The sequence below is a fragment of the Amphiura filiformis genome, chromosome 8 (genome assembly GCF_039555335.1).
Source record: "Amphiura filiformis chromosome 8, Afil_fr2py, whole genome shotgun sequence".
Taxonomy (NCBI): domain Eukaryota; kingdom Metazoa; phylum Echinodermata; class Ophiuroidea; order Amphilepidida; family Amphiuridae; genus Amphiura; species Amphiura filiformis.
This window is the reverse complement of record NC_092635.1, coordinates 11,042,639-11,099,798: the sequence shown is the minus strand read 5'-3', so window position 1 is coordinate 11,099,798 and position 57,160 is coordinate 11,042,639. Positions and strand designations below refer to the sequence as shown.

The 57,160-nt window shown below is 34.7% G+C and overlaps 1 protein-coding gene across 1 annotated transcript; it reads right to left on the bottom strand.

Moving 5' to 3' along the window:
* Positions 1-15,144: 15,144 nt before the first annotated feature.
* Positions 15,145-48,049, bottom strand: LOC140158602 (neuronal acetylcholine receptor subunit alpha-10-like). The gene is made up of 6 exons (XM_072181759.1): positions 47,679-48,049; positions 32,399-32,538; positions 31,438-31,482; positions 30,055-30,164; positions 18,394-18,929; positions 15,145-17,937 (listed from the first exon to the last, which is right to left on the bottom strand). The coding sequence occupies exons 1-6, from the start codon at positions 47,740-47,742 to the stop codon at positions 17,396-17,398; spliced, it is 1,437 nt and encodes a 478-aa protein (XP_072037860.1). The 5' UTR covers positions 47,743-48,049; the 3' UTR covers positions 15,145-17,395.
* Between the last annotated feature and the right edge of the window lie 9,111 nt (positions 48,050-57,160).

Here is a 57,160-nt window from a genome sequence, read left to right as displayed (position 1 = left end):
TCGAGGTAAGCATGTACATGAGAAGTCTCTACCTGTCGACTACAATTTCATTTTCTTATTTGTCAAAACTTACAATAACAGCCGCCACCCCAAAGTATGTTAGAATTAGGTATAAGAGTTAAGGTTGGTGTTCCCTGGGTTAAGGTTAATTGGATTACGCTTAAAGTTAGTGCAAGTATTATGCTAGGGTTATAGGTTATGGTTTTACAATATTATGACTATAGTGTGAATAGGATTATGGCTGGGTTGGTGATCTTAGTTTTTGGGTTGTGCAATAATTGTGTGTACCCCGTGTATCAATTTTACTGGGGCTGATCATACTGACAGGTTAAAAACACATGTTCACTTTTTAATAAGCGCAAAATATGATCGGACAATTACTAGAGCCTTTTGGCAGGTGGAGCGTGTTATGGCAAAGTGAAACTAATCCGGACGAGTGTTGCATCCCGTTCGTTTTTCTGGTAAATAAAATTGAACCTTAAATGTTAAACGAGGCACACCGACACCGCCTGGCTAATAATTATTTGGTGCAGAAGGGACACTAAAATGAATACACGGGATCGATACACGTGAATTGCTATGCACGATTTTGATATCAGACGAAAATCTTCTGATACCGGGTTAGAAAATGATGAATATCTCCCGTCATGATTTTTTTCTCAAGAAACCAGATTTGGTCTCATAAACTTGGAAATACGTGTTGAACAGATATGATAGTCGCTAGAATGCGCTTTGAAAATTGGCCGTGCGCTTTGAACTCAAAATTTGATCATTTTATATTGCGTTGGTCCTGTTATGGACTACAGCGTGCAGCGTGTAGTACAGCTGCACTCACGGTAGGCAGTATAAAAGTCGATGACCATTGACCTCAATGGGGTATACAAGCTTAATCACGCATAACCAAGATCGATTACCCGGCTATTGTGAGTAGCCTTAGTTATGTCCCTCGACTAATTATTAGTTTAAAAGAGCTTTAAAGGTTTGAACCAAATGGCTAATCGTGGCTGTGGATTTAACCTACCATGGCGATTCCTGCCATGAAGATATAGGGTCGAAGACACTGTGCGAGGGTTTATATATTGACAAATGGGATTTATCATAAGTGGATTGAGAGGTTCTGATGTCTTACGCCAATTCTTTCATCTACGGCTACGCTAGGTAAATCAATTGAAAAACTTTACAAGAGAGTGTTTTTCAATTGCTTTCGGAGCGTACGCGTAGAAGTAAGCATTTACATGAGAAGTCTCTACCTGTCAACTACAATTTCAGTTTCATATTTGTCAGGACTTAAAATAACAGCCGCCACCCCAAAGTATGTTAGAATTAGGTATTGGAGTAAAGGTTGGTATTCCCTGGGTCAAGGTAGGTCAAACGGGGCGAGCGATTTTTGGCACAGATGTGTTGGGCGCCGTTTCTATATATTATGCCCTAAAAAGTTATAAAAAATGTTAGGAACTCTTTCAAATCTGCAAAATTTGCTGCTTGTTGTGCTCGCATTATAATGTATGATAAAAAAATTAAGGTTTTAAATTTGGGTTCCCCAAAATCTTGCCGGTGTAAAGGGGTGGGTGGGGTTTTTTTGGCACTGCCAGGGGGAGAGGGGATACCATTTTGAGAATTCACCATCTCGGGGTACACAGAAATAATGCACAGCCCCTTAATCTAACGGTCGATTTCATCAAAATGGAGGCAGAGTTGACAAAAGCACCGAATTGGGCATAGTGATCACTTTTGAATAGGCCCCAACATTTCCAACTTCTGGAAACCATAGAGCAGAGGGGGTCAAATGTCATCAGATACACACACAAAAAATGTATTCTTCAGATCAGATCATAGGCATTCAGGAAAAGTATAGTTTGCTCTATCTGTGATATACCGTTTTCGAGTTATAGGCAAAACAAATTAAATGTCAAACTTTAGCCTTATTGGCATCTAGGTGTCACACTTAAGCAATGTTAAGCGGAACAATTTGAGACCATTTTGAAAAACACCGGATCATTAATAACAAATTCTACCCATGTGGAGACCAAAACTTGACCTTCGAACTTTGTGCTTTTAACTCAAAAATGGTTCATCACAGGTAGGTTAAACTGTACTTTTCCTGAATTCTAATGATCTGAGGAATGCATTATTGTAGTTTTTATAATTTTCTTCCATGTGTTTTAAATTGGTTTCATTGGATTATTTTGTGGCATATTCTAAAATGAATTATAGTGACCCAAAGTATCTACATGCCCAGTCATGTGCTTTTGTCCAGTCTGTCCCCTTAAATTTGTCACCCTGCCTATATAACGATAGCTGCTCCCATTCAGTACCTTTATTGTCAATCTCCGTTGTGGCTTCCAAACCCGTAGTTTATATTACGTTAGCACTTTGAAGGTGAATACCGCTAAATTATTATCAGTATTAATTTTGATATCAAAACAGGTCAATGACCATCCCAATTCATAGCCATCGGCACGGCGTAGCATGTCTGCATTTTACTAGGAATATCCAAACAGTGTCTATTGTTTTTGAACATACATGTAGTTCATGAATTGCCATCTTGAGAACCCTCTGAACAGCGTAAGAGCATAACACCAGCAGAAGTTCTATCATTCTATAGTTCATTTTCACATTAAAATATCACCCGGATGGCGGGGATTCCGGTTAGGATTATATACATTTTTCCAATGCAATCCATATTTTTACCAGTCATATTAAGCAGCAAGTTGGTCAGGGACCTTATTCACCCTCTGGAAGTCAGGAGAGAACCACGGCGTGTCAAAAATTGCGTGCATTTCCCCATTTGAAGCACCAAAGATCGAAAGCAGATGATTTTACATAATCGAATGTTTATTGGGTTATGCGGCCCATACACGATCAATTTAATTGGTTAGATGCAGGACTAGATACAAAACAATATTTCTCCTCAATATTATTGAAGAGATCTAATCTAGTTTGATGTTATTGACGGTTGGACAATAAAATCACTATTATGTTCGTTTGTACATTATGTTCGTGTGTACATGCATAATGGTAGATTTTGTATCCACTCTTGTTTAGGGTCTTTGATATCGATCAATCAAATTGATCGTGTATGGACCGCATTATATACCATGGAAATAAGTTATTCTCTTATTTCCACGATTAAATATATATACCATGTTTATTGAATTATATTTCAAGATACTCTTTCACATTGCTTGCCACCCATTCGATCTGCCTTTTGGTCATCTAAAAATATTTGCCCAACCCAATATATATTACGGCACCACCCCTAAGTTAACTTAACATGATTAACGAGCAATACGCTACAAACATGTTGCACGAACCTGTTCTTTGAATACAAATATCAAATGCATAAAAGCATTAAGGTTCATTTTAAATCAACAAACTCGAATGACTGATGAGAATAAGTAAAATGAATCCAATAAAACAGCTTAATTCACGAAGGTCAAGGAAACATGGTGGGGAAGAGAAACGCACGAGTGATGAACGGGCATCATTATCATTATGGTTTGCTACTTGTGCTTGCCTTATGCTCATTTAGAACTGAGTATCATTTGAAATCAAACAAATAGATTCTCATTAATAATGATGCATTCGCTAGGCCATTGTGATATTTAAACCCAATATACGTGTATTATTGATTGCCACACAATTACAGAAAGCTAACTCAGTACACGCCAATTTAAAAATATTTAAAAATAGATTTTCTTTTTCCCGATCCCAAAGAAAATTTAAATCAAACCCCGCGTAAAATAAATCTTAAAGACTTAAAAATTTACAAGTCTTAGCTAAGATTTAAATTTCAAATCTTTCGAATTTAGAGAGCAATGTTGCATATTGAAGAACAGACTTGTCAACAAGCACCATACACTGATGGGTAACAAACATTTTGATACAGCCTGTATGTGTAAGTGTGGTCATAAGTTACGTAGCTCCTGGTGCTCATCCGTTTTATATACAATTAAACATGCATATAGAGGTTTTGCATATGACGTATCATCCCGTAAATATGGCGGACTACTCAAATGCATTCAACAAAAGCATGCTTGCACATAACAAATGCACTACGATCAAAGAGGTTAATGACAACATTTGATTGAATAAACTACACTGCGCCATGATTACGGGGAAGGACACCGGTTCAAATCCTTTGTTTGGAGCCAATCGAAAAGCAGGGCCTCTATTATGATTGTATAAAAGAATAATGTTAAAGAAAATATGTTGTAATATTGATCGAAAAACATGGAACTACATAACATTGAATCGTTAAGAGCGCCATCAGTAACAGTTATCAAATTGGCCACTTGAAATTTCTACATGTCGTCTCCTCAGAGACCAGAAAACACATCATATTCTCTTTAGGCTTGTTGACTTAAAGGAGGATTGTGCGAACAACAACTTCATCTACGCATTATCCCCAGTTTCCTCCATCAAAGTAGAGATTTTGGTATCAGTATGTTACAATTAGGGCCTACGAATGCAATTTTAAATTAAAAGGGATGGAAATAAGCTCCATTTAATAGGTGGTGAGTGGTTGTAATGTCATTTAAAGCAGATGGAAATAGCCCCCTTTTTCTTTAACAAGACAATATTAATAATGTTAGTAAATTTCACTTAATTTTCAAAATACTTCAGTCTGTATATAGGTCCATGATAGTATTCGTAACTAGATTCAAGTAATGCCACAACATATATGATAAGAAAGGCTTTCAGATTTAGTGTATCTTTCCTGCAATGCTGGTTTTCCATTGTGGATCTCTTCATTTGAGTGCTGATGTTGGTATTTGAAAATTACCCCTTCAATAGACTTTAATGGAGATTTTAGGTATACACGTGCTGCATAAGCGAACATTTGGGATGTTTTTGCTTGTGTGCTTGGTCCTTCTTCATTTCGAATGTTGTATTTTATGTCAAATAAATTATGTCAAATAAATTTAGAATGCTATATTTCGATAAGCATGTTTTTAATAATAGATTTTTTTACATCAGTATTTATTAATATTTCAAATATTTATCTAAATAACAAGAACAACCTTTGGATCACCTTTAATACATCCTCAAACGTCAGTCGGTCTGTTTATTTGTACTCGCGGTCTCCACCTCCCGTCCTCGGAACTGTCATATTCTGCACACCGCTGAGTACATTTAAATTAACACTCGCTTTTACTTGGAGGAAACATGTAATTTAATAAAAAAGTAAAATTGTGGCATAGTTACTGCAGCAGAAATAAAATGTTTCAAGTGCAATCTTGTTATTTCTTTACAATGAGGTGTCATTGCCCGTATTCTACGTAGCAGGTGGCGCCGCTAAACCATTCAGGTAGAAACATATAGGAAACATTTATGTTGTATTTTATGTGACACGAGACGGTTAAGGGATCAGTGTATTAGATTTCTAATAGCCTCCCGATGGCATGCATTTTAAAATTTTATTTTCATGCGACCGCTTACATAGTTGCTTCCGCCCACCATGCAACATAAAACATTTAGTATCTGACACACATGAGTGAATGACAAGCGACTTTCGCATACATGCAGAGACACATTCACAATAGTAACAATTTCACAGACATACAACATATACTGTTTGAAGTAATATAGACAGTGGCTGTTGGTCATCCAGGAAATGGAAAAAGTACGTTGCCTTTCCTTTTGAATAATGTTATTGACAAAACTATTCATTTCTATCATCCTTTTTCCATACATTCACGCAAGTACACCTACCCCTCCCCCGTACCCACATACAACACCCACCCACCTCTACTCTGCCGATTCGCCTGAAATCAGGGATTCGACCCCGAACTATACGATATTTTAACTGGAAACGTTTTGAGATTAATACATGTTTTACAAAACATTGATACATTTTTAATGTTAGTCAGTAACATATTAACCTGGGATTTTTTCTTGTACGGAGAGAAGAACGTACTAACTGCATGGGCTATTGAGGTCTATTGCACGTACTCCCCAACCCCAACTGGCGTCTCAGCTTTAAGTAATGCATGTCCCCTGTTGCACTGTAAGGGTGCATGTTGTGTTTTGTCATGCATTCATCTCCGAAAAGCTCACACTAAAATTTATCAAAAATCCGAGAAAATCCAAGTAGTGGAACAGTGCTTATTGTGCATAATGGCCGCTTATGCATACAGAGGGTGAAATTTCAATCATGGTCAACACCAATACCATATGTATTGCTCTTGTCAGAAGTATTCAGAAAAAAAATATAGTTTGACCTATCTCCGATGCATAGTTCTTGAGTTATAGGTGAAAAGGTCCAATGTCAAAATTTGGGTTCCACAGGGGACAAAAATTAAAACAATTCTAACATTTTGATAAAAATGATCACAGATTGCTCCGCTTGTATAACATTTGAAACAAAGTAGAGTTTGTCATATATCATGTGGTTTGTTGGTAACATGGCAAAAATGATCAAAGTACATTGAGTCCTGTAAGTTGACCTTGCGGTGTTACCTATGTAACAAAATATCCAAAACAATGCAACCTTTGTCATTTTGATTTATTTTTACCAAATAAACAATTTGAGACCAGTTTGAGTATAAAATCGGAACATTTCAATTGTAGACGCCTGTGGATCCCAAAATTCGACAGTCGACCCTTTTCCCAATAACTCAAGAACTGTGTGTCGGAGATAAGTCCAACTAGTGGATTTTAATTTTAAATTTCACACCTGCATAAGCGGCCATTTTTGTATTCATACAAATCAGGCACTGTTCCATTACTTAGATTTTCGAGGACTTTTGATACGCTATTTAATATGCTTTTACTGAAATGAAGGCTGATTAAATGGATTCTGTTACAATTGGTGGTGGGTTAACCCTTTATTTTTTTTTCATTTTACTGGGCTACAACTACACACATCCTACTCCGATAGAATAGTATTTTATTGATCATCCAGACAATGAACAGATCACCCACACCCATATATAAGTAAAGTAAATGCAGAAGTTGTTGGTCATCCCGGGAATGGAAAACGTTTTTTCCTTTTTTTACCTTGTGATTTGTCAAATTCATAAAATACTCACAGTCAACCCTGCATGCCACATTGCAAACATGTGTACACATACATGTATACATATATGTTAGCCTACCACATACCTGAATACTTTATGTAATGCATGATTAATATTGGATATCATTCCTAAAAAGAATGCTTAAGGCGTGCGAGCTAATAATGTACTTTTTCGCTTTTTAATGACAGATGGGGCAGATATTTCGATCGACTAATGAATCTGGCTTATTTCATTATCGACTAATGAATCTGGCTTATTTCATTATCGATTAATCTATGAACCAACATTTTGGTAGAATTGATTAAGCGTATTAGTTAGTTTGAATCTATAAATTACAAAATCACTTAGCGAGATTCTTTTTACTACGTTCCGCCTGAACTTGTTGAAATGAATTGGGACAAGGATATTCCATAAAATTGAGAAATTTGGTAAAATCATGATCAATGGCGTGTTCTTAAAAACAAAAGTCACGTTGTGGAGGAGACATGCCTACATGTGTACTAAATATTAATATATAATTTTGTCACAGGTGTGTTTTGGAATACTAAACGACTGTGTTCATTTTAACATCACCCTATTAAATAGATATTTGCCTCTTATAATCTGCATTTCCTATTTCTACTCTCTGAATGTAAAAAGTGAACAACTCTAGAATAATTTTCAAATTTAAGCTCATTTGCAATAGGCAAACTTTAACTCCGTAGTTGTTAAGATTTCCCATTACATTTTGCATGACAATCCTGTGATCAACTAAACTGATATTAAGGGCGTTGGCTCTAAAAAATGCTAGGCCTTGTTATGTAAATAAGCAATATCACGCTCCATGACTTTCACGCTGGATCTCGGAGCTTGTTCCTTTGTTATGCTAAATCCTTTCCCTATTTTCTGTGCACAAGGTCGTTCCTATACAGGTGAATGCACATGAAAAGAGTGCATCGCACGACTATAACGTGCGATGTTAATATTGCAATAGTTGAGGCAAAGAATGTAATGGTCAAAACATTTTCATATTTCATTGTGGTTTTGAACAGAAAACCCCCTTTAGTTGCCTACAAGGCGAACATAATATTAAGCAAGAAGTCAGTATCAAGAGTTGTTCAAGTTTCATCGCAATCAATTGATGTGTTGTTTACATATTGCCACAGGTGAAGATATATCTTGAGTTACATAGTATTCAGACTATAGATACAAGCCGTAGCATCGGCTTTTGGACACGATGGTACTTAATGGGATAGAGAGGCACGTAGTGAAGAGGTCATGACCCATGGGGCACAACTTGTTCATAACCCCTATATGGGAGGAAGCTTAGAGAAATTTGGTATTAATTTGAAAACAATGAACAATTTATTTTCGTGGCCATTATGTGAAATCTGCCTAAAGATATAATTAATTGAGCACCAATACGCATAATAACGTAAGAAGAATTAGGGACGAGTCAACCCAATTAGACCCATAAAACATAGTAAAGTTATATCGGCTAAAAATAATTGGAGGAGTACAACCTGTCGGACAAGCTTAAGAATAAGAAGAAAGGTAAAACAAGATTCGCCAAAGCAAGCCCCTGGATACCTAGCCAAAAATGTCCGTATTGATTTAACATAATCACAGATGAAGTTACCACTAAGTCACGGTACGCAAGCACATGATATAGCATCAGAAGGTAAGATATGATCCAAATTCTACGGACTGCGATTTGAAGAGGCCAAGAGATGAAGACGGGTAACCTTATATGAAGGACAAGTGAGTGTGTACAGCCTATGTCTTTACATAACCTTCTCTGTTCTAATCCACTCAGTCTATCTCATATCAGCAATCTTGAAATATGAGTTATTGTCACCATAAGCTTGTCCTAAATATATCCGTACAAACGTTGAGATTCCTATGGGTCGAGAATATCCGATTGCAAAGTTAAGATTTTTTGATGATCATCTTTCTTTTGATTTTATGTTGTTTGTCCGTCTTATTTTTGCCATTTTAGTTCACTGACATTTTCATTGAATTAGATCAGATGGGTACTGTAGTCTTATCGGAAATACACCACAGTTATAATATAATCTTATACAATTCGGAAATCATGATTTTTAAAGAGAAATATAATCATAACATTTGTTCAAATTAGTAAAGCATGGTTTAGAAGATCTTAAATTTTGTAGATAAAATTGAAGATCCTGTTTCAAAAATTTGAATCAAAACCATTTGAAAGGATCTATTAAAGATATTGTCAGCAGGAATGATTTATAGTAAGTTCAGAATTGTAAATAGGTTAGTAGTTTTGCTTGTTAGAATTGATGGAATTGAACAACTTAAATTGTTCAATTAAAATAGTAGTCATTAGAAAATTAACTTGGACGTCGGTGGTCTTTTTTTAAATGGAGGCTGCTCAATTTATTTCATTTATTACATAACAATATAAAAATACATAACTGTCATATGTAACCTCCAATAAGCAGAGAAAAAAAGTCATAAATTTTATTTTCCCTTCAAAGCCTTGAATGTACTGTTGTCTTTCCCTCCTATTTATCCGGAAGAGAAATGTGAGCTTAATGCATCTTAAAAGGCTTTCGATCATCGTCCTATCATAAGACTATAAATATGACGTCATTGTATCTTTACCTCTCCCTCATGCCATATCTTTTTACCTCTGATTGACTCTTTGCTTCTATGATTCCATGCATCCTTTATGCTGTAATGTGCTCTCAGAAAAGATGAAGAAGAAAATAAGAAGAAAATTATAGGCAGTTAAAATTGAATGAAAGAGGATGGAAAGATAATTCAATGACACTTGGCTTAAAATAGTTAATAATGGATTTAAGATCTGTTGGAATAATATTGTCCTTGTATTTCTTTTTTTGCAATGAATCGTTTGGTTATCTTGTTCATAATAAAACAATCTGTTTTCTTCCAATGTTTATACCACATTTGACAGCCCTGTGCCTATTTCTTTGCCTGAATCAGACTAATATATAACTAAATAAAAAAAAAATAGGAAAAATTAGTCAAATGGAACTCAATATTGATTAAAGGTTTACTCAATACGAGTACAATTGAGTCAACATTGAGTTCAATTCACTCCTTTTGTTGCCCTGATCTCTTTTTACTCAACAGTTAAGTAATATATATTTGTAGTGTGGATGTTTTTAATATAAATAAAATGTATATGAAATAGGACAGAGAGGTGATATTATTACCGGATAAAAATGAGTTAAATTGAAATTGAGAAATTTGGTAAAATCATGATCAATGGCGTGTTCTTAAAAAAACAAAAGTCACGTTGAGAAGGAGACATGCCTACATGTGTACTAAATATTAATATATAATTTTTATCACAGGTGTGTTTAGGAATACTAAACGACTGTGTTCATTTTAACATCACCATATGCGTCAAATAGATATTTGCCTCTTATAATCTGCATTTCCTGTTTCTACTCTCTGAATGTAAAAAGTGAACAACTCTAGAATAATTTTCAAATTTAAGCTCATTTGCAATAGGCAAACTTTAACTCCGTAGTTGTTACGATTTCCCATTACATTTTCATATTTCATTGTTGTTTTGAACAGAAAAACCCCCTTTAGTTGCCTACAAGGCGAACATAATATTAAGCAAGAAGTCAGTATCAAGAGTTGCTCAAGTTTCATCGCAATCAATTGATGTGTTGTTTTCATATTGCCACAGGTGAAGATATATCTTGAGTTACATAGTGTCCAGACTATAGATACAAGCCGTAGCATCGGTTTTTGGGACACGATGTTACTTAATGGGATAGAGAGGCACGTAGTGAAGAGGTCGTGACCCATGGGGCACCACTTGTTCATAACCCCTTATGGGAGGAAGCTGGGAGAAATTTGGTATTACTTTGAAAACAATGAACACATTATTTCCGTGGCCATTATGTGAAAACTGCCTAAAGATACAATTAATTGAGCATCAATACGCATAGTAAAGTAAGAAGAATTAGGGACAAATCAACCCAATTAGACCCATAAAACATAGTAAAATTATATCGGCTAAAAATAATTGGAGGAGTACAATCTGTCGGACAAGCTTAAGAAGAAAGGTAAAACAAAATTCGCCAAAGCAAGCCCCTGGATACCTAGCCAAAAATGTCCGTATTGATTTAACATAATCATAGATGAAGTTACCACTAAGTCACGGTACGCAAGCACACAATATAGCATCAGAAGGTAAGATATGATCCAAATTATACGGACTGCGATTTGAAGAGGCCAAGAGATGAACACGGGTAACTTTATATGAAGGACAAGTGAGTGTGTACAGCCCATGTCTTTACATAACCTTCTCTGTTCTAATCCACTCAGTCTATCTCATATCAGCAATCTTGAAATATGAGTTATTGTCACCATAAGCTTGTCCTAAATATATCCGTACAAACGTTGAGATTCCTATGGGTCGAGTATATCCGATTGCAAAGTTAAGATTTTTTGATGATCATCTTTCTTTTGATTTTATGTTGTTTTCCCGTCTTATTTGTGTCATTTTAGTTCACTGACATTTTCATTGAATTAGATCAGATCAGATCAGATGGGGGTATCTGTGGCCTTATCGGAAATACACAACAGTTACCATACCATATTATACAATTAGGAAATCGGAATTTTAAAGAGTGGTATAATCATAACATTTGTTCAAATGAGTTAAGATCTTAAAATTTGTAGATAAAATTGAAGATCCTATTTCAAAAATTTGAAGAAAAATCATTTAAGAGTAACTATTAAAGATATTGTCAGCATAATTGTAAATAGGTTTATAATTTTTTGTTTTTGTTTTTGTTTATCGAAATTGATGGAAGTGAACAATTTTAATAGTTCAATTAAAATAGTGGTCATTAGAAAGTTAACTTTGACGTCGGTGGTCTTTTTTAAATGGAGGCTGCTCAATTTATTTCATTTATGTATTCTATTACTCTTACGACCCATTATTCAAAATCGCGCACTGTGATTTGTTAAAACACGTCACGTGAGAGCCCATTATTCTGCAATAATGGGTCAAGCGCCGTAACACATTCTACGTACAGCATTACGCTTGGTTGCGCGTGCAATATTTCCGCGATACGCGCTGTCACTTACGCGTACACGCTCCTCCTTGGAAGTAAACAACTTAAAATAAAAAAAAAAAAAATGATATTTTCTCTTTAAATCACACTATTTTCTGGTAATAGAATAGAAATAAAGGGTGCAGCATTATCTCTTACACGCAAATAATGTGTCCTCGGCAGTAAAACGTTTAAATAATGGGTTCGGCTGCGCCTCACCCATTATTTACATTTTTACTCCCTCGGACACATTATTTGGGTGTAAAGGATAATGCATTACCCTTTATTTCTTAAATAATATCAAAATACATAACTGGCATATGTAACCACCAATAAGCAGAGAAAAAAGTCATACATTTTATTTCCCCTTCAAAGCCTTGAATGTACTGTTGTTTTTCCCTCTCTATTTATCCGGAAGAGAAATGTGAGCTTAATGCATCTTAAAAGGCTTTCGATCAACGTCCTATCATAAGACTATAAATATGACGTCATTGTATCTTTACCTCTCCCTCATGCCTAGTACCATATCTTTTTACCTCTGATTGACTCTTTGCTTCTATTATTCCATGCATCTTTTATGCTCTAATGTGCTCTCAGAAAAGATGAAGAAGAAAATTATAGGCAGTTAAAATTGATTGAAACAGGATGGAAAAATAATTCAATGACACTTGGCTTAAAAAGATAATAATGGATGACTTAAGATTTGTTGCAACAATATTGTCTTTGTTTTTCTCTTTTGCAATGAATCTTTTTGGTTACCTTGTTCATAATAAAACAGTCTGTTTTATTCCAATATTTATACCACATTTGACAACCCTGTGCCTATTTCTTTGCCTGAATCAGACTATAATTTTTCAGAATTCCTTTTACAAATTAAGCGTATTGTCAACCGTCCAGCGCATATTATTTTCCACAACTTCCTATGCGAACGCTTGACGTCGCGCGCGTAGACGCGATGGCTAACGCATAAAAGGAACTTTGCAACAGATTATAGTAGGTCTACCTGCACTCTAAATAAAAAATAGTGAAAATTACTCAATGTTAAGTATGGAACAGAGTAAATGAGTCAAATGGAACGCAATATTGATTGAAGTTTTACTCAGTATGAGTACAATTTAATCAAAAATGAGTTTTTGTTGCTCTGATCTATTTTTATACTCAACATTTAAGTAATATATATTTGCAGTGTGGACGTTTTTAATATAAATAAAATGTATATGAAATAATACAGAGAGGTGAAATTATTACCGAATAAAAATGAGTTAAATTGAAACTGTTTAAAATACATGAAGTAGTGGATAAGCGAAATAATTATGTGACAATTAACCAAAGTTTTTTTATTTTATTTTATTGAAATATTCTACACAATTGTAATGTAAAGATACACTTTAATAAATTGTTTACATTTTAAACAACATATTATGTACAAACCCATATAGGTTAAATAATCAAAATTGGGCAAGGTACGACAACGTAACAACTATATAGACTAATTATTCAATTCCATAGAATATCAATACCAAAACGATAATATTATAAAATATCAACATCAATCATCTTTCAACACTAATAGACCACTTAGACTTGTGTCTTGTCGTTCCAAAAATCACAAAATATATACTCTTTATAAAGACCTTTTCTTAATATTGAACATAAATTTAGCATTCATATTAATAACTTTATATAACATCTAACAAAATTATACAATTGGGTCAATTATTAACATAATTATTCCCTGCCTCTGGTTTTCTCATCGATGTCATTTCTGCGCTATTTATAAAAGACAGATATAGAGCATATACCAGAGACTGATGTCACCCAAGAGCGTATCAGATGATAGCCCAAGGAATAGTGCGTAATGTAACGATTTAGAAATGCAGCCTGGAGATTCAAGTAGAATCTTATGTTCTGTCTCATGAATTCTGACGCCATGGTATCTTATTCAGGACCCTTTTTAAATATTTTTTCTTCGATTACTGTATCTGAAAAATAATAGTATATATTTTGTGAAGATAAATATTTTCCAGGAGACTGATATTAAGTAGAAGCGTCTTATAGGCAATAAATTACTCCGGCAAATTTTGACTAGGACAAATGAAGATACAACTAAAAGTACATGTATATTGCATAAAAGAAATCTCCTCAATGGAGTCTTTGACTTAAAAGAGCACATCTAATTTAATTACATGATGTACTTATAAAATAGGCACACCACCTCCCCCAACATACACCCACCCCGTCACACACACATCGAAGTTTAATTGTTTTTATATAATGTCAAAACGCGGGAGTTGTGTAAACAAGTTATATTGGTAGCAAACGATGAATATGAACAGAAAGAATATAGTATAATTAAACAATAAAGATACAACTTTAAAATCCATTATGGGTGAGGTAGAGTGGAACAAACGACTGTTTTCCTCATAAAATATTGAAAGTCGTTAATTATGTACACTATCCTTACCAAAACAAAACAAAATAATTACAGTAAGGCACGCGATTTATATGTTGATGTGCATAAACGCTTTTTGTGTGTGCTCTTTTATATGGGAGAGTAAGACGGTTATGCTGCCTAATTGCCCTTAACTTTCCCTTGACGATTAGGCAGACTCGGGCCTCCTCTGAATTAATTCGTACAACGAGTCTTTTTCAACTTCCCAGCACTATTATACGCCGGTACCCATTTATAGATGTACCTTGGTGGAGAGAGACATGGGCTAAAAGTGCCTTGTCTAAGAGCATAACACGATGACACCACTGTGGTTCCGAACCCGCAACCTTCCGATTATGAGTCAGAGCCCGTACCACCGCCACCGTTAATTGATATCACATTTGCATAATTAGATAGATTTTACCAGATTCTAGAGAGGACGCCAGTAGAAATCAATACTTTTTCACTGATCTTGGTTACCCTTTAATATATCACAAATAAATAAATAAATAAATAAATAAATAAATAAATAAATAAATAAATAAATAAATAAATAAATAAATAAATAAATAAATAAATAAATAAATAAATAAATAAATAAATAAATAAATAAATAAATAAATAGATAAAATTCTTCAATTATTGCTGACACATTTAAGCTATACCAATTTCATAAACATTTACTGTATGAAATATAGCTAGCGCATACACACGCCGCAATGTATCAATATAATACATTCAACACACACACCCCAGTCCAGCCCAAAGTACCTTTGTAAGAAGTTTACAAAATCTGGACCTAATTATGCTCAAGATAAAATATAACAGCTTTGATGGCCTTAACCCAAATAAATATATTAGGGTTACTCTATCGGAGAGGTCAATAGATGTCAAAATTATAAGTGCATTACTTAACATTCATAAACACTTGAGAATATTCTTGCAATCTTATTGGTTCTTATCCGTGTGATATGACACAACATCACACACCTATAAGCGCGTACGTGTTGACACGATACTCGTACTCGCTATTTGAACCAATCGGAGGTGTATAGCAACAACGGGACTGATCGATTATAAGCCCTGGGTAATTCCTTGTAAAATGTAGGATTTAATTTGATTCAAATTTGGTATACTTGTGATTAATATATTTATCTGAATTGCAGTGTTTAAGAATGAGAATAAAGGTATTGTTTTTAGACGTTGCCGTGCATCTATCGTCATAATATATAACATGCGACATCATTATTTTTGGCGATAGATGCACTCCAGCGGTTAAAACAATACCTTTATTCTCTAAATTATAGATACATTTCCATATGCAATTCGCCCAGGAAGTAGCGATGTAACAAGATGAATAACTATTTGGGTTTACACTATTTTTGAATGCATTGCCCGGCACTATATAACCACACTCATCACATGTGTATGTGTACAATCATTGATTGAATACAATACCGCTCTTTTCAAAGACACTGGTTTTAGGTGCGAGTGAAACATACAATGAACTCAGCATAATGTGAAATTTCTTTAGAATTACAATTACGGTCTTTGATCCCTGTTCTTTGACAGCGTAACGACCAGTGCAGGGCAATATATTCAAAACTAGTGTTAACCCATTGCTATGATAATTATTCCGGTTACATCACTACTTCTACGGTGAATACGCATATTGCATAATTTTGTGGGAAGGAATTTCGGGGCAAATTGACTTCCAGTAGAGAACCCCTATATCCGCGTATTGAAGTGAAACGTTTCACAAATTGCTGTGCATTTGGTGTCTCGGCGTGATTGCCATAAAACATCTTTCTTCCTTCATTTCTGAGCTCTTGTTACATCAGTATACTGTTACATACAAGTAATCGTTGTGAGATTTAGAGCGTTGGGTTAACATTATCAACTTTAGAGTTATTCTTAAAAACCTACTCAAGAACACCTTACATTTATTATCGATAACTTTGCGTTACAACCTTCTTCCCAAAAGCGTGTAACTGCCTGCTTAGATGTTTAAAACATGTAAAACAATCTGTAAGCGGTTACCAGAGATTAGTTGACCTATGATGTCACATGTTGATATTCAGATCGCCCTCTGTCGTTTCAAAAAAGGCAAAATATTACATAGTGTCCATGCCCGGGTGTCCATGACATAGGCCTACCATATAACAAATTTTCAACCCCAACTTTGGTTGTTTGATTTTGTAATATTATACAGCTTTTAAACATATCCCCCTTTTTCGTAATTGACCACTTCATTGCCGTTGGCGGTGTTTGGCTCTGCTAACTCCAATTAGGTCGGGGTTAGCAAAGCGGAAAACTGAAAGCGAGGCTAATAATGTAAATTACATATGTCCAATTATGCAAAGTTAATTAGCTAAGTAACTATATATAAAGACTATTTAGCTGAGACTGGGCACATACAGATAGAAGTATATAGTACTTAGCATTTTGCTAATTTTAATCTGCATAATTAATTAGGGTTAATTTCTTGACAAAATAAAATAAACTCTAATAGCCTCTAATTAAATTATACAGATTAAAATTAGCCAAATGCTAAACGTAATATACTTTTATTTTACTTGTACTACATATGTACCAAGTCTCATCTAGATAGTCCTTATAGTTACTTGGCAAGTTGAATTTGCATAATTAGGAGTACGTAATTTACATCTTTGGCCTCGCTCTCAGTTTTCTGCTTCGCTAACTCCAGCCTAATTGGAGTTAGAGGAGCCAACCGCCACTAAAGGCAGCGAAGTGGTCAATTACGAAAAAGGTGGATAGTCAATGCAATAAATCAAGTTCTTTCATGTACACTAGATTACCACAGGGGTCGGCAGTGTTTCTCTCAGACCAAAAGAGGGCTTACCATTTATACTATTAATTGCAGCAATTTTTTAAAGTTCACCAGGGTCTGTGTAAGGCTTAGGTTGTAACAGAATAGCCACGGTACAAATAACTGTTAAGCCCATGAATACGACGAAGAAGAAGCGGTCCATGACTAGAGCCAAATACTGCCATTCTAGCATGACAGAATCATCCCTATCATCGTCTTTATACCGGCCCGTGATCTCACCTAGTTTGGTAATGATTGTCGTGAAATAACCGTCAAAGTTTTTGGATACAATTACATCACCAGGATCAGCTTCTTTTGATTGTTGCACCATTTCTGATAAACTGTAGACATTTTGGTTGGAGTGTCCGTTGTTCTTCAACACCGTAGCCTTGTCATCATCATCCTCGTCTTCCTCGTCGTGAGGTGGGCAAAGCTTTGTTAGATCACCGAGGCACAGAAAGCAGGCCACGTGTTTGAGGAAGACGTTTCTCATCCATTTAGGGACGGGTTTTGTTCCAGGAAGACGGTAATGCAGACTAAGAACGAATACAGTCATTACAGTTGACATGGAAACCAAGACGATTGTACATGCAAAGTATTGACCTGTTAAATCAAACGGAAAGTATTTATTATACATTATGTACTGAACACTTCCAGAATCTGTGTTGCTAGACTTCATAAATCAATTATTTAAAGATAATATGATTTCAGTACAAATTTACAGTCAAAACTTTGACCTTCATCAGGAGAGACTGGCAACCCAGGATAGTGGTCAGTGACAGCATCACGGACCTGTTCAACCAAATGTTGTCGTCAAGTGTCTAAAACTGACGCCTAACATGGGATGCCAGTGTCCTGATGTTCTGACCAAAATTTGAGTCACATTGTCGGTTCAAAGTGATAATATAGCTAATCAAAAGGAACAGTACATCTCATCAAAACGAATAGTTCGGGATCAAAAATCAATGAGTTAAGAAAAGAATGGTACGAAATTAGAGAGTATGGTTTACCGTGTCGAACTAATAGAGTGTCTAACAAACGAAGGGCTACACAACTTACCTATCAAAGGCACCACTTCTGATTGCGGAGGCATAGTCTCGGCCACAAGTAGCAAGAACACTATGAGTGCCAGAAGAATAGTAATACCAAGTGTAACCTTCTCTCCTGCGTCAGCGGGCATAAAGAAATCCAGAGCCGTTAAACAAGATACCAAGAAACAAGGCACAAGTAAATTCAACATATAAAACAGAGGCAATCTTCTAATAACCACTTTGAATGTCACATCAGGATAGGGTGCAGCACAACAGGCGTAGTACACATTGTGACGGAACACGGGCATTCCTATAAGGTCCCATTCTCCACTGTTAATGTAGGCTGATGTATCGCCAGCGCCTGAGCGATTGGTTAGATCCACTTGTAGACCATTATAAGCCCATGATCCAAATTTTAGCGGACATACTTGTTCATCGAATGGGAAGTAGGATACATCTATCTTACAGGTACTGGTATAGATGGCAGGCGCGTTCCAATAAACCACGCCGGTGTTGTCAACTCCTGCGTTGGTGTCCATCATGCCGCCAAATCCAGAGTCTACACTGTAAAATTAAAAAACAACAACAACATTTTAAACCAGTTATTTTAATTAGAGAATCTTATTGCTTATATTTTATACATATAAGGTATGATAGAAAATTTAGATAAAGAGACCATTACCACCTTTATTCCAGGTTGCCTTTTTTATTTGTTTATTTTGCTTTTGCTCAAATATTGATCCTACATAACGCTGGATTGAAATCAACCAATAGGCTATGTAGGCTACATTGTGGTAATTCTACAGAGTGTCCCTGAAACAACTGTATCGTTGGAAACTTTAATGTCCGAACCAAACGGAACTAAATGTTGATGTGGTCATGTGGTGGTTGAGGAATAAATCAGCTTTTCAATACTTTTTGAATTGTAACAATTCACAACCCTGTTCTTAAAATATTTGAATTTCTAGATCAGTGGAACGGATTAAAAATGATGTATTTTCGTAAAATTCTTATATTACAAGAACGGATCAGTCAATTGTCAACATTCAAAAAGGATGTGATAGATGTTGTATTTTTCAACCACGTCAACTATTTAGTTCTGATACCTGCCATTAAAGTTTTCAGCAATACAGTTCGTTCAGGGACACTCTGTATAGTTCATGGAAATCGACACCTGCAATGTTTTGTTCCAGGAGTATGCTGGTGGATCCTAAGGACAAACCCAAGAAGTGCAACCGGTCGTGGGAACTGTAGGCCTACGTCCCAATATCATGAATATGTGGACAAAACAGAAAGACCGCTTCGCAAGCTTACTTGACACAAAAGGAAATCTTTCCCTGTTGGAACGAATCTTAATTCTGGAGGACATGGATTCAATTCGGACAATGTGACTTCGACTTTAGATGTCTTCAAAGAGGCATCAAGGAGGTGTATTACATATAGCCGCCTCCGAGCCCGATCTCAACAAAGACAAAGAGAGACACGTGCTATCTGGCGTATACATGCCGATCATCAAGTAATGTGACTAGGTATTTTAACGCTCCACCTCACTTTCTGATGAAACATCATGGATGTTGGATGAAATATCAAGTAAGTCAAATATTTGTTGAGAGAACTGTTTAAAATCTGTTTATCATGATCAATGCATGTAGTCATAGCTAAACACACACCCAAAACCAACGCATCCCCCATCACAAACACACCCCACCGGTAAACACACAAGTAGTGCCTTACTCTATTTCCCTGCTCTCTCTTTTACAGCACAGTTATTTATACGCTATGCACATGTATAAACTATATGACTGTACCTCTCTTCTTTCGCTCTTGTGATATGTTTCCTTTGCAGGTTATATTCAATAGTAACAATTATTGCTCTTTTCAAATTTCTGTTAATTGTCATCTATCATAAATCACGCATGCTTTATATCCGAAAATGCCCAATTGCCCAAGGCTTTAGAGTTAGATATCGTATAAGAAACTTGATGTCGTTGACCCGCGCTTGAGAGCATTTAGATTTTTCGAAGTACACACTCATAATATATCATGTTATTGCCTCCTCTGAAGGGTAGAAATAAATTTGACGACCTTTAGTTGTCTGCTTACTTTTCAAATGGATCTAAGTACTAGAGAGTTGTCGTTTTCGTAATTTGTTATTATTGTTTGTCTTATCTTAATTCTCTTGTGGTTAGGCTCGTCATGTTTTCAGATATCATACAAATTTGACGATATTTGAATTTTATCTGTACAGTGTAAGCACAAAATAAAGACTATGTATGTTGAGAAACATTATAAAGCAGTGGTTTAAACAAATCATTAAGGTTTATCAAAAATGTATCAAAAAGGTCAGGTCAGGTCAGACTAGCGATAATATTCGATAGATATGTATTACTTTTTCAAACAAATTTGTCTTGAAGAATAATAATAGCTTAAGAGCAATTATAAGTGAAAACCGTTAATCTTGTCCATTATGATTTCTATCCTCCGCTAAAATAACCACTTCGACTATATTTATAAATACGCACGTGGCCACTACCGCGCTGCCATAACAGCTTGTAGACAGTAAGTCTCGAAGTGACCTTCTACACAGCGGGTAGTCTTCTTGTACATTTGAATGCAAAGGCGGTAAACAACACGAGACGGTGCAGCAAAATTTTGTGTCGATAAATGTTTTTTCCGTTGGCAAATACTTTCAAAATGTTGTTTTTGATAACATATTATAAATGTGGAATCCACCCATATGTAATAATTTTGCTATTCAACTAATACTTGAATTTGATAATATTTATCAAAAGCGTTCCCATCCTTTTCAATGTCAAGATATGGTCACGCTTGCTGGTCTTGGTATGGCATGCCCATGGGCCAGGTGCGTATTTATAAATTCGTATTTATAAATATAGTCGGAGGTAGCTGTTGTTTGCATACTTTGGATTCATCCTCCTTAATCCGCTTCAAATTTTAAAGTAGCCAAAAGCCAATTTAGAATGATTTGTTTGTGTGCCTCTGATATCAATATTCGTTTAACGGTCAACGGTCCGTGGACGTAATTCCGTAATTGGGACATTGCCTCTAAGTAAAGATCTCTTCGGGATACTAACTTTACCTGTAAGTACCACCATAGCCCGATAACCCTTAATTGTGCCTTTCAGTGGCTTAAAGTCCACATTATTGAAATCCTTGAATAGAACCTAAAGAGGCTCAAGAAATATGTTTCCGTGTATTATGTATAGCATCCGTCAACGCGAAGCATAAGCTATGATTTGTAGGGCTTTTAGCCATAACGCGCCCCTAAGGATAATTATAGACGTGTTGTAGTGGCGGAAAACTCCTATGCAATGCTATTAACCTTATGTGACCCTCATCTAAGCATCCTCGATGTTGCGTACAGGTTTATCTCTTACGTTTGATGCTATGTAGTCTGCTTAACTATTTGCTTTGCGCAGACTATCAGAACAGAATTGAACAAAATGGTGTTTTCTGGAAAAAAAAGTGTCGAAAGATGTTTTTAATTGAGTGAGTTATCTTGTATCGAAATTCAAACTATAACATTAATGTCATAGGACAACAAAGGTATCATTTACCTGGATTGTTTACCTGCTTGGAAAGTGAGGCATAAATTATATCTAAGGAAATACTAACATATGGCGACATGAAATTAGAAATTGATTCACGTCCCCATGTTTTGGAAAAGCGCATGAGGAGGGAAGGTGTTTCACTATTTTGACATTGATACAGCAGTTTTCACGTAAAATTAACATTACTAGCAGTTTTCGATAATCTTGAGGAAAGCGATGAGGCCCTTTTTATTTTAAAATTATGAGGGTTAGACCCATTGCCTTAGAGTTCCACAAAATACTTAAAAGTGGTTTATGCTGACTAATAAACTTGTTTATTAATAATATTAAAATTTTACTAAAGTATAAAACCTAAATGTAATATGAAAATTGAAAACAATTACAAACGATAAGGGATTTGGTTTTTATTGGTTCGTGGACAGCAAATTACTTTCCAGATCATTGTATATGGAATATTTGCAGGTCTGGAAAAGGTTTAAGGGGCATTGGGCCTCGAACATTGGTGTTATTAATCTCTTATAGCAGTCAGCTTAGGTAGAGAGGTTGCGATTTCCAAACGTGACGGGACTTTGAATAGACGTACGTACGTTTGGAAATCACAACCCCTCTATTATTATTTTTTAGTACATTATCGAGATACAGCCGCAGATCCCCATCAAATTCAAGATACCCCCCCCCCCCACCACCATCGGGAACAAACGTCTTTTAAAGTCATAATGTACGATCTTTTTTCAGAATTTACCTTTATTTTTTTCAAAACGAGACGATTTTCTGTTGGTCCGACATAAAGTCATAATTTTAGATTATGACTTTATGTCGGCCACGATCGCAAACCGTAGTCTCGTACAAAACTAAAGCTTAGTTACGCTCCCTCCACATGTGGAGGGAGCGTAACCAAACTGGCCGCGTAGGAGACTAACTCTGAGGCCGCACTCGCTGTCCTAATCCAAATAGTGCGAGATGTTTCGAGTGATAGAGGTGAAGTTTATGATGTTGTTTCTTTGCAAATTCCCAATGTTTTTCGCGTCCAAATGTATTGGGAACTTTCATAATGATTGCATATTATCATTTTAGAAGAAAAAAAGAAAAATCAAAAAATTTAAAAAGATCGTACATTAAGGCTTTAATACAGCCTTAGATCAGTACACTAAATAAACAGATTATTTTCTTTTAGAAACAGCAAATGCAAAATAACCTCAATGCACACCCAGTGCATATGAGTTTCGCCACCGTGATATAATAGAATACCATTACGATTCTGTCACGGCCAAATCGTGAAGGACTACTGCTTTGTGATAGAACTGTTGTCGATAATATTGTCAACAAAGCAATTTTACTGATTGTCGATAAGGATGAACTAATTGTCGACAAAGGCTAGTCATTAAAAAGATTAGAGAAAAGCTTAAGGACACCATTATTTACCATGAAATAACATCTAGGTATAAAATAAGTAATAATTGAGCACAAGATGACAACAATAATTATGGTGGATTAATAGACTTTGATTACGTATAGTTGACGGTAATATTATGATGTAAATAAACGCATAACGTAGTCTCTGAACTTAATATTTGGACTTTAATTGATGTATATTACTTTATTGTCGACAACTTGTCGACGTCGAATCTTGAGATTTGATGATTGTCAACAATGAAAACTCTACTCGACAACAGCCCTACTTTGTGACGGCTATTATCCTGTAGCAGCGGGTGGTCTCCGTAATATAAAAAGTTAAAGGCGTCAATCGTGTCCAAATGTTTTGAGCAAAACGTGTTGTCATTTTTGCAAGTTCGTAATATTGTAGTGACAGTTGTGATATTTGTATTAAAGGTTTCTATTCTTTTGTGCGGGTGTCTAACGTCACATTATTTTGGTACTGATGGTTATGTTGTGGCAGTGGTCACGTGTGATTAAAAATAATACTATTTATTTTAAGCCTCCTACCTGTTTCAAAAAATACAACTAACTCCATAAGTTCAACGTCCAACCTGCCCTTTTTCTGTCCCTTGTTAGTACAGATTGTGCACTCTCCAAGTCCAAGTGCCTTGACTATTTCGATTCGTGTTTTAAGTTAAGGAGTATCTTAGGACTCAATTATCGGCACTTAAGTCATGTTATGATAGTCAACCTCTTGCATTTTGCCGTTGTGTGCATTGCAATCAATTTTCTCAGCTTATTCAACAAACTGCTTGGGTGTACCAGAAAGCAAGTTTGCAAAAATTGTTGGCAAACAAACATGTTTAAAATTTGTTTCAACTACATGAGTCTAAGCAATCAAGCATATTGTCGTGTAGATAACACTCACTAACTCGCACTGTAGGGGTGTGTGTGTGGAATAACGCGTACAAAATAAACTGCTGGCAGCATGCCTTATTATGATTTACTAGCCGTTAATACACACCTATGACGTCGCGCTATTGTTTTACCGCTCCATTATTTTCCACGAATGGAGCGATGATCACAATAACACGCCATTCGTAAATGCCTTTCTCTTTTCTCTGAAAAACAAATACTTTTCAGGGAAAAAGTACTGGCATTTACGAATGTAGTGTTAATATCAATTGCACTTTTGAAAAGCAAGTATTTGCGAAAAGTGCGGTATTGTTATCATCACTTCATTCATGCAAAACAATGATACGAAAAACAAGAAGAAAATGATTTTCATTAATACAATAAATTGAGGAAGCGGATAGCAACATTTGCACAGTATTGTCATGGGACCTGAGAGCACATCAGACATATCGAATTGCATGCTGAATACGAGGATTGTCCCTATATCTAATAATAATAATAATTTTGATTTTGTGAAATTCGCGATATAATACAAATTATTAAAATTTCATATTTTTTATATTTTTCCAAATGTAACAGTCCTCGAAGTAAACTTTATAAATCTAATGATATGTAATGAAACTATAGGCCTATGTAGCTGGGATGAAAAGCCGACTCAATTGAAAATTTGACCTTTCATATAGAACTTAAACATTTGTTTCCAAAAAGACCTACATTTTTTAGTGTTTTGAGGAAAAAATCTATATCTTTAATAATGAAGGTCACAATTTTCATATGATTGACGGCTGTTCAACCCAACTTCCTACTATTTACTGCATAGCGTTAGATTTATACAATTTACTTTGAGGACTGTTAAATTTCAAAAATATCAATTTTTAATAATTTGCCTTAAAATGTGTATTGTATCGCGAATTTAATAAAAATCTAAATTATTTGATATCAGAAGGATGTGTCTGATTTGCTCTTAGGTGCCACAAACAAAATACGTAAAACGTCGCTATCCGAGCCCTTACAATGCAATCTGTGAAAAGCAAGTCAAGATCAAAACGGGCAGGTTAAATTGTTGGCTAAGTACGTTGTACTTATTATGCAAGATGTGTTTTACCCTCACTTAGGCTTTACTTCGTAGGCCTTTACTTTTATTTATTTGGACCTTTCTTTCTACGCTTACTGTTTTTTATAACATTTTTTTTCCTTCTTTATATTTTTATACGTTTTCAGTGGCTTAGGCCCTACATATAATTTGTCATATTTTGGGCAACATTGCTACATATACATAATACACATTCTGTATCAATGTATTTAGGCCTATGAATCTGTTTATTTTCAAATCGTTCTCTTCGGGCATGTTTAATAATGATAAAAGCCACAGTAGGTCTATTCTCTGTATAATTTTTATTAGTCATTAGTATATTTGATGTTTCATCTGATGGTATTTTGGCATGCTTGAATATTTACTTACATCGATCAGTAGGCCTATCCGATACCGTAAAACGGGTAACTTTGGGCACTTTTCAGAGTTTTTAAACCACTGCTTCCAAACAAAACCAAATATATTTCTAAGTATCTCTTTTTTATGACGTTAGGGTTCCCTTCTACACCTTGAAGTTTAAAAAGATTTTTGAATAATTTTGAAAGGGTGCCCTAGGGGTTGAAAATAGCCTGACCAAAGTTACCCCGCATTTGGGGCAACTTTGGTCAGAGTATTACATTCCATGAAGAAAAAAAAAAAAAAAAATTGATCTTCGCTGTATATGGGCAAGGTTTTGTTTTTTGTGACATTTATCCCCATGCAAAATTAAGCAAGCACGCATCCTTGCTCACAAATATCGATTTTATTTTGTCTGAAAAAAATGTAAAAAATGCTCATTTTGGTCAAAAATGCCAATGTTTTCGTAACTTTCAAAGAAATTGGACATGAGCGACTTCTTCCAAATATATTTCTTAACAAATTGAGACCAAATATGACTAAAAACAATATTGCTGTACGGAAATATGACCATTTAAAAATATATTTGAACGACCAAAGTTACCCCGCTTACCGAAATTACCCCCATTTTACGGTAATTAAATATTACAATGTTAGGGACGCTCCATTTGATTTCGGAAGGGGGACTGGAAGTTGAGGTGGCTTTTATTTCGCGTCGAAGGCGGCGAAGTTTGTTTTGTTTTTTGCCGACAAAGTTCAAGGACAATAATAGGCCTAGGTAAAATGTGTTGTAGTACATTTAAAATGTTCGTACCTTTTCGTACCTGATTTTGGTCCTTCTGCTGCGAATCAACGATATATATCCTCGGAATGATTCCATCACAAAATTATCCAAGATAAACAATAGTGTCCATAATTGCATGGTTGTTCCAAAATCGTAAACTCGATTCACAGAGAAGAGTATCATTGCTCAGGTATAGCGATAGGTGTAGTTTTCTTGAGGTTGACAACTGTAATGACCATTTCATATGAGCCTATACCATGCCTATACATGCTATATGACCTTTTGCCAATTTTCCTTATTATGCAAAATAGAGACCTAAACGCAACATGACGCAACTACTTCAACAGTTAATACATTAGAAGTGGGCATAAAGAACTATTGATGGTCTAATCACTTTAATGATTTTACGAATCTACGTTTATTCAATTTGTGTAACAAACATTTTAAATCTTTATAATTCAAGAAGGTGGTTACGGATGATTTGAACTAAACACCTGGATCGTGATATGATGGGTATTTCTATAGAAATTTTACATAAAGCTGAGTCGGACTATTTTTGCACTCGCACCTAAAATTTAGTACGATCATTATATTAGTGTATTGTCCGGCATCAATGAGTAATTGATCAATTTGTAAAGAGCAACCTATTTCAATAACACTCCATTCGTGAAAAATAATGGAGCGGTAAAACAATAGCGCGCCGTCATAGGTGTGTATTAAGTCGGTTAATGGCCGCGGATTAGAACGTGAGTGGGTAAGAATGGCTTCGCCGCTCCGCGGCTCAGCCATTCTTACCCACTCACGTTCTAATCCTTGGCCATTATCCTATACATAACGCATCGCGGTTCATAAATGCACTGAGTTTGCATTTGATTGTTGCCAAGTTTTAAATGAAATCTGTGCATGTGATCATTTGAGGATTAAGTTGCTGATATGCAGGCATCAGGGGGGTACGTCCCCTTCCCATAAAGAATAAAATTCCCCGTACAACTACACACCCAGCAAACACAAAAACGTTCTAAAAACATTTAAAATAAGTTATATTTTGGCTTTTGGTTTAGGTAAAAACGTTTTAATAACATTAAAATGTCGGGTTATATAAAGGTCATGATAACGTTTTAAAACGTTTTGTATGAAAACACACTACAACAATATTTTTAAATGTTTTCAAAAATGTTATTGTAAACTATTTTTGCAAACATTTTTGCCAAATATTGTGTCAACACTTAAATATCATTATGTTAAAATATTTGAACCCAGCAAATACAGAAATGTTCTAAATAACATTTAAATGTCGGGTTATATAAAGGTCATGAAAACGTTTTTAAAACGTTATTGAAAATATTTTGGGCAAACATTTTTCGCAAAATATTTTTTCAACCCCAAAATAACATTCTGTTTACAATGTTTTGTATCAAGTTTTCAAGAATGTTTTTGGAATGTTATTAAAACGTTTTTATACCCTTTATATAACCCGACATTTAAACATTTTCTGTAAAACATTTTTGTTTGCTGAGCAGTAGATTATCAAAAGAATGTTTTTAAGGTTATGAAAACGTTTTATACTCTTAATATACCCTTTATATAACCCGACATTTAAACGTTTTCTGACAACCTTTTATAACCTTTTGCGAATAATGTCGAAAACGTTTTGTGTTTGCTGGGCAGTCACTAAAACTTGGGCTACATTTAAATCGTATGCCTATAGGACTAGACAGTAAAATAATTCCACTGTAGGACTTGTTGTCTATTTCATAATACACGCTTAGAAAATACATGAACATCAGAATCAGAATCGAGTGCATAAAGTTTCGCGCACTATGTGCTAAATGTATGCGTTCGCGTCTTGCAGGATTGATTCATTTTCCTGAAGGTGAGTGCATTGATATTGGTCAAATTTTCTGACATAGTATTTTGTTTGTTATAAAAATGGCTGAAAAAGTTGCAGAAATTCTTGGTTGTGTACGAAATAGGTTAATAAATGATCATTAGTTGTTGAGAGAGAAATTTGACTTAATAATGTACTTGCGTTAAATGTTGATGCGTCCAATGCACTCCCCTGCGGGGCTCGTGCATTGTACGCATCAGTATCTCTGCGCCCGTGCATTATTGAATCCAATTTCTCTTTTAACAAGTAATGATCATTTATTACCCTATAATTCTATTATTCTAAATATTTTACAAAATTAATGTAATTAACCTCCTTCGTCGAAGAGGTTCATTGATCAATATAAGAAAACTTACAATAAAGAAAGTCTTTAAAACCCATTAGTCATGTATAATGCACGATGTGTTACAATTAAGAGCTATTGATTAAAACAATACGTATTTCATTACCTTCGAATATATAGTACAGGGTGATTTTTGAGTTAACATTTAGTTTTCCTACATTAGTGGAACCAATGTGTTTTGGCATCCTTACACCTCAAAGGATAAAACTAGAATTGGTTCCATTTTTCTATGCCCCTATATACTTCCCATTAGGGGTCGAAGGTCATAATGGGACCAAAAAATAATATCTGTTCTATCATGCTGTAATATTCCTCACATTGTTCCTCTAATTGCTAGGAATAAAAAGGTAAATTGTTAAATTGCACTAGGGTGCTTAGTTCAGGAGTTATAGAGTAAATAAGGTCAAATATCAAATATCTCATGCACAGAAATGCACCGATTCAATCGAAATTTGTCTTAAATTACTCCTCTCTTCAAACTAAATAGGAAAATAATTTATTTGAGAAATTTCTAACCTCAGAATCGGATGAAATAATGGGTCAAATGTTTGTACATATTTCGATTGTACTTTGGCTGCATAAGCTCTGAAAGGGGACATGACAATACAAAAATGCAATTGAATTGTGAATTAATATAAGTATACGGGTGAGATTTTTTTATGTTAAGGGGAGTAATCTGAGACCAGTTTCGATGAAATCGGACCATCTTTTAATTTTGACGTCTGTGTATGAAATTTTTGACATTTGACCTATTCGACCTTATAAGTCCTGAACTAAGCACCGTAGAAAAGTATAACAATTTATTTTGTTCCGTGTGAGAAAAGGAACAATTTGAGATACAATACAGCATGATGGGACTATTTTTAAGTTTTTCCTCCACTCTGACCTTCGACCCCTCGTGGGAACCACAAGGGGCATAAAAAATGGAACCAATCAATTTTTTTATCATATCAGCTTTAAGGATGCCAAAAAACATTGGTCCCACTAATGAGAAATAAAAAATCCCAAACCCATAGTGCCCTGTACTAATATGATTAGTGGCTTGTAAATATTGTATACAACATTTTTACACATAATTATATTTTATAACTTAATTTTGAAGGTTTATAGCGAGAACTGGAGTCACAGGTGATGTCCACTTACAGGGTATAGCGTGTAGGGCATTTGGATTGGGTCCACCATTTTAGCTCTCTGTGCCAGAGATGTCGATGTACTATATCAGGTACATGTTAACAATTTATATCAATGAGAATTGAGAAATCGTTGTTTTTGCTGGAAATTTTGATTTGTTCAGAAAGCTTTTAAACTTAAAATATAATTTTTGGTCATAACCAGTTTGGTTTGTAAAAGCCCTCGATTGATCATATTACGGTCAACGTACTTTGAGTATAAAACGATGTCAGGTCTCCATATCTGTTCGGCAGGAACTATGAGATAGGTAGTGTTGCCATAGCTAGCTGGATCCCACGTTAATGTATAATCAGTCCATTGCTGCAAAAAACCAGTAGTAAAAATAAGACCATATTTGTTAACGGGTAAACCGAAACCTCAACAAGCACAAGAAAATTGCATTTGCAGTAGGGAGACGCTGCGAGTTCTAAAGCTGCATTATTTGCATAGTTGTTCAAAAATAAACTTAAACAAAGAAAAATTGAAGAAACAATTTGACACCTGTGTTGTACGAGCATCGATACAGCGTGCTGAGCAAACCTTTCAAACCATTAGGCTAGAAAAATAAATATATGTTGTGGAAAGGTATGAAATGGCACACAGGAGTGGGTTAACATGATACCAACTTGAAATGTAAAACTGTAATGAAATCCCGAGGATTGAATCGGATTGAAAGTGATGATTATTTATATTCAAAGCTCGTGTTTAGTTTACCGATAGCGCACGTTAGGAGTGTACTTATATTCCATCTATTATAAACTTTCTGCGACATAATTTCCCCTTATTCTATTGCAGTTTTCAAATTAACAGCTACAGTTTTATCCCTTTTAGAAGCACCTTAGGTTGCCAATGAAAGTAGCGTAGGTGCGGTATTTGCGGTGTAAGGTAATCGGCAGGTAAAGCATGTCATTGCACCCTTGGGTCTTGAACAGTAACTAAATACTTCGGCAAATCGGTTTTATCAAAGGCACGGCAAAGAATTCGTGCCACCTGTCTGTGTAATGACTTGAAGGAAAACTCAACTGTTCAATTGCCCTTTGGAAACAAAATCAGATTTGCGACTGGTGTCTTTCACACTTGTTGTATAGTAAATGATCGCAAGAATTTATGTGCATCAACGCATTATCACCTTCTACTTATGTACTCGCCTAGAGATGAACTGGAAGCGAAAACTGACCGTGTTGGCCTCTCTCTTTGAACGCCTCAAGCTTATAAGTTGGAGGTAAATTTCACCAAGACATGGGGTCAACAGCGATCAAGAGACTTGGAAAGCACTATGTCATTGTGGATTACTGTGTAAACGCTCTGAGATATTACATGGAAAGATACACGGGATCAATGATAGATTTTATACGAACCGGGTAGCTAAGTTATGGTAAAAATGAAATACCTTCACATATAATACTGAAATGTATACCGACCTTCGGGCCTGTAAATATTAATCTTACATATTGTACGCTTTTAAAACTGTAGAAGCAGAACATTCAGAATTACACTTGTGGTGTATCGATTTTCAGATGATATGGTAACATGCTTGTATAAGTAGAATTAATTTGATTATTATTAATATATAGCACGTCATAAGTGAACTTACCAATCTCATCCATAAACTAACGGTTATCACTTGGTTCTTCTCATCCTGAGAAAAGGAAAAAATATTTTTTACTCATTCGTTTTATGCTATAAGGCAACGTGACTAAAGATATTAATGTACATATCAATATCGTACAAGGTCATGACGCGCCCTGAAGAAGCCATCTTAGCTACCTTACAAACTGCTTTATCACAAACCACTAAATGCATTAGGTGCATATACAGTAAGCCAAATAATTAAGGTACCAGTTTCGTTCACCCCTGGCAGATAATGTCATAATTGGAACCAACAGCCGATAGCTGCATCTTTTAATTTAAGACCTCATTCGTTGAAATTGTTCTTAAAATAAAGACACGACGATCCAAAAACCCATGGAAGATGCCAATTTAAAAGTTGCAGTTTGCCACATTGCATGTCCTATTGATTTGTACACAAAGTGTTCGTGAACATGAGAACTAGCGCCGTGCTTTCATTGATTAGCACGAAAAACTAGTATCGTGCTTTCATTGATTAGAACACAAAAGTGCAAGTTTTTATTTCGTATCTTCCTTAGGTTTTGGATCACCGTTTCTTTAATTCTCAACCAATTTCAACAAATAAGGTCTTAAATCAGACCTAAAAAGTACAGACATCGGCTGCATGTTTTTATTTCCTTATTTTTATAGGATATACAGGAGTGAACACAACTGCTACCTTACTCTTTTGCTCACTGTACATCATTATGTTTTACTGCTGTTTTGTACATTATAAATTCAAGTATTTAGTGTCTGTACAACTCATACAATATAAATGGAACTGTATTTAAATGAAGTAATTTAAGTTGGCCTGTGGTACGTACATTCCCTGTGGTATGGTGCTCCAAATAGACCTTCACCATGCATGGCAGCGCAACTGTGCAACAACATGTCAAATTAATTGAATAATAACTAAAAATTAGGAGCTAACAAACAAAGAAACGAACCATTTCTATGATCTGTTGAAGAGCTGCTCCTAGCTTGACTTCAATTGGTTGATAGGAATATTTAACTGGTCTTACAAGAGTGCTATAATTGGTAAACATATCATTAAGAAGTCTGTAATCATCCGGTGTCGCTGACACACCTAAAAAAGAAGACAAAGAAGAAATTAAAATCATGTTTCACGAAATTATATCTTGCAAAATAAAGTGTACATTTGCACAATGGGAGCTAATGGGAAAAGAGTGGAATAATGGTCTAAGGATTTGTCAACAGAACATTTGAATCAGATAAAACAAGATCTGGAACATTATGTTGCTTACGTCATCCCAGGGGTAAGAAAATTATATAATTTGACATTGAAAACAGTTTGGTTGGTTGGTTTTCCTTTGTGAGTTATTAATTATTTTAAATATGTTAATCAAGTTTAAGGTCCTAGCATAGACAGCACAAGTAATAAAGATGTATAGAGAAGTCAAATTAAAAAGAAAAGACAGTTTGCGGTTTCATGCAATGGAATTAATTTCGCTCAACATCGTGAAGTATACGTGAACCAACCTGACTACGAGGGTCGGTCAGTACAATTAGTCCATTACCTAGCTATTGTTCCCACAGATGATGTATTTTTCTAACCTACTTCTTCGTAATCCTTTTTTAAAAGTCCATAGTAGTGTAGTAGTAGTACACAAATTTTGTTGTTCCCAAAACAAAATATTGTCCCATGGGCGGGGAAAAGGTCATTAAACTTTACACGGGGTCAAATTTCAAACTTCATCAAATGTTGTCGAAAACATTACTAATGTATTCCTCTTGGTCATAAAATGTATTGTTTTACTTATCTAGGATGCACACCGACATCGCCTGGTTAATAATTACTTGGTACAGCAGAGACACTAAAATCAATACCCGGGATCGATACACGTGAATGTGCTATGCACGATTTGATATTCAGACGATAAATCTTTGGATACCGCCACCGGGGTAGAAAATGGTGAATATCTCCCGTAATTTTTTTATTCTTTTTTTGCTGGCACTTGAACATATGTGTTGAAAGGATATGATAGTCGTTAGCTTGCGTATTGAGAAAGAATCGTGAGTATTGAGCTCAAAAACTGTCAAAAATTCTGATTTTATATGTGCTGAACTATAGCGCAGCGTAGGCCACTAAAAGCAGATGACCTCATGGCGTATATCATGCTCACTCACACACACAGAGGTCAGTTACCAGGCTATTATCAGTAGCCTTAGTCGGATGTCCCTTGGCCCATTATGCGTCTCAAAACTATTCAACAGGTCGGAACAAAATGGCCATGCGTGGCTGTGGATTCAACCTACCATGGCGATTTCTGCCATGAAGATATCGGGGTGATGACACTGTGGGATGTACCGTTCTTGAGTTATTACCAAAACAAAAAGGTCAAAGGTCAAGCGTTGACCTCTAAAGGGTAAAGATTTTAATCTATAAAATGCTCATTATGATGCTGATCACTCGCACCTGTATGATTAGTGTCTTTGAAAAGTTCGGTATTGTATTCAATCATGATTTCAGGCATACACCGGTGATGAGTATATATATAGTGCGGGCAATGCCTTCAAAAATAAACCTATTGTCATGGTTATTAATATCGGACCTTTTCGGTAAATCCCATAAGCCTTTGCCAGTGGACTTGAGATGTCGTCATTTGACGTCACACAGATGCGCACATCATTTAATGAACATCTCTACTGCGCATTTTACGACATCACAGGTCTACCCGCAAAGGCTTGTGGGATTTACCGAAAAGGTCAATCCTGTTACACTGCTACTTCTACGGCGAATAGCACAACATATATATTGGAGTTATAAGACCATGAACTTCTAGCTAACACAAAAAGTAAAAGTGTTCCATCATTTAAGGTGTATTCAATAACTATGTAGGTAAATGATTTCCTATCCATTTTTATGAACTATTAATTGATTTCTTTACAATTCAGAGAAAAGGTCAGCAGATGAAATCTGTAATAATCAATTTTGTCTTGAAGGCATTTGAATAATGGCATATACATGTTCGAACGAAATTGATTTCTTTACAATATGCAAAGTACATAACACACAGAATACAATGTTCCCAATCCGATCTGTGAGGGTTTAATGCGACAATAAAGGACATATTGCACATTGACCGCCACCGTCTGGCGTTGTATTGCCCATTAAAGTTGTTACATGGATAAAGTCTATTTACCTTCAAACTCGTGGAAGATTTTATATCCCATTATTTCAAGTTTTTCAGTTGCGTTGATGAATGATTGATAATAAAATATCATTCACTATACAATTGTATTAGATTTTGGTAACACAGATTACAAAGAGGTTGGCAATTCCAATCCCTTTATACTGATTTTCTATCCTAACCCTTATCTAATATTCTGTGTATTAAGGGCTGGGGTATGAACGTTTGGACAGTATTTATTGTGGGACATTAGAGCACATCAGACATATCGAATTGCATTCTGAATACGAAGAATGTCATTCTGATATCAAATAATTTTGATTTTTGAAATTCGCAATTTAATACACATTTTATGGCAAATCATTAAAATTGATATTTTTGATATTTAACAGTACTTGAAGTAAACTTTATAAATCTGATGATTTATACTTAAAGTGTATGTAGGTGGGATAAAAAGCCGACGATCAATTGAAAATTCTGACCTTTCGTATTGAAGATGGATTTTTTTCCCCAAAACGCCAAAAAAATTAGGTCTTTTGGGAAAAAATCCATATCTTCAATATGAAAGGTCAAAATTTTCAATTGACCGTCGGCTTTTCCTCCCCTACTACATACACTTTAAGAATATGTCATTAGATTTATATAATTTACTTCGAGGACTGTTATATATCAAAAATTTGAAAAATATCAAATTTTTATAATTTGTCATAAAATTTGTATTGTATTGTGATTTTCAAAAAATGAAAATTATTTGATATCAGAAAGACATGCTTCGTATTCAGAATGCAATTCGATAGGTCTGAGGTGCTCTCATGTCCCACAAAAAATACTGTCGAAACACAATAAACGCTCATTTTAGATCCCTTAATAGCAAAACGGCCCTTTTTAGCATTTTGTCTGACAACAACGTAATTTCTGGGTGTTTATTTGTTTTTTATTTGTTAATCATTTCGGAAGATTATATTTCCATTTCTTTATAACAAAGACTAAGCGAGTGATTGTTTAAATATTTGTTGGTAATGGGCTTCAGTATTTATTTTGTTCTGATCTTTCATAAATCCTCTATAATGACCGGTATTATGGGTATGCTACAACACATTTGATACACTGTAAGAACGAGAGCGAAACTTATAGAAACGATCTTTGAAAAAAAGGTAATACCAACTAGTAGAAATACAACCTGATAATAGATCTAGTGAATCGCTCAGGAGATCAATCAGCTCGGTGGTATAATTTCTACAATATTTTCATTAAATTCTGCCGTATATAGATTCACTTTTAATTATAGTACGACTCATAATGAGTTCGAATTGTATGACCATTGCATTATTGCTATCGCGTAATTTATCCTGTTATTATTGATGGGTCTGATTAGAGCGCAGGTCTAATTCTACAACAACGGACATGTTAAACAGTCAGCATGTGCAGAAATTTATGAAGCTGACTGGTAGGTAGGTTGGTAGGTATAGGTATTGCATTATTGTATGTTATTGGTTTTGCTATTGGCTTATTGACATTGACCAACAAGTCAATACTCTTTAATAACGATGACAATGACATTAACATTGATCTAAATGAAATTATTATCAACTGAACAAAAGTTGTTCTCGAGATAAATTTAAAGAAAACTTTGTCCATGGCTATCTCTAACATAATCAGTAATAATAGCTACCAATTATCCCAAATTTACAATTATCATCTACGCATTCATAGTTAAATTGCTATCACGTAATTTAGCCTGTCATTATTGATGAGTCTGATTAGAGCTCAGGTATAATTCTACAACAACGGAAATGTTAAACAACTGTCTTATTGGTGTTTTTTTATTGGCTACTTCAGACTATTTTATAATAACATGTCAAACACCTGACGGAGAACAGGGATTATATTGGCGTTACTATTGACCGGAAAATGCGTAACAACAGCAGAGCAAAACAGTTATTGCAGACTTTGATTGCCTTATCCTGTTGACTTGCAGCTTTGGCAGTTTTTTTGACTTGAGAAAGATATCTATACCAAATCGGTGCCGTATACATCATGTAGACTATACTTTATGCGGAGCTCTTTTTGTTGTCCTTGAGATGAATTAATGTTTAAATATTTTTCTCGCATCGTAAGAACTATATAAACAGACTGGATTTACAAGTTCGCTTTATGAAAACGACTGTAATTCCAGTTGAATAAAAATCACAACAATGCCAAAAATGAGCTCTCAAATTGAGGATTCCGATTTTGAAATATTTTTCTGCTGGATTTTTTTCGCCTTTAGACACTTTAAAAGTCTAGATTTCCAACAGCCTCGACTGTTTAAACTACGATTCTTGTGAATAATAGTGCTGCTAGTGCAAACTTGACATCCCTAATAAATATAATATATAGAAAGTATCATACGTTAATAACATTAAGATGGTGGATGTTCTGTCCTATTGAATACACCATCCCGTGTAAAATATTTATTATTCCGTGAAGAAAACAGGAAGGCGTTGTCGCATTATTTTAGCCATGCGATGCTGTTAAAAATTGACATGAAATATTTATATGTGTAGAGTGTCACCTTACGTATTTGAATCTCATAATATAGCTCATGATTTCATTATTGTGAACATTATTTCCGTTGTGGGCACTCTGAACATTGAATTATGTATTCTGATAATGTAACAAAATACGAAAAACCCGTCTAATGACAGAAGTGAAACAAGTGACATAAAATAAATAACAAACGTGTTTGCAATGTTCAAATGAAAAACAAAAGCTACTGTGCAAACGTCAAATTCCACTTCAGAGTAGTTAACGTTTATTGCGTGGTTGAATGAAATATACACGAGTGAAAACCTTTCATCCGCTGAAGTATATCTTAAAAACGCGAAATTTAGTTTAAAATTTAAAATTAATCATCGAAATACAAATCCATCAGTATCAAATATTGGTAAAAGTGCCTGTTTGCAATACACGTTTTGTTGGGAAAATCTGGTTGTTTTTTGTTGATAAAATTGCACGTTTTGAATCATTTTAATATTTTATCTTGCAATTGTTAACCTTCGGAACAGATTCGACAAACCTTTAACAAAATTATCAAAAACAAATGAAATATTACATTTTGTGAACATAATTGAAGTCCCTACGAAAGATGCATTCAAATATTTACAAATATATTCAAGATTCATGCAGTGGTTCTTGAGAATAACCCTGACGGGAAAGAGCTCACATGTATCGGTTTAACGGTAAACCTATCGCCACGTGAGAGTATTAACAAAATGTTGAAAGTGGGTCGGGAGTTTGACTTATAGAAATGTTTGTTTATTCAAAAAGCCAATGTATATCAGTAGTCTAGCTTGCAATTTCTCCTGGGTTTCTCCGGCTTACACTTTCTTCATCCTTTTGCTATGATAACGTCACATACGTCTAAGTTAAAGCATTTTCAAATCATGCCAGACAGAGATGAAGTTTCATTTGCGGTATCACTGTTGACATATATATCCATATAACTAATTAATGTATATTCAATAACGATAGGGAGGGTTTTTCTAATCCGATTCGTGTGTCTGAGAGTTCTTCACTATGATATTTTGAAAAAGAGCTTGCGTATGTGTGTCCTATGATCTAATGCTTCGGTATACTGAGGTTTAAAAAGCCTTAATATACGATTTCGGTTAGATTTTAATTTGGTTGTTCTTTGCCAAATATTATTAGTAACAACTGTCAGGAAAGTTTTCTGGTAATTTTAAGCAATTTTAAACTAATGATGTAAAATGAAAGAAAACCCATCTATCTTAGTCGCTTAACTGCGGTATTCAATCATTTAATGGGGGATTTAAAGTTATTTATAATTATGACTTTAATTCAAACTTGCCCTATTGTTTACAAAACACAAATGAATTTGGCTGAATCCAAATAGTTGGGACATGTATAAACATTACAAATATGCAAAATATCAGGTGTGAAAAGGTCTTAAACTTAAAGTCAGTTTTTTTCAAACGACACTTTCTCCTTTTTCAAAGCCCCAAGTATTTCTGCCTTTATGAGACTCCCTGATGACAAAGCACGCAATTGCACATTGTACAGTATCTGACAAAATTGGCGAATAAAGCGAGACAAAACAAAATCCACATTTAGAGATATTATCCACCTTGTCTTCAACGAGACCTTAGAGACGAAACTTTGCTTTATCACTGGCTTCATAAAATGTTATTTCCGTAAGCGAATATAAAAGGGCTCTCTAGGTTTAGGGTGGGTTTAATGTTGTTTTAGAAGCATTACACATTGCATTGATGTCGACCCACTTTCATGTACAGTGTGACAAGTTCATTTTACATAAGCATGACTATAGGAAGAATATTTCTTATCCCGCGGTGATATTTTGAACTAAGAGATGTGTTCAACAATCAGATCAGACATGTGTTCTATTATTCCATTACATGTATGTCTACGTTTGCACTCTCAACAGGTATACGGTTATCTCTTATATCATCACGTTTGTAGATTTTTACTTACTGATCTAAGATTGGTTTAGAATTAAACAAGATAACCAAGGCTACAAAAAGAAACCAAATGTCTTTTGAGAGTATACAAAAGGGCTAATAGGGGTAATGGGCATGACAGGAAAATAAAGCAATGATTTGGAATATTGTGAGCATGCAAAAGAGGAAAACCAAATCTTTAGAGAATTTACAAAATATCAGGTCTGAAAAATAATTGACCCAACTCATTTTAAGGGTTCGTATATTATGGCTTTAATTGAATGACACATTGCGATATTAATTAACATTATTGCATTAAGAGTTGATGTCGACCCACTTTCATGTACAGTGTGACAAGTTCATTTGACATAAGCATGACTATAGCAAGAATATTTCTTATCCCGCGGTGATATTTTGAACTAAGAGATGTGTTCAACAATCAGATCAGACATGTTCTATTATTCCATTACAGGTATGTCTACATTTGCACTCTCAACAGGTATATGGTTATCTCTTATATCACGTTTGTAGATTTTTACTAGCTGATCTTAGATTGTTTTGGAATTAAGCAAGATAACTAAGGCTACCAAAAAACCCAACAAAAGAAAATGTCTTCTAAGAGTATACAAAAGGGCTAACAGGGTAACCGGCATGACAGGAAGATAAAGCAATGATTTGGAATACTGTGAACATGCAAAAGAGGAAAACCAAATCTTTCGAGATTTTTGAAGTATACTATTTTATACCACATGCAACCTGTGCTTTTCACAAATAAATATGAAAGCGTGTTACACATATTTTCTTAAATAACATCACAGTAAGCAAAATTTAGTTTAAATCAACATTTTAAGATGAAGAATATATGCAAGATCATGCAGCAAAGGATTGAAGAAAATATAATGAAACAGAATGGAGCGTATCGGGGATAAAATACATGCAACATGCAACATAAAAATATTGCTTAATAAACTGCCTTAGGTTGCCTAGGGTATCTGCAACAACATATCGCATACTTTAATCAACGTTCATGCAAAACCAAATCTTCTTCAACTTATATATTGATGTTTGTATCGTCAGTGCTCGAGTGAATGTTTAGATCATGTATACATACGTATAAACATTCATTTGGATTCATGTATGGTTCGGCACGAACACCAATTACGATATGTCTATTTACATATTCTTAATATCAAGGTGGTTGCAAACATCCAAAGAGAACATTTTACTATTGGAGATCGTATTTGATATAGTTCTGTCAACTTTGCAAACTGTTGCTTATTATTGATGAAAAACAAGTCGCGCTGCAACGAATCCAAACCGTATTTGCAGTCCAGGGAGGAGGAATTCGAACAACGATTATTACAAATAGGGTACGGTATCAGTTATAAATGTATGATGAAAGATTTCTCAGAGGAATTAAATGTTTAGATAAGAATAAGATGAAATGATATTTTTACAACTCTTTTTCTATCTCAGCGAGCTTAGTGTACTTCGAAAGTTTGTTTAAGATAACACGGTGATTATTATAAACATGTCATCGTTACAGCAACATTTTGTTATGTTGCAAGCAAAATGAGTCGAATGTCGGGAATATTTATTTTGAGATATAGAGAATAACAGTATTCAACTTCCTTTATAATTTATTGTTCTTAGCAACACTAAAATGAAACCGTAAGTCCAATTATGCTGAGGTTTTCGGCAAAAAAAGCTCTATACATGGCTCATATAATGAAATTGCAAACTGAATTTTGATTATAATCGACATCGAACTCATTTAGCATGATCGCATCACAACTGAGTGCGTGTATTGATTAATACACATTACGTAGAAGATAACAATTATAGGTTTCTGATTAGACTGACTATATAGAGTTTCTTCTTTCTTATACCCAAAAGTGGGTCACAGGTAAATACGTCTTCAAAAGATTGCAGTTATCTTTTTTCTTCATTTCATTCAGTGGTGAAAATCAGAAAAAAATATCTGCTCCTAAGTCAAAACGTAGTATCTGTAAATAAACAATATTGTATGTACTGTGTTCTGACCTGGGAAGCATGTGTTTTAATCAATCTGCTCCCGACAGTAATTGCTTTGATGTATCCAAAAGAATATAATTTAATAAATACTGTCATTTATATAATTTGGCGGCAGATATTTTGTGAACGTTTCTGAATGAGTTTGAACCTACAGAAAGACGAAGTAACCGCTGATGATAGTCACAGCAGATGTCACCTTTTTTCTTTTGAATGTTTGAAGTAAAACCCTCAAAATAGATTACACGGTTCAACTACGTGCTATGATGTTTGTCTTGTCAGAAGTTTAATTACATGACGGACCTGAATACTAAGTTCACATGATTAACTTCAACAGAAAAAAAGATGCAGAGACAGCAGAAAACTCCTGAAATACAAGGTTACATGTTGATATCTCACTAAATCGTTTTGAAATGAACCACTAGAGATTTCCCATTTGAATAACCATGATATTCTGTCCTATTTTAACGGTATTAAAAGCGAGTCAGCCATAAATTCGCTTGGATAAGTAGGATTACATGTAGTATATCAGCGCCTTGCTATAATATTTTTACACAAAACCCTCCGTATGGAGTGACCTACTTCTTGATGTGATGTTGTGAGTGAACAAGTTCATATGTACTTCACAGTCATGGCAAATTAAACCAGGTATATAGGAAGTATATAAAATTATTGACATTGAGTACCCCTATCCCGTGTATTGTGTTCCACACTTCATTGATGCTGCAGTTAGGTTGATGATATATTTAAATCGGCTTCGGAGCTATTGTGGCGTAAGTGGACTCCTCTTGTTTTAAGTGACGATTGGAGGAGACGTTGATGAATGTATTTCACTATGCAACCTATAAGTTTTGACAAATATTTTAATGTACGTAGAAATGGTTATTGTCATTTTCGGCACATAATATTCGATATAATCAAAATCTATAAAACTTTGTTATATAAGTTACACCTAATTTGGAGAGCAACGTTACTGAGAAAAGATTTATTTCAATCAAATTTAAAAACGACAGACAAGTATTATAAACTGTAGCCACAAAAGTCATAAACAAGTATTTGCGTTAAGCAAGTTTGACTACTCGGTATAATTACATGTATGACAAATTGTTCTTCAAACGTAGCCTATATAATAAAATTGTTTATCGTTATGTATATTATTTCATGTTAAATTATGACAAAAGTATTAGTATGGATAAAGAAAAAGATATATTAGCCCGGTTCACGCTACTCGTTGGTGATTATGTAGAACAGTGTCCTGTTTTTGATTATCCAGGGAATGAATAATGTACTCTGCTTTAGATTGAAATTATGTTGATGCCTTCTTTATTATTTTGTTTTAAAGAACCTTAATATCTTTATAGATAATTATTTAACAAAATCAAACAAAACCATGAAGTATAAACAAAAAGCGATGGTATTAAACATCGTGAACGTCTAAGTTTCCGGTATTCCCGCACTGTTTAAATGTTTATCTATATAACTAATTAATGTTCGATTATTCAGTTTTTATAGCCACTTCGTGTCTGAGAGATGATATTTTGAAGACGTGTCATGGAGTTGAAAAGAGCTTGCGTATACGTCCTATACGTATGACCTGATTCATTGGTTTACTGAGGTAGTGAAATTGTTTGTTATAAAGTATCTCTTTCGATATCAGTTATTGCATTTAAGTTTTTATTTCGTTCTTTTAAAATTAGTGGAAATGTTTTTTTTTCAAACGACATTATTCTCCTTTTAAAAGCCCCAAGTATTTCAGTATTTTGGGATTCCCTGTTGACAATGCAGGCAATTGCACAGTATAAATAACTTGCACAGTATCTGAAAAAAGGCGAATAATGCGTGACAAAATAAAATTCACATTTAGAGATATGCATCTTATCTCCAACGAGACCTCAGAGACGAGACTTCGCTTTATCGTACTGCCTGGCTTCATAAAAATGTTATTTCCGTTAAGTGAAAAGAGAAGTGCTCCCTAAGTTTATTGTTTGATTTTTTTTGGGAGGTTTTAACATTGTAATAATGTCGACCCACTTTCATGTACAGTTCATTTTATATAAGTATGACTATATGAAGAATATTTGTTGTCCCGCGGTGATATATTGTGATGTATGCAACAATCAGAAACTCTGGAAAAGGTATAATGTGTTTTCTGGATGATTGATAATATTCATAAATATATGTGTTTTCTGTTATCCAATCATGATTACAGTATTTCTCCGAGCTCATCTGTTTTAGATACGCAAATTAACCATGGCTGCCAAATAAACTAAATGTCTTCTGAGAGCATTAAAAGGGCAATAGAAATATAGAAAACTATGTTTTGCAATATTGTAAATATGCAAAATAGTACAAGCAAATCTTTCGGGCTTTTGGCTTTTTCCTGCCCTAGGGCAGTACATTGCACAAGATCTGTATTGCGCTTTGATAAAATATATTATATACATGTATGTATAACATATTATCTTCCACAACATGTGCTTCTCAAGAATAAATATTGTGCTTCGACTTGAAATTGTGTTACACATGTATTCCCTAAACAACATACACAGATTGTAATTCAAATCAACAAGATAAGATTCAGAATATATGCAAAATTATGCAAAGGATTGAAGAAACATAGTAAACTAAAAGGAAACATTTCGAGGATAAATCTATATACTGCATGTATTGCTTAACAAACTGCCTTAGGTTGCCTAGAGTATCTGCAACAACATATCTCAATACTTTCATCAACGTTCATGCAAAACCAAATCTTCTTCAACTGATACATTGCTATATGTTTAGATCATGTATACATACGTATAAACATTCATTTGAAATCATGTATGTTTCGGCACTAGCACCAATTACAATGTGCCTATTTACATATTCTTGATGTCACTGTGGTTGCAAACATCCAAAGAGAACATTTTACTATTGGAGACAGTATTTGATATAGTTCTGTCAACTTCGCAAACTGTTGCTTATTATTGATGAAAAACAAGTCGCATTGCAACGAAGCCACACCGTACTTGCAGTGCAGGGAAGAGGAACTCGAACAATGATTATTACAAATAGGGTATGGTATCAGTTATAAAATGTTTGATGACAGATTGTTCAAAGGAATAAAATGATTTATAAGATGAAATAATGTTTTTACACGGCAACTCTAATTCTATCTGACCGAGTTTAGCGCACTTGTACTTCAAGATTGTAGTTTAAGATAACATGGTGATTATTTTGACCATGTTATATATAGTTACTTTAACATTCATAGAAGGGATATTTAGCAAGACAAAAGTGCATGTATTAATTAGAGCAGATTATGTAGAAGAGAAATATTATACATTTCTGATTAAACTGACTATAGATTGTCGTCTTTCTAACAGTGAAAAGTTGGTCACAGGTAAATACGTCTTCAAAAGATTTTTTCTTCAATGCATTCAGTGATAAAAATCATAACAAGTATCTGCACCTTAAAGTCAAAACATAGTATCGATAAGTAAATAACATTGTAGGTACTGTACTCTGAATTGGGAAACAGGTGTTTTAATCAGTTTGCACACGAAACTAATTTGTTTGATGTATCTGAATGAAAATAACACAAAAGCAACTGTCCTTTATTTGGAGATAGATATTAGGTGCTATGTGCTTGGTCTTGTTAGGGGACTTTCTGAGATTTGTTGAGTACAAAACAATCCGTAAAATGTTCTGGAAATCGCACAAAAGATTACGTTGGTGTTGTAGATCGTGTTCCTATTGGATTCGCACGGAATCCCCTTTCCCCATACATCAAGAATTAAGATTGGGCTCTCTCGACATGGAAATGCTGTATCAAGCTTATTCATTGTAGGGGTTATTTAATTACTAGATACGAAAATATTTTGAAAGGGCTCAAAAAATGAATGACATTTGGAATTGAAGTGATGGATCTCTAGCTCCGAGTGTCCCTTTAACATGAGACAAAATATGTAGAAAAGGCAGAAAACTCCTTAAAAACAAGGTCACATGTTGATATCTTACTAAATCGTTTTCAAATGAGACACTGGAGATTTCCTATTCGTAGAATCCATGATATTCTGTCCTATTGAATCGGTATGAAAAACGAGTCAGCCATAAATTACCTTGGATAATTAGGATTAGAATATCGGCGGCTCGCTATAACATTTTTATACAAAATCCTTCGTATGGAGTGACCTACTTTTTCTTGATATGATGTTGAGAACAACTTTATAGCGCATAAAATTATGTACTTCACGATCATTAGAAATTAAACCGGGTATATATGAAGTGTATAACGTATAATATTGACATAAAGTACCTCTACCTCAGATATTTTGTTCCATACTTCATACATTTTATGTTAATATGTTTAAATCGGCTTTTGAAATAGAGAAGGAGCTATTGTGGCGTAAGTGGACTCCTCTTGTTTTAAGTGACGATTGAAGGAGACGTTGATGAATGTATTTCACTATGCAACCTATAATTCTGACAATTCTTTCGAAGTATATAAAAGATTTTTTTCTCTTATCATCTGCACAGTTATTAAAATAGATACACGTATTTTAAAAATCTAGTGGGTGTGGAGGGTTAAGCATACAATATAATATATAGGCCTATATTATGAGTATATATTTACGCATCCCGCTCCATATACACACTCCCACAGAGAGGCCAAAGAGAATATAATTTTTGTATTACTGATAACAATAAGGTACCACTTTAGGAAATAACATTGCTGGGTAAATACCCTGGGTAAATCTTCTTCCACCACACCAAATACAGGGTGTCCCAGAAAAAATTACCGGGCGAATAGATGTGGACGTAAGTCGAGAAATAGACATCAGAATCCAAAAATCTAAACATCAGCGTGTAGCCCATTTTATTCTGCATCTTATACGCCAATTTTACTGGAATCGGTTGACTGATTGCGAAGAAATGAGCGATTACATAACGTATGCTTCAATTCACTTCATTCCAAGTTTGAAAGAAAGATCATTCAACACAATGCACACTCGTGGTTAACTGACAATTGACTTCATATTTTGTTCTGTGAAATCCTTTTCGTTCATTTTAAACAATCTGTTTCTTGTAAAACATTTAATTAGGTTTTGTTCAAATTTGAAAACCTGCACGATATTGAAAATGAAAGCTTGCATGTAAGATGATGCTCGGTACTTGTAAATATATTTTTTCGTTAATGTTTATATAAATGTTGCATAAAGAATTATCGCATAAAGAATTCCAGCTGGCTTAAAAAATTTCTCACACACATTAATGTTTTTGAAATATTTCCAAGAAATTGTAATGGAAAGTTTAAATCTTTTAAAACTTCAACATTAATGTTGCATGGTATCAAAATTCACGCGTAAAGTTGTAAGCACTTTTTAGATCGTTGTTATTCTTGGCTTAAATGTTCTTGGGAAAGTTAAAATATAACATATTTGCACAACATAAATAATTGAAGTTGGAAAGCATCCAATTGCAGAAATCAAAGTTTTCTCGGACAAACTGTTATCATTTTCAGTGAAAGCATGAATGACATAACACCGTCAGATTATAAAATAGATAATGTGAACTAAATTTAATGAGATACACAAACTTTAGTTAGCGGTAAGCAAGTATGAAAAAAGCGCTTGTTGATCAAACTTGGAATGAACTGCATTGATGCACGTATTATGTAATCGTTCATTTCTTCGCAACCAGTCAACCGAATCAAATAAAATTTTCATATGTGATGCACAACAAAATAAGCTATGCGCTACATTTTGAATTTTATGAATATGATGTCTATTTCTCGACTTACGTTCAATTTTATTCGCTCGGTAATTTTTTCTGGGACACCCTGTATATTGACGATTTTATGGGACACCTTGTAATTATGCCACCGATCATATTCTTTTATTAACACTATTGTCATGATTGTTGAGTTCTTTTATGTAATGCAATAATGAGTGTGGCCATATATAAATAAATTTAAATAAATAAATTTTGGATTTATAAATAATTCACGTTAATCTACATGTATCTGTGGATCACAATGAACAAATGATTACAAGTGTATAAAACGTTTTCAAGATGTGCGAATAATTTGCAAAGATGAAAGGCACTAGATCATGTGTGTTTAGAAATACTTTTAACATATTTAAATACACATAAACATAATATTATCATTTGAAAGATGCTACTTTAATTCAAATGAGTAGACTCAGAGATGGTGCTTTCAATGAGTAGACTCAATGTGCTATTTATTTTAAAAGAAACCAACAAAACTAATGAATAATACAAATTTTCATTGTATCACAAAAAAATCTCGCTATGAAAAGATGTACTATGTTTAATTCATCGGGATAGCCTAATTCAGAGCGTTTTTATTTCTTTTTGTTTGGCAACCTACAGAAATTCATCTACTATAATATCGATTATCATATTAAATTATATCGTCATGAAAATACACCCTATAAATGGTAAACATGTGAAGAATTACAGTGATACCCGATTTTATTTTGATTTATTAAACCTTTAATTTTTCCCTACTTTATAAAGCACCACGTACACATAAATATAGTTGCAACTTTAAACAGCTATTTGTTGATTCGAACTCTTACCTTTAAATCCTGCTATTACAGCAACAAACAGAAGAACCACGGTACAAGGCCTAGCACCAGACATCTTTCTCAATGTAATGCGATACTATTGCCACTGGTAAAATATTGGTAAAGTAGGTTTCTATACCAAGCGATGCTCACTACAAAACAGTATAAATGTGCTTCAAGTATACCAGACGATCATGAAAGTCAACCATTATTCATTTACTCTTCGTCAGTTATTTCACGGATATTGATGTTGTTGTTGTTGGCCTTTGAATAGCTGGGTATATAGATTGGTTCTATAGCTAAAGGCGGGCCCCCAATATAGAAAACCACCAAGTTTTGTAAGAGCCACGGTAGCTGAATATTTAGTCAATAATATCATCACGTGACCTTGTAGGCTTTAAAAAATCTATAGCCTTTGCCAGTGACTAATACTAATAGGAATATCGGTTCCATATCAACGTCATTTACCGATATTACCGACTTGAAAGCAGTAAGCCAATAATCAATATATGAGCCGTGTTAACTGCATGGTTTAATTGATATAGTGCCGGCAAACACACGTAGCGACATTAAACATTATTAATTCATATCCACATGTATCTCAACGGTGCTTGTACAGCTTTTATTGTATTAATCAAATGTCATTTTTAATTTGGGTTAAATTGCATCTAGTTTCCGGGTCATGAAAAGGAATCATTTTAGTATGTTGGCATTTTAATGAGCTTCTTTTTCCTTCAACCATCTCATTATCTCCTTATTTATTTCCTAATCTCATTCGCTGTTTCTTTCCTGACTGTGATTGTGTCTTTCATTCGTTCATCTTATATCTGAAACACTAAATCTCATGTTCAATCTACGGTTCCATGGTCTCCTTTAATATCTGCTGCAGACAATAAACCTGTATGAACTCGATTTAAATTCCTTCACATTCTTTCCAGTTACAAATCGTTTAATTAACTAAATTCATACACTCACAGATCATGTAGATAGTGAAAACCAATCGGAGCAAACATTAGTAAAATACGAGGTGTGCATATTGTATAATAATTGCATGGGCGCGAACTCCGCGTAGTACCCGCATTGCTTTTGGATGCGTTCATTTTTCTTGCGGGTTGATGCATTTATATTTGCTCGCATTTCCAACATTTTTGGTGACAAGTTTGTTATATAAATATCACAGGCTTTTTTTCTCGTGTATGAAATAGGTTAATAAATGCGTGTCACTTTTTGCTCGAGAAATTGTACAAAATAATGTACTTGTACTGAGCTGTTGATGCGTCTAATGTACTCCCCTTGCGGGGATCGTGCATTAGACGCACCAATATCTCAGTGGCGTGGATTAGGCCTATTTATACAATTTCACTCACAACAAATGATACGCATTTATCAATAATAATTGGTTAATTATCATATTAAAATATTTCCAAATTTCACCATAAAAAAATTACAAGTAAACTGAAAATTCGTTTTGTTATGGGATTTATACCAAGGTCAGAGCAAACACATTCGTAAGTATTAATGTTATTGTAACAAGTACATAATTTTGAACATAATCAATGTTCACAATCATCGAGGTAGATAGATATCGTAACAAAGATATTAATTCTGGACTTATTGTTTGAGGTGGCATGGTAACACGTCTCATCTTAGTTGAATCTTCATGGCATATGGTTAGGCGCCGAGCTATTCCCCGTGACGAAAATGGTATAGAGTTACCATGGTTTCTGAAATTCTTAAATTTTTTATAATTTTTTTCTATGCGTTCATCCTTGACCGTTTGACATTACTTTCATACTTTGTACTTAATCTTTAGGCCGGCTATGTTATTTTATACTCATAATAAAATAAGAAATTGCTGTTTTATAGGATACACAAAAAGAAAAATACATTAATATGAATAATTTTCACAGAAGATATGATGAATCGTAATCTACCGAATATATTTGAAGTAATTACGATACATCTGACAAGTATTGGCTTTCATATTAATATTCATATCCATTTGTATTAACATTTATCAAAGGTTGACCAGAAGATCAAATTAGATGATAAATGTACTGAAAATAAAAACAACAAATTTAAGAACGCCATCTATATATAACACACAAAATGATATAGAATTTTAGTGACAGAAACTAATAATTGCACTTTTAAAATAGTATTATATAAAAAGAAGAAAGGAAAACGATGTATAATACTTTTCAGAAATGGGGGATTACATGTGGCTATTACATGGCTATCAATCGATCAAACAATCAATCAATCAATCAATCAATCAATCAAGTTTTCAAGTTATCAACAATCAATAATAATCAGATGAATCATGGATTTATTAATTAATTACTAATCTACCAAATAAATAAATAAGTCAGTAAATAAACAAATACATAAATAGGCATATAAATAAATAAATAAATAAATAAATAATACAGTTAGTATTCAGTAAATAGTATTTTAGTTACAAAAATTCCAAACATTCTATTATTTATGAATTTCTACTCTACACGCAAAGGACCTTTGCTTTTAATATCCGCGCCTAATAATAATGGGTCTTTCACTATGTTCACTCCCTACTGTATTCCTGTAAGACTGACCGGGTGCTAAAGTGGATGGTATAACAGTACCCAATCAAGCGTACCTATCAAGGTCATAGCAGGGCTTATACAAAGAATGGTCATAGGTCAACGTTTCCAAAGAAGTATAGTATTGATGTAGATGCAAGCTTTCGTGCGGGAAACATAAAAACATACTCGCCAGTCGTGCCATTTTTATGAGATTTGATACGGCGCCGAAGACTACAGCTGTTCCATAATTTGTCCGAAACCCTGTTTCAAGACGAAAATTTGGATGTTGTTACAATTTATCATCACGTGACCCACATCTATTGTGAGACAATCTGCATTCTGTTGCCTGCAAAAGCCGACGATCAGGTAAAAATTCTAAAAGTAGCGTGACCACATAGTTGCCTTAATTTCATGATAAGCTTAAAACGCATTGAAAACGCTAAATTGCAGTCACAAAATATAATAATATTAGTAAATCACCAAAGCGAATGGTAACGTAGGTATGTGGAAAAGAACTGCAATAACAATAACAAAGTTTGTGCCCAAATAGCTGTCTTTTTCATATCGCTTTTTTGAAATATCACCAAAAATATCAAATTTAGGAAGAACGCCCCAAAATTTAAAACAAACACGAACCTTCCAAGATAAATACATATTAGCACTCGGCGGCCCAGTCACTACCTGCCGCTGTGATTTGGGGTAACTCGTTGCTTCCCCTTTCCAGATACCTGTACTCGCCCATACCCCACGCGTTTTAGCAAGTTCACATAGTAGGGCCTATTTTGGAAGCTGGGTGAATTTATGTGCATTGCAAAGGGTGCGACCATGAGCGCTTTGTCTCGATGGAGGAAGGATATCTTTCTGAGTCAGCAAGCCCTTCGGCTGATCTTCGACAATGCAAGCTTGCATGAGGGAAATCTCTGGCCTAAAATGTAGTTGTTCAAGTAACTTTGTTTGATTTGTTGTTAACGAGGTGTGCCAGGTTACATCTGCATACTCGAGAATAGGGCGCACATAACCGTTTTAGCATATATACAACTTTTGGTTGGACTTTTTTCACTTCAGGTCATTTTGAAGGTAAACACCTAGTATCTTAGCCTCAGTTACATAGTTAAGGGGCATACAGCTATATTAAGCTCGATAGGGGATTGGTTTTTCCTTTTGGAAATAGACTTTGATTTTCAGCAAGTCTCAGGTCATCCAAGTACTTCTAACAGTTGATGCTCGCATCTTTGGTCTGAAATGCATCATTAATGATAACCGGGAAGCCAATTGGGCCGAATTGGATTAGGATTTCACAGATTTACAATTATTAGTTATTGTTAGGTAAGAAAACACAGTATAGGCATGGCGAGTAAGTAATCCTAGAACTCCATCCTTTGTTGCTAAACATAACAATATCGCAAGTATTGAAGAAAATGATTATAGTAAGTAATAACATGGTAAACGACACAACGGTATTATACTTTAATCGAGTTGACATTGATTTCTGATTACATGAGTATTATTATTTAGAAAAGAGTATTGGAAAAAAAAATAGAATAGTTATATCAAAAACTATCAACGAGTATACACATCAAGACACCCATATACATGACACATCCCTCCACCCACCCACCGCTACCCAAATTCACACACAAATGATGGATATCCAAACACCGGTAACACCGATAACACTGTTCTACCTTTAGAATTAGAGTTCGAACTGTAACTAGAGAACTGATCTCGACGTGATCATAGGACAAATTATCTGATATAGAAAATAATCATCTACATCGAATTAAAGTGGATGTTTACATATGGCCATATTTGTTCATGTTATGTGTTCTATATAACATCGTGGCCTACCATTGGAATACTGTTTGCATAGTTTGAGTTGTATTGCTCCATTTGAAGCAAAAACGTTTAAAACAATGCCTAATCGTACATACATCCGGTGGTAGTTAACCCCTTTTTACCATATTTTGTTACACCCTCTAAATGAAACATGACTATTTCTCGTGAGGTAAAGTGGCGGGAAGAGGCTGTCGATCGGGTCACACACCTTATATTAATTAATGTTATAAAATGAAAAATGCAAGATAAGGAATGCTATTTGATGTTACTATACGCCGTAGAAGTGACGTCATAATCGGATTAACTACCATAGCAATAGATGAATATAATTTTGAATAGACCGCCCTGCTCTACAAGCAGATTGCACTAATCAGCTGTGTATGTCAGCAAACATAGATTGAATACAATACCGCTCTTTTCAAAGATCTTACAGGTGCGAGTGATCAGTCTTTTTTTGACATCTATGGTTCAATACATCGGTACCGCGTGAACGTTGTAGTGCAGGGCGGTATAGTCAAAATTGTATTCATCTATTGCTATGGTAGTTAATCCGAAAGTTGGTTACAATTCTACGTTTATTAGGCGATACGTTTCATACAGAAAATGTACGATTGTTTCTTAAATATTCCAGATTTGCAAAAAAACGAAGGTCAAAGTGCTTAAATTTTCCAGATTAAGTAAAAAAGAGAGAAGAGTTTGATATGGTTAACACGTTTTGATTAAGCAAACAAATCAGGACCAACTTTCACTTGACAGAATCTTTTTGCTAGATGCAGATGGACATCGAACAGGTCAGCAAATAAGCTAAATATATTTGCCAGTTTCATCATCTTAAGAATTTTAAACACAACGTGACAACGTTGTACGTCCAAGTACTAAAAAGCAAATCATCCGTAACTGTAAGGTTAGCTTGGAAAATGTTCTGACCTCTCAAATATTATACTTCAATTTGAATTATCGAATTTACTATGAAGTATACGTGCAGATTTGATATTCAAGTTGATGAAGCGACACCTTAACAAAAATAACATTTCCGAACACACAAAGTAATATCTAGAGTAAAATCCCACCGGATGTAAAATTAAATCAATCTCATTTAATGTTTATTTTAAATGTGCCGGCCTGAGGGCTGTTGATTCCCATGTGATTTTGATATTATGCAAACATTGACATTTACTTCCAACTTTCATATTAACTCGTTATTGGATGTGTCATATTATCGGTCACACTCGATGTGGTATGTGAAGATTCAAAAAGTATCTGTCAACATGATTTGTGATGTGAAATCTGCAAACACGTATGGCAAATGGAGATTATCAATCAAAATGTTTGGAATTAAAGGAGTATTTCGTGATCCTAGCATCCTCTTTTTATGACATTTTTCAGTACATATCCACGAAAAAAGCATATTCCCAAAATTTCAGTTGATTCCGATATTGCGTTTGCGAGTTATGCATGATTATGTGTATTACACTGCTCCATAGACAATACGTTGTAATTTCGTTCTGGTGCACCAGAACGAAATTCAAATTTCACGATATCTTTGCTAAACGAATTAATCTGCAAGAAATATTTTGTACATAAACATTATGTAGCCAGAGGTTTCCAGTGATATAAAAATCTCAACTTTTTTGAGAAAAGTGGGGGATGAGGCTGTGGATCACGAAATGCCCCTTTAAGTTTGTTATATCCTTCGAGTTTACTGCCGGGGTTTATTGAGTAATATTTGTTTCACGCTTTCGTATAGAATTTTCCTTTTGTATGGCTTGTATTATACTATCTCTGTTTTTTCACACCCCTATCCCCCACACACCCGGCACACAAACACATCCCCCATACCGCCCACACACCAACGCACCCACCGGCACACCCCCCCCCACACACCCCTCTTCACCTGCGGCCCAAACACATCTATTGTTACAGCAAAAGACAGCAGTTTTGGATATCCATGATTTGAAAAAAGTAGAGTACATTCCCTTTTGAGTGTATAGCGTGTATTCAAATGTTATAATGATTTACTATACCGTATATCTCTTTCTCCTCTTGAGATTCTTTCTTCGAAACTCCCAAGTTTCAATGTATTTGGAAAATCAATGCAATGCAATCATGTTATAACGATGCTCGTGGTTGCTAAAAACGTTGACTAATAGTGTTTCCAAAGATTTAACTTGAACGTAGAATTATTTCTTATAATCAACTCATGATCATGTTAATTGTCAGTCTAAAACTGCACTATGGCTTTGAAAAGTAAAGGTGAATGAATTCCTGAACGCTTTACCGATATACAAGTATAATCAATGGATAGTTTATACAGAACTACGTGATCGGTCTTGACATAGCTGATATTTATTTTCCCTTTAAAAGCCACCAGCTTTGAGAATTATAAAGGAACAGTAGTGAATTGACTAAAAATGCATTATCCTGTACGACAATGCAGTATAGACTCCGCAATTTCCCCCAATCCGTCTTGATCTTCTTCTCTGCTTCCACTAAGAACGCTCTGTCAATTGTCCCTTTCCGGCCTGCCAAATCTAATTTACCACATCTCTTCATCTTGTGGTTTTGGTTTTGCGAGAAGAATGCAGTTTGCTTTCAGATATAATTTGGTGAAAAGTCTCTGTGTTAGTTTCGCGGAGTACGACTATTGAAATCTATTCTCGTTGTTTTTGTACTATCTTATAAAATCATCATCAAATCGTTTCCTTCTAATTTAAAAGACTCTTAGATTTATTATTTTTGTGAATCGGTGAAATATATCAACGCACATTGTATTATGTGAAATTCCTTTCAAAAATATTACGAGGTTCACATGTTTCGTATTTATCATGTTTCTGTATTTTCATGGTGTTAATCAAGTTTTGAATCGAGTTAAACAAAATGTATGTGGAGTCTGGGGTGGGTGGGTGTGTTTTGGGGATTGTATGTGTGTTGTCGGGGTGTTTGTGGGGTTTATGGGGTGTATAGGTATGTGATGGGAGTAGTAGAGCGTGTTCCTTCTAAGTGTTTTCAATTTGGGGCAATTTGGCAATTTTCCCCGAAATTTGCCGAATGAGCCACAGAATTCGAAATCATTCTAATTGCTATCAAATTCTACAAGACCAATTTCTTGACCTGCTGGGGGCGATGTAGCTGCGGCTGTAAATGGAAACCTTCTCCGGGTTTTTTCCTTTCACGCTCAAACAAACCGCAACGGCTCTATTAATTATCCCATTATCCGGCCATACTCGTTTTTGGCGAAAAGAATTTGATAGGCCCAAAGGGTAGGCCAGGATACATTTATGTGCATAAAACTTCCCATGAAAATTAAAATAGTGGTTTCTATTATTGAAGAAAATGCTGCAGAAATCGGAAGTTTCAATGATTTGTAGCTGAAATGTATTTTTTGGACAATGTTGACTAAAAACCAGGTTTTTGTCAATTATGTAGTTTTGACGTCAATCTGGAATTGGAATTGATTTTAAATTTTGAAATCAATGGAAAGAAGAGACTCATACATATCCATTGGTGCCCTAAATCATAGACATCGGACGTTTTAAAATACAGAGGGGATTGCAACTATCCTTCCCCGTTAGTTAGGTAAGGGTTAATAATTATGAATTACGACGAGTCATAAATACTCGACGACTTGACGACTCTTGGTAAGCTGTATGTATGACAAAGGCAGCAAAAGCAATGGAAAAAAATGGAAAAACAAAAAAGGCAGCAAAAGCTTTAGCAGAAAATATTCATGTGTTTATTGTTGATGTCTTCCATTAATTTGCATATGTATTTTCCCATTAATTGGCATATGTATTTTTCCATGACGACGAACTTATTGTCAGCACAACTACTACAGTATTTATAATTATTTATCAATTCAAAGACGTGTTGATAGGAAAGTGTTACCAAGACGCAACAGTTCTTATTCAGTATGTGGGTGAAACTGGTAATAATATAAGAGAAAGAATGCGTAACCACAGATGTACCATTAAGGGTAGATGCGGTATTGTTGGTCGAAGCTGCCAACAAATCGATTTTTATTATCTAAATCAATATATTATTGAAAAATAACACTTTGATGTTTTGCAAAAGTTCATTCTACAAATCATATGCTTTGAACACTTGCTTAATTTATTGTTGTTAATGAGTTATGTACATTTAAAAAAAGTGTTGTTGTTTCAGCCCTCTTTACAACATAACTCAAGAACCACATGACCTACAAAACTATTTCTGTGATATTTGAATTCTTCTACACGCTCGCAAGGAAATGAGCAATGCAAATTTTGCCAAAGCTCACTACCATTCGCAAGATGTTGTGAACTACCAAATCGCAACACTTTAGAATAGTGTATTACCTTAAGCACCGCGCCAAACACGTAGACAAGCCAGTTGCCGTGTACATCGTTAGAGATCCAGTTAAAGTATGTGTGTTTCGTCAACTTTCTGTCTACAAATAGTTCTTATTCTCTATGTACATGATTGTATGATGATTTTTAATGATATTTTACTATATTGCAAAGTGCTTTATTGTTGTAGTGTTGCTTCAATTATCAGAGTTTAAAGCCATATTATAACATTTGCTGAGGAGGACGCCTCACTGATTTTTTAAGATTAATTTTTTACACGATTATATTGTACTTTATTAAACCAATATACCCTGCAAAAATCAAGACTCTAGGTGCTGTAGTTTTTTCAAAATCGGAAATTTTGAAAAAAAACGATGGAACCGGCGTTTTATTATTACGATGGAATTATTAGTCGAACGCATACACGATGTTCTTAACATACATTACGTACACGGCGTGCGGGACGGCGATCTACACAACAAAGGGTCGTACCATAACATGACCGAAGGAGTGGTACGTATTGGCGGCATATGCGCTGGTCGTAAATTCCAAATTTCTTTGCTTTGCCGTAGTTGTTCAGCTCAAAAATAAAAGGGGATATATCTGATAGTAAAAGCTAACATTTTATGACAAAGAAATGCTAATCTATCTTGTATGAAAATGTTATAATATGGCTTTAAGTTTACACCTGAAAGTAAACTTTACTTATGATCTAGTATCTCAAATCTTGTGTTGTTCAATTCACCCCACTGTCTAGCATGGATAATTC

Coding starts and splice junctions, on each gene's coding strand:
- LOC140158602 (XM_072181759.1), bottom strand. CDS start 47,742: ATGTCTGGTGCTAGGCCTTGTACCGTGGTTCTTCTGTTTGTTGCTGTA. Junction 32,539..47,678: donor TGTAATAGCAGGATTTAAAG/GTAAGAGTTCGA, acceptor CTTCTTTTTTAG/GTGTGTCAGCGACACCGGAT. Junction 18,930..30,054: donor GACATCGTTTTATACTCAAA/GTACGTTGACCG, acceptor TTAATTTTACAG/TGTAGACTCTGGATTTGGCG.